At 39.0% G+C, this 72,089-nt stretch overlaps 1 protein-coding gene and 1 pseudogene across 1 annotated transcript; both read right to left on the bottom strand.

Moving 5' to 3' along the window:
* Positions 1-18,883: 18,883 nt before the first annotated feature.
* On the bottom strand, positions 18,884-22,539 carry LOC101115436 (E3 ubiquitin-protein ligase RLIM-like). The gene is made up of 2 exons (XM_004022563.5): positions 22,296-22,539; positions 18,884-20,562 (listed from the first exon to the last, which is right to left on the bottom strand). The coding sequence occupies exons 1-2, from the start codon at positions 22,537-22,539 to the stop codon at positions 18,884-18,886; spliced, it is 1,923 nt and encodes a 640-aa protein (XP_004022612.3).
* Positions 22,540-39,640: 17,101 nt separating this feature from the next.
* LOC105605421 (serine/arginine-rich splicing factor 2-like) lies at positions 39,641-40,413 on the bottom strand (annotated as a pseudogene).
* Positions 40,414-72,089: the final 31,676 nt, after the last annotated feature.

The following is a 72,089-nucleotide window of genomic DNA, read 5'->3' as shown; positions in this document are numbered from 1 at the left end:
TTAGAGCTTTAATCCATTTTGAGTTTATTTTTGTGTATGGTGTTAGAAAGTGTTCTAGTTTCATTCTTTTACAAGTGCTTGACCGGTTTTCCCAGCACAACTTGTTAAAGAGATTGCCTTTTCGCCATTGTATATTCTTGCCTCCTTTGTCAAAGATAAGGTGTCCATAGGTGCGTGGATTTATCTCTGGGCTGACTATTCTGTTACATTGATCTATATTTCTGTCTTTGTGTCAGTACCATAGTGTCTTGATAACTGTAGCTTTGTAATAGAGCTTGAAGTCAGACAGGTTGATTCCTCCAGCTCCATTCTTCTTTCTCAAGGTTGCTTTGGCTATTCAATGTTTTTTGTATTTCCATACAAATTGTGAAATTATTTGTTCTAGTTCTCTGAAAAATACCGTTGTTAGCTTGATAGTGATTGCATTGAATATATAGATTGTTTTTGGTAGTATAATCATTTTCACTATATTGATTCTTCCAATCCGTAAACATGGTATATTTCTCCATCTATTAGTGTCCTCTTTGATTTCTTTCACTAGTGTTTTATAGTTTTCTATATATAGATCTTTTGTTTCTTTAGGTAGGTTTATTCCTAAGTATTTGATTCTTTCATTGCAATGGTGAATGGAATTGTTTCCTTAATTTCTCTTTCTGTTTTCTCATTGTTAGTGTGTGGGAATGCAAAGAATTTTGTTTGGTTATTTTATATCCTGCAACTTTACTATATTCATTGATTAGCTCTAGTAATTTTCTGGTGGAGTCTTTAGGGTTTTCTATGCAGAGGATCATGTCATCTGCAAACAGTGAGAGTTTTATTTCTTTTCCAATCTGGATTCCTTTTATTTCTTCTTCTTCTCTGATTTCTGTGGCTAAAATTTCCAAAGCTATGTTGAATAGTCGTGGTAAGAGTGGGCATCCCTGTCTTGTTCCTGACTTTAGGGGAAATGCTTTCAATTTTTCACCATTGAGGATAATGTTTGCTGTGGGTTTGTCATATATAGCTTTTATTATGTTGAGGTTTGTTCCTTCTATGCCTGCTTTCTGAAGGGTTTTATCATAAATGGATGTTGAATTTTGTCAAAGGCTTTCTCTGCATGTATTGAGATAATCATATGTTTTTTATCTTTCAATTTGTTAATGTGGTGAATTACATGGATTGATTTGTGGATATTAAAGAATCCATGCATCCCTGGGATAAAGCCCACTTGGTCATGATATATGATCTTTTTAACATGTTGTTGGATTCTGTTTGCTAGAATTTGATTAAGTATTTTTGCATCTATGTTCATCAGTGATATTGGCCTTTAGATTTCTTTTTTTTTGTGGCATCTTTGTCTGGTTTTGGTATTAGGGTGATGGTGCCCTCATAGAATGAGTTTGGCAGTTTACCTTCCTCTGCAATTTTCTGGAAGAGTTTGAGTAGGATAGGTGTTAGCTCTTCTCTAAATTTTTGGTAGCATTCAGCTATAAAGCCGTCTGGTCCAGGGCTTTTTTTCTTGGAAAATTTCTGATTACAATTTTGATTTCTGTGCTTGTGATGGGTCTGTTAAGATTTTCTATGTCTTCCTGGTTCAGTTTTGGAAGTGATACTTTTCTAGGAATTTGTCCATTTCTTCCAATTTGTCCATTTTATTGGCATATAGTTGCCGATAGTAGTCTCTTATGATCTTTTGTATTTCTGTTTTGTCTGTTGTGATTTCTCCATTTTCATTTCTAATTTTGTTGATTTGGTTCTCCTCCCTTTGTTTCTTGCTGAGTCTGGCTAATGGTTTGTCTATTTTATTTATCTTCTCAAAGAACCAGCTTTTAGCTTTGTTGATTTTTGCTATGGTCTCCTTTGTTTCTTTTGCATTTATTTCTGCCCTAATTTTTATGATTTCTTTCCCTATACTAAACCTGGGGTCTTCATTTCTTCTATTTCTAGTTGCTTTAGATGTAAAGTTAGGTTATTTATTTGACTTTTTTCTTGTTTCTTGAGATAAGCTTGTATTGCTATGAACCTTCCCCTTAGCACTGCTTTTACAGTGTCTCATATGTTTTGGGTTGCTCTGTTTTCATTTTCATTCATTTCTATGCATATTTTGATTTCTTTTTTATTTCTTCTGTGATTTATTGGTTATTCAGAAGTGTGTTGTTTAGTTTCCATATGTTGAAATTTTTAATAGTTTTTTTTTTTTTTTCTGTAGCTGACATCTAATCTTACTGCATTGTGATCAGAAAAGATGCTTGGAATGATTTCAATTTTTTTGAATTTACCAAGGCTAGATTTATGGCCCAGGATGTGATCTATCCTGGAATAGGTTCCATGTGCACTTGAGAAAAAGATGAATATCATTGGAGTGAAATGTCCTAGAGATATCAATTAAGTCTAACTTGCCCATTGTATCATTTAAAGTCTGTGTTTCCTTGCTAATTTTCTGTTTGGTTGATCTATCCATAGGTGTGAGTGGGGTATTAAAGTCTCCCAATATTACTGTTTTATTGTTAATTTCCCCATTCATACTTGTTAACATTTGCCTTACATATTGCAGTGCTCCTATGTTGGGTGCATATATATTTATAATCGTTATATCTTCTTATTGGATTGATCCTTTGATCATCATATAGTGTCCATATTTGTCTCTTTTCACACCCTTTATTTTGAAGTCTATTTATCTGATATGAGTATTGCTACTCCTGCTTTCTTTTGGTCTCCATTTGCATGAAATATCTTTCTCCAGCCCTTCACTTTCAGTCTGTATGTGTCCCTTGTTTTGAGGTGGGTCTCTTGTAGACAGCATATATAGGGGTCTTGTTTTTGTGTCCATTCAGCCAGTCTTTGTCTTTTGGTTGGGGCATTCAACCCATTTACATTTAAGGTAATTATTGATAAGTATGATCCCATTTACTTTGTTGTTTTGGGTTCAAGTTTATAGACCTTTTTTGTGTTTCCTGTCTAGAGAAGATCTTTTAGCATTTGTTGAAGAGCTGGTTTGGTGGTGCTGAATTCCCTGAGGTTATTCTTGTCTGTAAAGCTTTTGAATTCTCCTTCATATTTGAATGAGATCCTTGCTGTGTACAGTAATCTGGGTTGTAGGTTTTTCTCTTTCATCACTTTAAGTATGTCCTGCCATTCCTTTCTGGGCTGAAGAGTTTCTATTGAAAGATCAGCTGTTATCCTTATGGGAATCCCCTTGTGTGTTATTTGTTGTTTTTCCCTTGCTGCTTTTAATATTTGTTCTTTCTGTTTGATCTTTGTTAGTTTGATTAATATGTGTCTTGGGTGTTTTGCCTTGGGTTTATCCTGTTTGGGACTCTCTGGGTTTCTTGCAATTAGATGTCTATTTCCTTTCCTGTTTTAGGGAAGTTTTCATCTATTATCTCAAGTATTTTCTCATGGCCTTTCTTTTTGTCTTCTTCTTCTGAGACTCATGATTCAAATGTTGGGGCATTTGACATTGTCCCAGAGGTCTCTGAGATTGTCCTCATTTCTTTGAATTCTTTTTTCTTTTTTCCTCTCTGCTTCATTTATTTCCACCATTCTATCTTCTACATCACTTATCCTATCTTCTGCTTCAGTTATTCTGCTGTTGGTTCCTTTCAGAGTGTTTTTGATCTCATTTATTGCATTATTCATTATTGATTGACTCTTTTTTTATTTCTTCTAGGTCCTTGTTAAACATTTCTTGCATCTTCTCAATCCTTGTCTCCAAGCTATTTATCTGTAACTCCTTTTCATTTTCAAAATGTTGGATCATTTTTGCTATTGCTATTCTGAATTCTTTTTCAGTTAAACTCCCTATCTCCTCCTCTTTTGTTTGGTTTGGTGTGCATTTATCATGTTCCTTTACCTGCGGAGTATTTCTCTGCCTTTTCATCTTGTTTAGATTACTGTGTTTGGGGTGGCCTTTCTATATTCTGGATGTTTGTGGTTCCTGTTTATTGTGGATGTTCCTGCCTGTGGGTGGGGTTGGACAAGTGGCTTGTCAAAGTTTCCTGGTTAAGGAAGCTTGCCTGGGTGTTCTGGTGGGTGGAGCTGGATTTCTTCTCTCTGGAGCACAGTGAAGTGTACAGTAGTGAGTTTTGAGCTGTCTATTGGTTTGGTGTGACTTTGGGCAGCCTATACATTAACGCTCAGGTCTATGTTCCTGCATTGCTGGATAATTTGCGTGGTGTATCTTGCTCTGGAATGTGTTGGCTCTTTGGTGGAGCTTGGTTTTGGTGTAGGTATGGAGACTTTTGGATGAGCTCTTATCGATTAATGTTCCCTGGAGTCAGGATTTTTCTGGTGTTCTCAGGTTTTGGACTTAAGCCTCCTGCCTCTGGTTTTCAGTCTTATTCTTACAGTAGGCTCAAGACTTCTTCATCCATACAGCACTGATGATAAAACATCTAGGTTAATGGAGAAAAGATTCTCCACAATGAGGGACACCCAGAATGGTTTGCTGAATTACATGGAGAAGAGAAGAAGGAGGAGGGAGATAGAGGTGACTAGGAGGAGAAGGGGGTAATCAAAAGGGGAGAGAGCAATCTAGCCAGTAATCAAATCTCTATGTGCTCTCCACAGCCTGGAACACCCAGAGAGGTTCACAGAGTTACATAGAGAAGAAAAGAGGGAGGAAGGAGATAGAGGTAACCAGGAGAAGGGGGGTGGAGGTCAAAAGGAGACAGATCTAGCCAATAATCAGTTCCCTAAGTGTTCTCCAAAGTCCAGAATACCCAAAGAGATTCACAGAGTTGGGTAGAGAAGAGAAAGGGGAGGGAGGAGATCGAGGTGACCTAGGGGAGAAAAAGGAGAGTCAAACGGGGGACAGAGCAATCAAGCCAGCAATCACAGTCCTAAGTAAAAATGGGTACTGAAGATTAGATTTTTAAAGGTACAAAATTTATAACAAATACAAAAAAGAAAAGGTTAAAAATCTGGAGTAGAGGTTAGACTCTCAAAGATACAATAATTTAAAAAATCACAAAAATTATAAAAATATATAGAAGTTTGCTTTAAAAATAGGGTCTTTTTTTTGCATGGTAATAGTAGGCTATAAAAATGAAAATTAGAAGAGTAGTAGAGGACTTAAAAATAAAAGAAATTTTTTAAAAAATTAAAAATGATAATAGTAAAAATATATCTAGGCAGCAGGCAGTGTGGGGTCAGCTCAGTTTCAGATAGTTCCTTGTTCCAGCTTATGCTTCTCAAAATCTATAGGCCGCTTCCAATGTAGTCAGTGCTAAACCCCTACAGGGTTTTAATCTGTTGCACCTGTCACCTCCAAAGCCATTCTCTCTGTTTTGGCTTCTATTTGCAAGTCTCTTCAGTGTCTAATTTCCACCCTGCCACAAGGGGGCGAAGGTGGTCACTTATTTAGGCTCCCTTGTTCAGTTATATTGTGGGGAGGAACACTGCAAACAAATATCACTGGCATGTGTGGGGAGTGCTCACAGGGTCTCAGTTACACTGGGTTTGCCCCCACTCACGGTGTGTGTGCTTTCCCAGTCTATACTGCTCAGGCTCCAGGCTGTTCTGCAGGGGAGCTGTCTAAAGTGGGCCCTGGGTTGTGTGCACTTCCCAGGTCTAAGCCACTCAGATTCAGGTTCTCGGGTATTCCCCAAAGGCAAAGACTCGGTTGGGCCTGAGTTTTGTGCCCTTCCCAGATCCAAGTAGCTCACGCGACCAGGTGCTTGGTGAGCACACACTCCCCGGGTGCAGTGTGTCTTATCACCTCCCCCATCCCAGCAGCTTGGTTTCCTGGGTGGCAGCAGGAGCACCGTCTCAGGTGTGCCGTGTATCTCTTCTGGGGAGATGATCTCTGGCTGCAACCCTCCCAGCGGATGTCAACCATCCAGGATCCCAGGAAGACTTGGTTAGCAACTGGGAGCCTGCTCGCAGTCTGGTAGAAGATGCCTACTCTGGGGCCAAAATTGCCCTTTTCCAGCTCTGGCTGCCGCCTGCCTGCCTCCCTGTCTCCTGTGGGGGATGGGCCTGTCTGCTGCCTGCTACCTCTCTAGTATTTGCTCAGTCCTTTGTTCTGTGAACGGACTCTGCAGTACCTTAGGTTAGGACTTTTCACGGGAAAGTTCTCTCTCTCTCTCTCTCTCTCTCTCTCTCTCTCTCTTTTTTCTCTCTCTCTCTCTCTGGCTATCCCAGAGTTTGGGTTGCTATCTCACGTTAGCACCCTCAGATTGTCCTCAGGGAATTCACGCCCAGTACTTACCCTAAGCAATGCAGCCCGCATCTCCCTGTTTAGCCCCCACTTGCTGGTGGTGGATGTGAGCGTCTGGGCTACTTCTCTGCTGGGAGTTGCCATTAGGCACATAGTCTGTGGGTTTTATTTATTTTTCCTCCCAGTTATGTTGCCCTCTGAGATTCCAAAACTCCCCACAGACCCGCCGGTGAGAGGGTTTCCTGGTGCTTGGAAACGTCTTTTTTAGGACTCCCTCCCGGGATGTGTCTCCGTCCCTAACTTTTTGTCTCTCTTTTTATCTTTTATATTTTGTCCTACATCCTTTCGAAGAGAATGGGCTGCCTTTCTGGGTGCCTGGTGTCCTCTGCCAGTGTTCAGAAGTTGTTTTATGGAATTTGCTCAGCATTCAAATGTCCTTTCAATAAATTTGTGGGGGTGAAAGTGGTCTCCCCTTCCTATTCCTCCACCATCTTAGGACCGCCCCCAGGTGTGTCTTTTACCACTAATGACACCTCAGTCATATGAGAGTCCCATAAAATATGATACCCAAAAGACAGTCAGGTAATTGAAGCTTATATAACATCCTGGGCTAAGAAAAGGAGTTAGGGGTCTGGAGATGCAAAATGAAGGAAAGCCAATCACAGGAAGTTAGAGGACGTGCTTAGAAACCAAAGTGTGCCCTGTTACACAAATAAGTTTCATAGGGAAAAAGTTATCTCTGCTAATAGCTCTCTTCCTGGTACAAGATCCATTCCAGTGTAAAATTTAGGCTGTTGAGGGGGAGGTAAAGGTGTTTTCCTGAATATGTTGGGTTTTGATTGCCTTTAGCCCAAAATAATCCTTATACCAAAAATACATACTTTGTATGTAGTAACAAAATACATAGTAACAAGAATAAAAACAGAGTTTCAATAACAGGTATACCTCCTGTAAATGTTCAGTGGTAATAAAGAACCTGCCTGCCAATGCAGGAGATGCAGGTTTGATCCCTGGGTCAGGAAAATCCCCTGGAGAAGGCAATGGCAACCCACTCCAGTATTCTTGCTGGGAAATCCCATGGACTGAAGAGCCTGGCAGGCTATAGTCCATGGGGTCAGAAAAGAGTTGACATGACTTAGTCACTAAACAACAACATACTTCCTATATATGTGGGAAACGCCCAGTAAAACTGAGTATCTCCCCGAAATGACCTGAGCCACCATCTTATATACCACCTTGAGCTAGAGACAATGAAGATGTTTAGTGTGGGGTGCAGTTATGGGAGGTTACCAGGCAGAGAGAACTTCCCAGGTGGCGTAGTGGTAAAGAATCTGCCTGACAATGCAGGAGATACAAGAGAAGCCATTTGGATCCCTGGATTAGGAAGATTCCCTGGAGTAAGAAATAGTTATCCACTCCAGTATTCTTGCTTGGAAATTTCCATGGAAAGGAGCCTGGCGGCTATGTCCATGAGATCACAAAAGAGTGCCACAGGGGTGAGCGCGTACACACACACACACACACACACACACACACACACCAGGCAAAGCTGAGTAAATAAAGATATGTTTGTTATGGAGATTTAAGTCATTGTCCTCTTTATTGATAAGAGTTTCTATAGATTTAAAGTCATCCTTCCTTTTCTGATACAGATGGGGAGACATCCTTACAAATGGAGATTGCCCGTATGAATGTAAATGTCATTTACAAAAGGGTAACTTCTGCTTCTAGAGAAGGAAATGGCAACCCATGATAGTGTTCTTGCCTGGGGAATCCCATGGACCAAGGAGCCTGGTGGGCTACAGTCAATGGGGTCATAAAGATTCATACATGACTGAACACACAGTGCAAACACACACACAACTTCTACTTGGTTTTCTGAGTTTCTTCTGTGACTGCTCTTTCTTTAAAATAACCAGTCTAAAATAATTCTTACGCCAAAAAAGCATAATTTGAGTTAACAAATTTTGCTCCACTTTTGTATAATGGATGATAGAATTGAATTAATGTTAATTTTTGTAAGTGTGGTGGGGTGGATATGGATTTGTGTCCTATTACAGGGAGAGACATAATGAAATGTTGAGAGGTAAAATATATTCTCAGGCTAACATCAGATTGTTTGATAGAATAGAGATAGGCATGTGTGTGTGTGTTTGTGGAGAGAGAGAGAACTGGCCTTGCAGTATATTGATGTGTTATCCTGTGCTCAGTCTCTTAGTCATGCCTGACTCTTTATGAACCCATGAACTATAGCCCACCAGGCTACTCTGTCCATGGAATTTTGTACATTAAGAGTTGATACATTAATTCAGTACACTGGCTTTTCTATTTTTCTTTGAGTTTGATACTTTTCCCACAAAAAAATCCAAAAAATAAAATACAAATTAAAAATGTGGGTTAACTGCTTGTAGACATTATCAGCATATATTTACTTATGAAGCTGTAAAGATTTTAGCAGTATGTGAACTGTGAACTTCCAGATGTTCAAGCTGGATTTAGGAAAGGCAGAGGAACCAGAGATCAAATTGCCAACATCTGTTGGATCATTGAAAAAGAAAGAGAGTTCTAGAAAAACATCTGCTTTATTGATTATGCTAAAGCCTTTGACTGTGTGGATCACAACAAACTGTGGAAAATTCTTCAAGAGATAGGAATACCAGACCACCTTACCTGTCTCCTGAGGAATCTGTATGCAGGTCAAGAAGATCTGGACATGGAACAACAGACTGGTTCCAAATAGGAAAAGGAGTACGTCAAGGCTATATATTGTCATCCTGCTTATTTAACTTATAGGCAGAGTATATCATGAGAAACGCTGGGGTGGAGGAAGCACAGGCTGGAATCAAGATTGCTGGAAGAAATATCAATAACCTCAGATATGCAGATGACACCACCCTTATGGCAGAAAGTGAAGAAGAACTAAAGAGCCTCCTGATAAACATGAAAGAGGAGAAAGAAAAAGTTGGCTTAAAGCTCAACATTTAGTAATATAAGATCATGGCACCTGGTCCCATCACTTCATGGCAAATGGGGGGGAGGAAACCATAGAAACAGTGACAGACTTTATTTTTCTGGGTTTCAAAATCACTGCAGATGGTGATTCAGTTCAGTTCAGTCACTCAATCGTGTCTGACTCTTTGCGACCTCATGAACCGCAGCACAACAGGCCTCCCTGTCCATCACCAATTCCCAGAGTCCACACAAGCCCATGTCCATTGAGTCAGTGATGCCATCCAACCATCTCATCCTCTGTCGTTCTCTTCTCCTTCTTCCCTCTTTCCCAGCATCAGGGTCTTTTCAAATGAGTCAGCTCTCCGCATCAGGTGGCCAAAGCATTGGAGTTTCAGCTTCAACATCTGTCCTTCCAATGAACACACAGGACTGATCTCCTTTAGGACGCATTGGTTGGATCTCCTTGCAGTCCAAGGGACTCTCAAGAGTCTTCTCCAACACCACAGTTCAAAAGCATCAATTCTTCTGTGCTCAGCTTTCTTTTATAGTCCAGCTCTCTAAAGACACTTACTCCTTGGAAATAAAGTTATGACCAACCTAGACAGCATATTGAAAAGCAGAGACATTACTTTGCCAACAAAGATCCATCTAGTCAAGGCTATGGTTTTTCCAGTGGTCATGTATGGATGTGAATGTTGGACTATAAAGAAAGCTGAGCACTGAAGAATTGATGCTTTTGAACTGTGGTGTTGGAGAAGACTCTTAAGAGTCCCTTGGACTGCAAAAAGATCCAACTAGTCCATCCTGAAGGAGATAGTCCTGAATATTCATTGGAAGGACTGATGCTGAAGCTGAAACTCCAATGCTTTGGCCACCTGATGTGAAGAACTGACGCATTTGCAAAGACCCTGATGCTGGGAAAGATTGAAACCAGGAGGAGAGGGAATGACAGAAGATGAGATGGTTGGATGGCATCACTGACTTGATGGACATGATTTTGAAGAAGCTCTGAGAGTTGGTGATGGACAGGGAAGCCTGGCGTACTGCAGTCCATGGGGTCGCAAAGAGTTGGACACGACTGAGCGACTGAACTGAGCTGGAAGATTTTAGTATTTTATCTTTTTTCCATAAACAATTTTAAACCAGAGATCCATGGAACATCAATTTGAAGAAAACACTGTATGTCTGAATAGCAAAAGTGTGTGTAGTGAGTATCATCTTTTTTGTTGTTGTTACATGTATGTGTGCTATGTGCTTAGTCTCTCAGTCATGTCCAACTCTTTTTGACTCCATGGACTGTAGCCCACCAGGCTCCTCTGTCCATGGGATTCTCCAGGTTAATAATACTGAAGAGGGTTGCTATGCCCATCTCCAGGGGATCTACCCCACCCAGGGATTGAACCCAGGTCTCCTGCATTGCAGGAGCATTCTTTACCATCTAAGCCACCAGGGAAGCCCATTACATATATAGTCTATGCTCAATGAGTCTCTCTGTGGTTACAAGGCACATTCTGATATCAGCATTCAGTTCTCTCCTCGAGTCCATAGAATAAATGTACAGAAATAATAGTTGACTATGAAAGAGAGTTTGGCTTAGCTTAGGCTTTCAAGAAATGTTCACAGTACTCTTAAAGGACTGTGAAAAAATTAATACTAGAGTAGATTAATGTCTTTAAATTTGAATGTTTTCAACTCTTGAGACCATTTAGCTCTAATTAGCCTCAAGGAAACTATTACATAATGTGTCATCCAATTGAGCTAACAGTAACATATGGATGTTCATACATCATTTCAATTGTTTTGTTCTTTTTATACCATGAAATCTCATTAGGAGGATACTCAATAATTATAGGTTCTGCTTAATCTCACAGTAGTATTACTTAATATTCTATTTTTATATAATGTTTAATATTGAAGTGGGGGATACACATTTCTTTTAGAAATTGTAACAAAATTGGATACATAGAATTTATTGAAATGGAAATTAAATGATCAGTTTAAAAGCATTCTAGCAAGACCTAGTACCTGGAAAGAAAATATTTTTAACAAAAACTGCTGCTGCTGCTGCTGTTGCAGCTGCTAAGTTGCTTCAGTCATGTCCGACTCTGTGCAACCCCATAGATGGCAGCCCACCAAGCCCTTGTGTCCCTGGGATTCTCCAGGCAAGAATGCTGGAGTGGGATGCCATTTCCTTCTCCAATACATGTATGCACACTAAGTCACTTCAGTGTGTCCGTCTGAATCATCCTATCTTCCTTAAAAGGTCTGTGTTTGTAGCTAAGTAGCTTTCTTAGTGTGTGCACAACGTTGAGGGTACCAAGTATTCTTTTCATTCTGAACTGCGTCTGTCCCTTTTAGTCTTATCTCATGGTGCTTCTAACAAGCACAAAATTTCCCTCTCCCTTTCTCCCTCCCACCCCCACTCTCTATTGGGCTGCCTGAGATTCTTATTGGGTGTTCACTCCGTTAAACAAAATCTACATTTACATTTCTTTCTAAGATAAGATCATATCTACCTTGGGCCACCTCTGTCTGAGGTGAATGTAGGTGGCCTAGCAAAGAGATTTGGAGAGGAATGCTCTGAAATCATTCTAAGACCTTCAACAAGGATTGTATAGCTCCTTTACTTTACTTCTTTACCCTGAGACCACATTTTACTTTTCCAGGTTTTACTTTTTGCTCTGAGGTCGTTGTTGAACCTTGACTCTTTTCTTAGCTTGGAAGTCTATCCTGGGCATTCTATGTTTTATGTACATTCTTTTCTAAAACTGAATAATTCCTTCTTTAGTTTATCTCTTTCTTATAGTATCAGAGGCATTTAAAGAAGTCAATCAATGTTTTGTTTTGTTTTGTTTTTTTCACTCTTTCTAGATATCTCCTTAGCCATATTTATGAGTTTACTAGGTCCACTTGCCATTTTCCAAAATACTCCAGGTGATAGTTTTGCTAATCATTTTGCAGTAAATAACTTACAGTCTAGTCCTCCATGTATTCATTGACTTTCTTTGAGTTGTTTCAGAGTTTGACAGAATTATGTCATGGTCCACTGAGGGACACATAATATGCATTTTTTTAGTTGTTTAAGCTCCTTTATCACTTTCTCAATAGAAAGGATTTTAGTTCTTAATTACCTCAGTTTCCCTAAGAGAAACTATTCCCAGGTAAAGGTGAATGGATGGATGTGCTGTGCTTAGTCCCTCACTCCTGCCTGACTCTTTGCAATCCTATGGCCTGTACCCTGCCAGGCCCCTCTGTCCATGGGGACTCTCCAGGCAAGAATACTGGAGTGGGTTGCCATGTCCTCCTCCAGGGGATCTTCCCAACCCAGGGATGGAACCCAGGTCTCCCAGGCGAATTCTTTACCATCTGAGCCATCAGGGGAGTCCAAATTGATGCATCAGTTCAGTTCAGTTCAGTCACTCAGTCGTGTCCAACTCTTTGTGACCCCATGGATGGCAGCACGCCAGGCCTCCCTGTCCATCACCAACTCCCAGAGTTTACCCAAACTCATGTCAATTGAGTCGGTGATGCCATCCAACAATCTCATCCTCTGTTTTCCACTTCTCCTCTTGCCCTCAATCTATCCAGGCATCAGGGTCTTTTCAAATGAGTCAGTTCTTTGCGTCAGGTGGCCAAAGTATTGGAGCTTCAGCTTCAACATCAGTCCTTCCAATGAACATTCAGGACTGATCTCCTTTAGGATGGATTGATTGGATCTCCCTGCAGTCCAAGGGACTCTCAAGAGTCTTCTTCAGCACCACAATTCAAAAGCATCAGTTCTTCAGTGCTCAGCTTTCTTCACAGTCCAACTCTCACATCCATACATGACCACTGGAAAGACCATAGCCTTGATAGTTTGTCCCAATTAATAAAAATAAGAGTGTACATGTCAGAAATGTTAAAATTGTATGCACTTTTATCCATTTAAAGCAGCAGTCCCTGTCCATTTTGGTATCAGGGACTAATTTCATGGAAGACAGTTTTTTTTTTTTTTTTTTTTTTCCCACAGACCTGGGGTCGGGGGATGGCTTTGGGATGATTCAAGTGCATTACATTTATTGTGCACTTTATTTTTAGTCTAATGCCACTGCTGATCTAAGAGAAGGTACTGGTCTGAGGCCTGGAGGTTGGGAACCAGTGATTTAAAGGACTCTGCTTTTACATAAATTAGTTTCATCAGGACAAGACATATATTCTTCATGATAATTGGGTCTGATTTATGTCAGAAGGAAGATGCTGAACTAGTTTGGGGTGACTTAGATTCCTGTCCTGACTGGTTGGATCTCCTTGCAGCCATTCCTGAAAGAAATCAGTCCTGAATATTCATTGGAAGGACTGATGCTGAAGCTGAAGCTGAAATCCTTTGCCACGTGATGCGAAGAACTGACTCATTGGAAAAGACCCTGATGCTGGGAAAGATTGAGGGCAGGAGGAGAAGGGGATGACAGAGGATGAGATGGTTGGATGACATCACCGACTCAATGGACATGGGTTTGGGTGGACCCTGGGAGTTGATGATGGACAGGGAGGCCTGGCGTTCTGCAGTTCATGGGGTCGCAAACAGTCGCACACGACTGAGCGACTGAACTGAACTGAACTAAACTGATACTTTGTATTTCTATCAAAAACCTATCCATAGGCTATAACTACTATCAAATAGAATTTGTTATTCAGATAAGATTGTTAGCTTGTTTTTGGAATTACACAAAATAAATATTTTAAAACCTAGAAAGAAAGCACAGAGAAAATTCTTAAGATAGAAATATTAATATTCACACTCACAGTACTTGATGCTGTGTATTTAAACTGATACACTGTAACGGAAAAAACAGATCAGGTGGAGCTCAGATGTTCTGGTATAAATCGTAATTTCTGATTTGTCAGGGCAGATAGAAAGGACTATGATTTGTATATATGATTTGTATATGTGATCAGTATATAATAAAAATTATTATTATGTTAATAATACTACTCAGCAACTGTGTTGAGACAAACTAAGTAGCTTAGTTTGAAAGTCAGCGTGTTAAGTTAGGTATATGATAAAAGCAGCATACACTAGTAGAATGAGAGAGGGTAATATGAAGTCAAGTTAGAGCTAAGAGATATTGGTGGTTGTTCGAGCAGGAAGCAATATTGTCTTCTAAGAGCTTCAGTAGCAGGAATTAGGGATTCCATTCTCGGGAAAAATGGTAGATTATGATGTCATAATAGGCCTGGAACTAAGACATTTAAGGCATTTACTTGTCTCGTTCCTCTTCAGTTGCTAAGTCATGTCCTAATCTTTGTGACCGTAGTGGACTCATTATAATCATTTTCTGGGTACAGGATGGATCCTAGATAAGACATTGTCCTAGTTTTCTTTTGCTGCATAAGAAATTAGTACAAATGTGGTGGCTTAAAACAACCCCCCTTTAATAGCTCACAGTTCTGTAGGTTGGGATACTGCCATGGAGTGGCTTGGTTCTCTGTTCAAGGTCGTAAAGGTCTGAGCTCAGCATTTAAATACTTGTAAGATAATTCTAACATCTAACTCATCCTGATTTGGCGTCATTTCTTATTCAAGCTGTTATGTATCAAGTCGTTATGGTATGAGTAGTGATATTTTATTGTTTTTTGGACATTTTGGCTATTATGTTAGGATACTTTGGTCCCTATTTAAAGTTGTTTTGTTTTTATTTTAGCAGGCCTTTCATTTTTATAGGTTTGGCACATAGTTCCTCAACTTTTGTGGACCATGGTTCCATGACAGTCTAGTTTTCAGAACCTATATGGTACCTTTTGTGTTGTGCAGGTGGAGCTACTTCTGGTCCCTCCTCATGCTGCTTATGGGGTCAGAAGCAGCTTCCCCAGGATAGGCCACTTGGTGCTGCTGGTGGGGGAAGGGAATTGCTGGACCACTTGATGAAGAGTACTTCCTGTGCCAGGCACTTGTGACAGGTTCTCCCTTGACTGTAGGGAATGAAGGGTACTTACCAGGTTGAAAACTTTCTGTGGAGGTACCAGAAAGTTTCCTAATGTCTCTGGATAGGGGAGAGGAGTCTCAGGCCCTTCTGAGGAGGAGAGCATTTTCCAAGTGTGCGCTTTTTGTGGTGGGATCACTTTTTCTGGCTAAGGAGCCACTGGTGTGTATGGGTGGTGAAGGGGAATCTCAGGCCGAGTGGGGAGATCACTTTATCTGGGCATTTATTGTCAGCAGGGATTTTTTTTTTTTAAATGCAAGCTATCAGTTTATTGTAACAAGCAACAGTATATTTAAGGCACAATATGTACTATTTTAGTATTTATGAGCTTCCCTGATGGCTCAGACAATAAAGAATCTGCCTGCAATGCAGGAAACCCGTGTTCAATCCCTGAGTGAGGAAGATCCTCTGCAGAAGGAAATGGCAACCCACTCCAGCATAAGTTATATTTTATTTTTTCACATCTTAATTGAGTAAAATTCACCTATATTTTATTTATTTTTTTATTTTATTTATTTATTTTTTTAACATTTTAATATCTTTAATTCGTACGTGCATTCCCAAACATGAACCCCCCTCCCACCTCCCTCCCCATAACATCTCTCTGGGTCATCCCCATGCACCCGCCCCAAGCATGCTGCATCCTGCGTCAGACATAGACTGGCGATTCAATTCTTACATGATAGTATACATGTTAGAATGTCATTCTCCCAAATCATCCCACCCTCTCCCTCTCCCTCTGAGTCCAAAAGTCCGTTATACACATCTGTGTCTCTTTCCCTGTCTTGCATACAGGGTCGTCATTGCCATCTTCCTAAATTCCATATATATGTGTTAGTATACTGTATTGGTGTTTTTCTTTCTGGCTTACTTCACTCTGTATAATCGGCTCCAGTTTCATCCATCTCATCAGAACTGATTCAAATGAATTCTTTTTTACGGCTGAGTAATACTCCATTGTGTATATGTACCAAAGCTTTCTTATCCATTCATCTGCTGATGGACATCTAGGTTGTTTCCATGTCCTGGCTATTATAAACAGTGCTGCGATGAACATTGGGGTACATGTGTCTCTTTCAATTCTGGTTTCCTCGGTGTGTATGCCCAGTAGAGGGATTGCTGGGTCATAAGGTAGTTCTATTTGCAATTTTTAAAGGAATCTCCACACTGTTCTCCATAGTGGCTGTACTAGTTTGCATTCCCACCAACAGTGTAGGAGGGTTCCCTTTTCTCCACACCCTCTCCAGCATTTATTGCTTGCAGATTTTTGGATCGCAGCCATTCTGACTGGTGTGAAGTGGTACCTCATTGTGGTTTTGATTTGCATTTCTCTAATAATGAGTGATGTTGAGCATCTTTTCATGTGTTTGTTAGCCATCCGTATGTCTTCTTTGGAGAGATGTCTATTTAGTTCTTTGGCCCATTTTTTGATTGGGTCTTTTATTTTTCTGGAATTGAGCTGCATAAATTGCTTGTATATTTTTGAGATTAGTTGTTTGTCAGTTGCTTCATTTGCTATTATTTTCTCCCATTCAGAAGGCTGTCTTTTCACCTTGCTTATAGTTTCCTTTGTTGTGCAGAAGCTTTTAATTTTAATTAGATCCCATTTGTTTATTTTTGCTTTTATTTCCAGAATTCTGGAGGTGGATCATAGAGGATCCTGTCAGCAGGGATTTTAATTGTTCCCTCTTTTTAGGTTCTGCAGTGCTCATTTGGTATTTGTGGGATTCCTATTTGATATGATGGAGGAAGAGCCCATTTGAGCCACTTACTGTTACTAAGTTTAGAGGGAATGCTGGGTTTAGGTCACATTTCTTCTTGGTAGAGGTCATAAGGTGCCCTGACATGAAATTGCTCAGTCATTCCAAGGGTCCCTAGCCAATTCACCTTCTTCTTTAGACCTTTCAGAGCTCACATTTGGTTGTCTCATATTGTTTCCAGGATATATAGTTGGGCTTATAAATGGGGAGCAGGGCAAGAGGAGCATAAACCATCTTATATGGACTAGAAGTCCTCTCTGTGCCTTTTAAGTGCTCACCTGATTGGGACATGCTCACTTTGGATAATTTCCCAATCAACTGTGCTGTTTATCATAATCTAATAATGGGAACGATACTCCATCACATTTACAGGTCTCATACTCAAGGAGAAGGGCTACTATGAGGATCATTAGGCGTCATCTCAGAATTCTGTCAACCACAGAAGGTGTATGTGAATGTACTGAAGCATTAATTAAGCAATTACCATCCTTTAGAAGACTGGAACCTGTTAGGATAGTATGAAAACCAAAGACTTTTATAATTATTCTACTCACAGTAGATGAAGTACACCTGGTATCAGAAATGCTTAATAAAAATCAGAGTATTCAAACAAATTTCAGTATTAGTTGATGTCAGTTTCAGAGGTTTGACCTAAATCTTCATGTATGGCCATGCAGATATCTGCTATGTGAAAAATATGCTAGCTGAAAGGTGAATTTAAAAACTTCACCACCACTCCCCATTTATATTTTGTAGTTATGTGCAAATACTGTGGCTACCAGCAAGTCACATAGAAAATAAAAGTCAGTGATGTTTCTGACTTTCAATGTTTAGAGCAGCTTTATACGTAACACTACCTGCATTTGAACAGGTTGCACATTGTACAAAGTGATGATTGTTGCTATAGGTTGTAATATTATGCACTCTCACCAGGATGGAAAATGATAAGGAAAAATTTTTGTACTGGCCAATAGGGTCTTTTCCAATAGTCAGCTCTTCCCATCAGGTAGCCAAAGTATTGGCGCTTCAGCTTTAGCATCAGTCCTTCAGGTTAGATTTGGCTAATGTGAACTACTGACAAAAGATTAGAAGTCAGGAGGAAAGAAGGTAAGGGTATTCATTTCTATGATGCACCCTCTCCAAAACTTTGGATTGGCAGTGGCTGCCATTTTCTCAGTTTATAGCTCTTGATGGGTGGACTTCTTACTACAACTCTTAAAACATTTGGGATTGCAGGAACTACTATCTCTCTATGCCCCTTCAAACCTAGTGGTTCTAATACTGGCTTCTCAGTTGCTAGCTTATGGGTACTTCATCATCTCTTGGTTTCTCTTCATTATTTACACATTTTAGTCTCCTCATTTAATGATATACCATCACTCTTTTAAAGTGTGCCATCAGCTTTTGGCTAGGACTCTGACTAATACATTGGTAGTGGGGAATAGGAGAAACTTTAAGGTAGTATTGGGGAGGGTGGGATAAACTGCTGGAGAAGGGATAAATGGAAAGAGATAAACTGGATAAAAGGGATAAACTGGAAGAGAAGGGTTTCAAAGCTTTTTTTGGCATTCTATGAATATAACGACTTTTGTATGTGAATGACTCTAATACAATCTTAAATTGCTTCTTAATTATTTAGTTGGGTTCCTGTTTCTTTGCATGCACAACCAGGATTGAACAGGGCTAAGAGATATCTGGGATTTATATGACTAGAATATACTACTAGGATCTATCAAGATTGATTATATCATATTAGAACATTTCTCTCATGGCATCAGGAATATCCCAACCCAGTGCACATGCTAAGTTTGTATTGAAATTCAGTGCACTGCTATGATGTGTAACTCATTTTTATTGTCAGATAGGATAATGCTGTTTGACTTTTTGATATTTCCTTTTATTATGAAACAGAAATTTGGGAAAGCCCAATAATTTCTTCAGGAACAAGTAATTCAGTTCCGATTGTTACATGTAGATTCAAGTTGTTAAACATAAATAACTCTAAAAGTGGACATGACACAGCTGACAGTTGTCCGTCACTGTAACACTTTATATATCCGAGAATTCAGATCTCACATAGGATCATCTGCCTCAGAGTGATCCACTACGGGCCCACGACAAATAGGGCAGGTTGAATGTTCTGCCAGCCATTGATCAATGCACTGATAATGGTACTCATGGGAGCATGGTAGGATCCGTAGCATGTTGCCTGCGGTGTATTCTGTGATGCAAATGGTACAGATTTTAGTTGCATCTTCCTCTTCAGAAAATCTTAAAGGCAAGTTGTTAATCTGCAGTTCGCTAAGGCCTGTAGGTTGGTGTGGGTCTGCTTCATGTAATAAGAGAAATTGTTCCAGATTAAGGGAAGACCCAGAGTCGCTATCGTCATCTATTATTGGGGTCATTCGTCCATTTTCTTGCCCGGTCTCTGAGAAGCCTGTTGATGAGCTTCTTTCTTCACTGTCTTCAAACATCGGTGAGCTAATTTCCGAATCTTCATCACTTGATCTAAAACCAGACATTTGATTAAATGTGGCACCATAAATATCATAGGGGCTTGAAACTGATATCATTAGTAAACTTGAATCAGAATCATAGCTAGCATTTGAAGCAGAACCAGGTCTTCTATCACTACCATTAGGTCCACGTCTTTCATTTGGTGTCTGTGCCCTTCCCATGCTTTCACTTGGACGTGAGACACTATGCTCTGAAATACTGCCACTGTCCATAAGGTTACTTGAGTCACTAAATACTGTCATTGTCTGACATAAAATAGTCTGAGTTGTAACAGACATTATACCACTTGCGCTAGTACTTAAGCTAGTATTTACAATTAAGCTAGTATTTAAAATTCTGTGAATGGAATTTCTGATGGTATTGGCATAAGCTCTCTCATTGGCCTCATCAGAATCTGAAGACATAGGCACCCGTTCCTCTTGCTCACTTTCTGAAGTGGTGGTGTTGTTTGGTAAGTCCGATGTTAACTGAGTTCTACTAACTTCTCTGTATCTCTGAGAACATGCTGGACAATTAACTGGACAAGGACTGAAGGGTCTGGTTGGGTTTGTCACCCTCACTTCCCAAGATTCACTACTGCCCATTGTGTCTGAATAACATTCTCCAGGAACAGCATTCCTCATTCTAGAAGTTTCAATAAGACCCCTATTTTGCAACTCATGTCCAGACATTTGCTGTCTCAATGTTTCTTCATGCCCAGTTCTAGAAAATGTATCATTCTCACTTATGAGAGGTTGTTTAAAAGTCTGAGATGGTATATCTTCATTCATTCTTTGAAAAAGTTCCCACAGTGTACGTGGAGGTGTCCAACTGTCAGTCCTTGCTCTCGTTCTCCGAGAGTCTGGGCTCCTACTTCTTGGTCGTCTCTGACTTCTAGTCGGTGGGACTTCCATTAATGTTTCCATTGTATCGTGTTCTGATGCAGACGCTGTTGTAAATAGTGACTCAGATTGTGGATTTTCCACTTGCCTTTGGCTGTCTTCCGTATCTTCTCTTCTGGGAAGTTTTGCAGATGCTACATATTCATTTTCTGGATTTGAGTTTTCATCATCACACTCAAGATTGCTTTCTAAGCCAAATCTGAGCTCATCACTGTTAGCACTAATTTCGCTCTCTTCTCTCCAAGACTGATTTTCTTTTTGTTCACTTGTCACATTTTCAGTTTGTCTGGAAGTGGTAAGCCAGTCTAGAAGAGAGTCCTCACTGGATTCATTATCTGAAGCATCTCCTCTATCTGTTAATTTAAAAAATGGGGGGAGGGGCCATAAAAGAACTACCAAAATTGGAACTATCATAAAATAGCACTCTGAAACTTTGTTTAGAAAGCAAACAAAAATGAGAACTTAAACACTCAGATGTTTTCAACTGATTTCACATTTACTTTATAAGTTATACTTTAAAAGTTAATTATCTTTAACTTTAAAGTTAATACTTTAAAAGCTTTATTATCTAGATTTATAAGTAAAGGTAGGGAAGTTTCAATTCCATCTGAAAAAGAGTACACTAATCCTAGATAAATTTAGAGAGGTTTTTACAAAGGGTATCTGAAGGAAGTCTGTTTTTCAATAGTTTGTCATAAACACAGCCCTGTATACCACTGTGGGAGGAATGTCAAGAGACAACATTTTTTTTTTTTTCAGTCCACTGTCAAAACACCAAAGCAATTAAACCAGGTAAACACCAGTTAAGGTACAGTGCTAGTATTTTAATTCAATTGATACTATTGTCTGATTCTCATTAGTCTCCAACATTACTACTCCTAGGCTCCTATATGCTTTTGATAATGTATAAGTTGTTTTAAAATATAAGATTATTGCCCAATATAAGCAAAGTTTATAGGATTAAAAGTATTTGAATTTTGAATACTTCTTAATATTACCAAGATTTTTAATTGGCATTAAGCTGAACATCAGATCAAATGAATAGACTGAACCTAGCATGGTGCATATAAGACCATATTCTGGAACCAAAGTATTATAGTATCCTCTTAATTAGGTAGTAAAATCCTCTATTTTACACTAGGAGAGAAGGCACCATATCTGAGGTTCCAGCAGGGTTTCTCAGCTTTAGAACTATTTACATTTTAGCACTGGACAATTCTTATTTTGGGGAGCTACCCTGTGCATTGTGTCATATTTGGCAGCATCCCTGGTCTCTGCCCACTAGATGCTAGTAACTCCCATGCCTCCTTCTGTGACAACCAAAAATATCTCCAGCTATTGTCAAATGTCCCTTGGGGTGGGGGAGAGCAAAACTGTCCCCAGTTGAGAACTACTTGATTAAAATATAAAATATTTCTTTTTGCTATTTTTTTTGCATGTCTATATAGATAGAGAGGGCTTCCCTCATAACTCAGTTGGTAAAGAATCTGCCTGCAATGCAGGGGACCCCAGTTGGATTCCTGGGTCAGGGAGATCCGCTGGAGAAGGGATAGGCTACCCACTTCAGTATTCTTGGGCTTCCCTTGTGGCTCAGTTGGTAAAGAATCCGCCTGCAAAGCAGAAGACCTGGGTTCCATCCCTGAGTTCCATCCCTGGGTTGGGAAGATCCCCTCCATTCCAGCATTCTGACTTGGATATTTCCATGGACTGTATAGTCCAGGGGGTTGCAAAGAGTCTGACACGACTGAGTGACTTTCACTTTCATAGATAGAGAGAATAATTCGGGACATAGGAGGAACTTTCCACTGAGGTACAAAACCAACCAACAAACAAAAACCAATAGTCTACTTCACACTATTTCCCAATTAAAACAATCCAAATGTGAATCAGGAAAAAAAAAAAAAACACAAAAACCTACCCTGGCATTCTTACCACTAACCAAGTAAATGTCAGTTCTTTTTTATGAGAAGTACCTTACCAAATAATGTATGCCACTTCTGTATAATTTACTATTTACTATTATGAAGTGATTATTTAATACTATGAAGTTCCTTTTTCATCCCATTCCCCCCAAAGAGAAATATACCTGTGTTTTCATCTGAGTTTTGTCGTAGGTTTTCTTTCGTTATTTGAAGCCTCTTCTGCAACTCTTCTTCCGTACTTTCACCTAGGGGGCCGAGCAAATTGTTGTCCCTCATAAGTATGTAATCTTCTTCACTCAGATCACTTACGAATGGGTAGTAATCATCTTCTTGAGCCAATCGGTCTATCTGACCTCTGTGTCGGACCGAAACTCTGTCTTCTTCATCGTCGGAATCTGAGCTTTCCATCTCGATGAACAACTGGAAATTTATCTAAATTTCATGACATAGGGCTGAAACGCAAAAACCGCTTTCAAGCAATCTTCAGCTTCTACTTCCGCCCGGGAGTGATCCGAACACACTCAGTCGGATAACCATCCGCCTAGGTTCCCCGCTGCTCTGCTACTCCGCTATTGCACCTCAGCTCTGCAGCCACTGGTGAGGCAATAATTAAGATCCGCCTCTACCTCACAACTTGCTTAGGTGTTGCCTAGGCATCCATTGTCTTCCTTAGGTAACTGAGTAGGGACTGGATTCAGGTTGGGTTTCATTTCATTCAAAAGCAGCCAATATTTCTGAGGGTTTATAATGTACCAAGCACCATTCTTCACTGTCAGCCCCACCACCACCACCTCCACACACCCCCGCCCCTTGCAGACTATTCCCAGACTTTCAGAAGGATTTTTCATTTGCTACATTTAATATAACAACCTGCTTCAAAATACCATGCCAAAGTCAGCCTCATTAAATGTAGCATTTCTCATTTTCAGGTGCCGAGGGACCGCTCTCTTTTCTCTTCTTGAATTCCTCAGATCGTAGACTCTCATGAAGAAAGTAGTTCACTATTTTTGATAATTCCCCAGGGTGTTAGTTGAATCTCTTCAGTGCGTCCTCTCCCTTTCAACTCTTAATGGTTTCATCTTGATTATACGACCCCTCAATCCTGTTTGAAACAAACAGAAAACACCATAACTTGGGCAGGCTTTTCTGCTCATCCAGGGAATTTCTCCACAAAAGCATTTGGTTCCGTTTTTGTCCTTGTGTCTCCTGCAAACGAAACTAGCCAGATTATCACAGGAACTTTAAAAAATGGATACAGAATATTTATTTTACCTATGGTAATGAGTACCATCCTTGCTGATTTTGTTCCATGTGCCTTAGTGCTAAGTCATTTCAGTCATGTCCGACTCAGTGCGATCCCACAGATGGCAGCCCATCAGGCTCCCCCGTCCCTGGGATTCTCCAGGCAGGAACACTGGAGTGGGCTGCTACTTCCTTCTCCAATGCATGAAAGTGAAAAATGAAAGTAAAGTCACTGAGTCATGTCCAACTCTCAGCGACACCATGGACTGCAGCCCACCAGTCTCCTCCATCCTGGATGTCTTTATTTAGTGGTGAAAATGAACTAACGCTTATTTGTAATGCTACCTGAAGGAGACCTCTATGATTTTCTGGACTCATCAATACTACCAACCCCGCTTAAGACGTGTTTGAGAGTTTTTCATTCAAATTATTCATGTAAAGATAAGATTTGGCCACTGAATTTGAGATTATTTAATTTGACTTATTTAATAATTAATCCATCCAACATAAACTGGGTCAGTTATTGTCGTATCCCTAGAGCTATGTCAATTGTTGGAGCGGATTGTATTCCCAAGTGATTCACACCAAGTGAGGCAAACACCATCTAGAAACTATCAAAATACAGTATATTTTAGAATAGATTTATATATGTTTTATTGTGTCTGTACAGAGAACTATGCAACAGTTATTTAATGGGAGTTGGGAAATGTTTCACAGAGGTATTATATTTAAATCTGAATCTTTAAATATAGTTATTAGTTTCTATAGATGAAAAATGGCGAGACCTGAGGAAGCCTCGTCCCGTCCGGCTTGCCTCCTCATCCCCTCGGGCTCGCCTCCTCAGGCTTGATCCGGGAACTGCCTAAGGCAGGTGAGCAGCAGGCAGTTCTGTCTCCTCCATCAACGGGGGCTGGATGTGACCGTGTGCTGCCTGGGAGGTCTCAAGCGCTCAGGACTTCAGTGGGCCCCTGAGGAGGGAGGGAAAGATGGCGGAGGAATAGGACGGGAAGATCACGTTCTCCCTCACAAATTCCTCAAAAGAACATTTCAACGCCGAGCAAAATCCACGAAACAACTTCTGTAGGCTGGCAGAGGACATCAGGCAACCAAAAAAGCAGACCATTGTCTTCAAAAACAGATGGAGAAGTCTAGAGGCTACTGTGAAAATAAAACTGAAAACCAGAAGCAGGAAGCTTAAACCCAAAGCCTGAAAACATTAGAGAACTCTTGAATTCAGGGAACATTAAGCAATAGGAGCTCATCAAAAGCCTTCATACGTACACTGAAACCAAGCTCCACCCAAGGGCCAACAAGTTCCAAAACAAGACATACCACGCAAATTCTCCAGCAACACAGGAACACTCCCCTGAGCCTCAATATACAGGCAGCTCAAAATTATCCCAAAACCTTTGATGTCTCATAACCCATTACGGGTCACTCCACTGCACTCCAGAGAGAAGAAACCCAGCTCCACCCACCAAAACTCCAACACAAGCCTCCCTAACCAGGAAACCTTGACAAGCCACTGATAGAACCCCACCCAAAGTGAGGAAGCTCCATAATAAAGAGAACTCCACAAATTATCAGAATATAAAAAGGCCACCCCAAACGCAGCAATATAACCAAGATGAAGAGACAGAGGAATACTCAGCAGGTAAAGGAACAGGAGAGTTGCCCACCAAACCAAACAAAAGAGGAAGAAGTAGGGAATCTACCGGAGAAGGAATTCCGAATATTGATAGTGAAAATGATCCAAAATCTTGAAATCAAAATGGAAACACAGATAAACAGCCTAGAGACAAGGATTGAGAAGATGCAAGAAAGGTTTAACAAGGACCTAGAAGAAATAAAAAGAGTCAAAATATAACGAATAACACAATAAATGAGATCAGAAACACTCTGGAGGCAACAAATAGTAGAATAACGGAGGCAGAAGATAGGATTAGTGAAATAGAAGATAGAATGGTAGAAATAAATGAATCAGAGAGGAAACAAGAAAAACGAATTAAAAGAAACGAGGACAATCTCAGAGACCTCCAGGACAATATGAAACGCTCCAACATTCGAATTATAGGAGTCCCAGAAGAAGAAGACAGAAAGAAAGATCATGAGAAAATCCTTGAGGAGATAATAGTTGAAAACTTCCTAAAATGGGAAGGAAATAATCACCCAAGTCCAAGAAACACAGAGAGTCCCAAATAGGATAAACCCAAGGCGAAACACCCCAAGACACATATTAATCAAATTAACAAAGATCAAACACAAAGAACAAATATTAAAAGCAGCAAGGAAAAACAACAAATAACACACAAGGGGATTCCCATAAGGATAACAGCTGATCTGTCAATAGAAACTCTTCAGGCCAGGAGGGAATGGCAAGACATACTTAAAGTGATGAAAGACAATAACCTACAGCCCAGATTACTGTACCCAGCAAGGATCTCATTCAAATACGAAGGAGAAATCAAAAGCTTTACAGACAAGCAAAAGCTGAGAGAATTCAGCACCACCAAACCAGCTCTCCAACAAATTCTAAAGGATATCCTCTAGACAGGAAACACGAAAGGGTGTATAAAACCGAACCCAAAACAATAAAGTAAATGGCAACGGGATCATACTTATCAATAATTATCATAAACGTAAATGGGTTGAACGCCCCAACCAAAAGACAAAGACTGGCCGAATGGATACAAAAACAAGACCCCTCTATATGCTGCTTACAAGAGACCCACCTCAAAACAGGGGACACATACAGACTGAAAGTGAAGGGCTGGAAAAAGATATACCACGCGAATAGAGACCAAAAGAAAGCAGGAGTGGCAATACTCATATCCGATAAAATAGACTTTAAAACAAAGGCTGTGAAAAGAGACAAAGAAGGCCACTACATAATGATCAAAGGAACAATCCAAGAAGAAGATATAACAATTATAAATATATATGCACCCAATATAGGAGCACCACAATATGTAAGACAAATGCTAACAAGTATGAAAGGGGAAATCAACAATAACACAATAATAGTGGGAGACTTTAATACCCCACTCACACCTATGGACAGATCAACTAAACAGAAAATTAACAAAGAAACGCAAACTTTAAATGATACATTAGATCAGTTAGACCTAATTGATATCTATAGGACATTTCACCCCAAAACAACGAATTTCACCTTTTTTCAAGTGCTCATGGAACCTTCTCCAGGATAGATCACATCCTGGGCCATAAATCTAAACTTGATAAATTCGAAAAATCGAAATCATTCCAAGCATCTTTTCTGACCATAATGCATTAAGATTAGATCTCAATTACAGGAGAAAACTATTAAAAATTCCAACATATGGAGGTTGAACAACACACTTCTGAATAACCAACAAATCACAGAAGAAATCAAAAAGAAATCAAAATATGCATAGAAAATAATGAAAATGAAAACACAACAACCCAAAACCTGTGGGACACTATAAAAGCAGTGCTAAGAGGAAAGTTCATAGCAATACAGGCATACCTCAAGAAACAAGAAAAAAGTCAAATAAATAACCTAACTCTACAACTAAAGCAACTAGAAAAGGAAGAGTTGGAGAACCCCAGAGTTAGTAGAAGGAAAGAAATCTTAAAAATTAGGGCAGAAATAAATGCAAAAGAAACAAAAGAGACCATAGCAAAAATCAACAAAGCCAAAAGCTGGTTCTTTGAAAGGATAAATAAAATTGACAAACCATTAGCCAGACTCATCAAGAAGCAAAGAGAAAAATCAAATCAATAAAATTAGAAATGAAAATGGAGAGATCACAACAGACAACACAGAAATACAAAGGATCATAAGAGACTACTATCAGCAGTTGTATGCCAATAAAATGGACAACGTGGAAGAAATGGACAAATTCTTAGAAAAGTACAATTTTCCAAAACTGAACCAGGAAGAAATCGAAAATCTTAACAGACCCATCACAAGCACGGAAATTGATACTGTAATCAGAAATCTTCCAGCAAACAAAAGCCCAGGTCCAGATGGCTTCACAGCTGAATTCTACCAAAAATTTCGAGAAGAGCTAACACCTATCCTACTCAAACTCTTCCAGAAAATTGCAGAGGAAGGTAAACTTCCAAACTCATTCTATGAGGCCACCATCACCCTAATACCAAAACCTGACAAAGATGTCACAAAAAAAGAAAACTACAGGCCAATATCTCTGATGAACATAGATGCAAAAATCCTCAACAAAATTCTAGCAATCAGAATCCAACAACACATTAAAAAGATCATACACCATGACCAAGTGGGCTTTATCCCAGGGATGCAAGGATTCTTCAATATCTGCAAATCAATCAATGTAATTCACCACATTAACAAATTGAAAAATAAAAACCATATGATTATCTCAATAGATGCAGAGAAGGCCTTTGACAAAATTCAACATCCATTTATGATAAAAACTCTCCAGAAAGCAGGAATAGAAGGAACATATCTCAACATAATAAAAGCTATCTATGACAAACCCACAGCAAACATTATCCTCAATGGTGAAAATTGAAAGCATTTCCCTAAAGTCAGGAACAAGACAAGGGTGTCCACTTTCACCGCTACTATTCAACATAGTTCTGGAAGTTTTGGCCACAGCAATCAGAGCAGAAAAAGAAATAAAAGGAATCCAAATTGGAAAAGAAGAAGTAAAACTTTCGCTGTTTGCAGATGACATGATCCTCTACATGGAAAACCCTAAAGACTCCACCAGAAAATTACTAGAACTAATCAATGAATATAGTAAAGTTGCAGGATATAAAATCAACACACAGAAATCCCTTGCATTCCTATACACGAATAATGAGAAAGTAGAAAAGAAATTAAGGAAACAATTCCATTCACCATTGCAACGAAAAGAATAAAATACTTAGGAATATATCTACCTAAAGAAACTAAAGACCTATATATAGAAAACTATAAAACACTGATGAAAGAAATCAAAGAGGACACTAATAGATGGAGAAATATACCATGTTCATGGATTGGAAGAATCAATATAGTGAAAATGAGTATACTACCCAAAGCAATTTACAAATTCAATGCAATCCCTATCAAGCTACCAGGCACATTTTCACAGAACTAGAACAAATAATTTCAAGATTTGTATGGAAATACAAAAAACCTCGAATAGCCAAAGCAATCTTGAGAAAGAAGAATGGAACTGGAGGAATCAACTTGCCTGACTTCAGGCTCTACTACAAAGCCACAGTCATCAAGACAGTATGGTACTGGCACAAAGACAGACATATAGATCAATGGAACAAAATAGAAAGCCCAGAGATAAATCCACACACATATGGACACCTTATCTTTGACAAAGGAGGCAAGAATATACAATGGAGTAAAGACAATCTCTTTAACAAGTGGTGCTGGGAAAACTGGTCAACCACTTGTAAAAGAATGAAACTAGATCACTTTCTAACACCGCACACAAAATAAACTCAAAATGGATTAAAGATCTAAATGTAAGATCAGAAACTATAAAACTTCTAGAGGAGAACATAGGCAAAACACTCTCAGACATAAATCACAGCAGGATCCTCTATGATCCACCTCCCAGAATTCTGGAAATAAAAGCAAAAATAAACAAATGGGATCTAATTAAAATTAAAAGCTTCTGCACAACAAAGGAAAATATAAGCAAGGTGAAAAGACAGCCTTCTGAATGGGAGAAAATCATAGCAAATGAAGCAACTGACAAACAACTAATCTCAAAAATATACAAGCAACTTCTGCAGCTCAACTCCAGAAAAATAAACGACCCAATCAAAAAATGGGCCAAAGAACTAAATAGACATTTCTCCAAAGAAGACATACGGATGGCTAACAAACACATGAAAAGATGCTCAACATCACTCATTATTAGAGAAATGCAAATCAAAACCACAATGAGGTACCACTTCACACCAGTCAGAATGGCTGCGATCCAAAAATCTGCAAGCAATAAATGCTGGAGAGGGTGTGGAGAAAAGGAACCCTCCTACACTGTTGGTGGGAATGCAAACTAGTACAGCCACTATGGAGAACAGTGTGGAGATTCCTTAAAAAATTGCAAATAGAACTACCTTATGACCCAGCAATCCCACTTCTGGGCATACACACCGAGAAACCAGAATTGAAAGAGACACATGTACCCCAATGTTCATCGCAGCACTGTTTATAATAGCCAGGACATGGAAACAACCTAGATGTCCATCAGCAGATGAATGGATAAGAAAGCTTTGGTACATATACACAATGGAGTATTACTCAGCCGTTAAAAAGAATTCATTTGAATCAGTTCTGATGAGATGGATGAAACTGGAGCCGATTATACAGAGTGAAGTAAGCCAGAAAGAAAAACACCAATACAGTATACTAACACATATATATGGAATTTAGGAAGATGGCAATGACGACCCTGTATGCAAGACAGGAAAGAGACACAGATGTGTATAACGGACTTTTTGGACTCAGAGGGAGAGGGAGAGGGTGGGATGATTTGGGAGAATGACATTCTAACATGTATACTATCATGTGAATTGAATCGCCAGTCTATGTCTGACGCAGGATGCAGCATGCTTGGGGCTGGTGCATGGGGATGACCCAGAAAGATGTTATGGGGAGGGAGGTGGGAGGGGGGTTCATGTTTGGGAATGCATGTAAGAATTAAAGATTTTAAAATTAAAAAAAAAAAAAAAGAAAAAAAAATAAATTCCATATATATGTGTTAAAAAAAAAAAAGAAAAATGGCAGTTATGTGTTGGTAGAGAAAAGTTCTGTCAGAAAAAGTAGACTTGAAAGACCTTGGCTTATTTGGGCAACTGTGGCCACAATTTTGGGGAAGGGGTGGAAACAGGAAATTCATCTCAGAAAAAGTAACTGGCACAAACTATAAATTGAGTTTTTTGAGTGTAAGAAATAGGATACTGATTAAGATGTTTTGGTATATTTTGAGAACAAGCAGTGGATTTTATTTTTGCCGGCTTAGTGTCCCCGTGACATACTTGTGCTGATAGCATCCTGATTTTCATGGTGGAAAAACTCATTCTACAGTCTTAGTCCAGTTGGTTTAAGTTTAGCTGAATTCACTACCGTGGCTAAAGGAAAGGACATGATGCAGCCATGTCCAATCAGCATATCTCAAATTGGCTATGGTAACTGGTCAAAATATGAGCATGTGAACAAAAGTACATTTAAGAGCTAAATCTAAAATGTTAGCTAGAACTATTGAAAATGAGAAATTCTTTTCCACTGGGGTTACTAAGCTGGTGAGACATGAACCTAAAGATGCTTGTGACTATGCTTTATCCTAAGAATGAGGAAAATTGACATTAAGAGACAGAGGAAAACAAAAATGGAGAAACAACAAGATATTTGAGAAAAAAAAAAAATTTGAGAAGTACCTGAAGGTAGATGTACCTTAGGATTTTTAGATGTTTAAAACAATGTATTTCATTTGATAACTATAAGATTATGATTGGAAGGCTCTTAATAATTGTCATAGGAGAGTAATATGATTGGTGATGATGTAGTAGTAGTTGTTGTTGTTAAATCACTCAGTTGTGTCCAACTCTTTGTGACCCCAAGGACTGCAGCATGTCAAGCTTTCCTGTCCTTTACCATCTACCAGAGCTTGCTTAAATTCATGTCCATTGGGTCGATGATATAGTTAGATGTCAAAAAGTAATTTGATGGGGGGGGGTCAGGGAATGAGTGAAATAGGTGTGGGAGATTAAGTGGTACAAACTTCCAGTTGCAATAAAAAGAGTCAAAGGGATGAAATATACAGTATGGAGAATATAGTCATTAGTAATATAACATTTTTGTAGGATGACAGATGGTAACTAGGCTTGTGATAATTTTATAATGTACAGAAATATCTAATCACTATGTTGTGCACCAGAGACAAACAGTGTTGTAGGCCAAGTATATTTCAAAAGACAAACAAACTCATAGAAAAAGAGATAAGATTTGTGGTTACCAGAGGTTCGGGGCAGGGTGGGGTGGGGTTTGGACAAAGGAGGTCAAAGGGTACATACTTCTAGTTAGAGGATACATAAGTACAGGAATGTAGTGTGCAACATGATTAATATAATTAAGACTGCTATGTTGTATATGAAAATTGTTAAGAATAAACCCTAAGAGTTCTCATCACAAGAAAAATATTATTTCTCTTTTATTTTCTACCTACATGAGGTGATAGATGGTTTACTAAACTTATCATGGTTATCATTTCATGATGTATGTAAGTGTAGGAGAACAACACTTGCCATCTCAAAATGTTTCTTTGGCATGTAGATTATTTCAAGCTGGGAAAAATAAAGACTCTAGGCCCAAAGTCTCAGGAAGAAACTGACCTTGCCCATAACTGCCTAGAAAGTTTGATAAAGGGCCTATTCCCCAATAGAACAACCACCAGAGATATCTACAAAGAATATGGCTAGTTGTGGCAGGGAAAACACAGCAGAGCCTAGAGAGCTAAGACCATTCTGTCTTATAGTCTACATCACCCATTTACCAAACATTTCCTTTTCCATCTTCATATGAATCACTTTGTTCTCCTTTGAAGTCTCCAATACTATCCATGACATCTTTTGTCTTTAGTTAAAGATGGTATTTAAGGTAAGGGTTTTAGCCATTTGGGTTTTTCAGATTTCCTGGGTCTTTCTCATATGTTCATGTTATTAAACTTTGATTTTTTTTTCCAGTTTTGTCTCATGCCAATTTAATTCTTGGAGGAGCCAGATGAATATAGTCGGGTAAAGGAAAATTTCTCACTGCCCAACATAAGTCAAATCGCTGTGCTGTGTGCCTCAAACTTAGTGTTAAATGTCAATTATATCTCCAAAATCTGTAGAAAAAAATAATTTACAATTAAGTTACCATGTAAAATTTAGTTGCTTTTGTCCAGTCTATAAGACTAGAATGTTCATATAATTTCAATTTAATTGGATTTAGTTTTTATGAAAAATTCAGAAAACAATATTTCTGTCATTCATTTGTTTAATAAGTACTTATTAGGCATTGAAATTGTGTAAAGTTGAAAGAAATGAGCAATCGTTTTCAATTGATTATGAGTGAAATGTAGTTATGACATATCGATATAATGTTAATATTGTGGATAAACTTCCTACATCTTTGTACCCTGAGATCCTTTCAAAATGCCCTTACATTTGCACGTTTCATTAATTATACAATGTATTCTGATACCTTGGCCCAGTAATACTCATTTAATTCCTATATGAGGAAAAAATATCCTGAGATGAAATATCACTGAACATTTGGTTTATATGAAGAAACAGAATGGCCCTGGTGGGAACTAAAATGTCTTTCACTGACACCTTAATGAAGAGTGAGATAATGTTATACGACCAGTTAGCTTCCTAGTGGGATTTTTAGGATGCCTAAGTCAAGAGATATCTTGAGTGACAGGCAAGTTTGGTCTTGGAGTACAAAATAAAGCAGAGGAAAGGCTAACAGAGTTTTGAAGAGAGCACACTGCTCACAGCAAACATCCTCTTCCAACAACACAAGAAATGACTCTAAAAAATGGACATCACCAGATGGTCAATACCAAAATCAGATTGATTATTTTCTTTGCAGCCAGAGATGGAGAAGATCTATACCGTCAACACAAACAAGACCAGGAGCTGACTGTGGCTCAGATCATGAAGTGCTCATTGCAAAATTCAGACTTAAATTGGAGAAAGTAGGGAAAACTACTAGACCATTCAGGAATGAAAGTGAAAGTGAAAGTCACTCAGCTGTGTCCAACTCTTTGTGACCCCATCAGAATAGTGCAGTGGATTGCCTTTCCCTTTTCCAGGGGATCTTCCCAACCCAGGGATTGAACCCAGGTCTTCCGCCTTGCAGATGAATTCTTTAACAACTGAGCCAGAAGGGACACCCAAGAATAATGGAGTGGGAATGGAGAAGCCTATTCCTTCTCCAGCAGATGTTCCTGACCTAGGAATCAAATCAGAGTCTCCTGCATTGCAGGCGAATTCTTTACCAACTAAGCTATCAGGGAAGCCCAACCATTCAGGTATGGCCTAAATCAAATCCCTTACATTTACACAGTGGAAGTGACAAACAGATTCAAGGGATTAGATCTGATAGAGTGCCTGAAGAACTATGGACAAAGGTTCGTGACATTGTACAGGAAGCAGGAATCAAGAACATCACCAAGAAAAAAAACATGCAAAAAGACAAAATAGTTGTCTGACGAGGCTTTACAAATAGCTGAGAAGAAAGAGAAGCAAAAGGCTAAGGAGAAAAGGAAACATATACCCATCTGAATGCAGAGTTCCTAAGAATAGCACAGAGAGATAAGAAAACCTTCCTCAGTGATCAGTGCAAAGAAATAGAGGAAAACAATAGAATGGGAAAGACTAGAGATCTCTTCAAAAAAATTAGAGATACCAAGGGAACATTACATGCAAAGATGGGCATAATAAAGGAAAGAAATTGTATGGATCTAATAGAAGCAAAAGATATTAAGAAAATATGGCAAGAATGCACAGAAGAAATATACAAAAAAAGATCTTCATGAACCAGATGACCAGGATCAAGTGGGCCTTAGGAAGCATCACTACAAACCAAGCTAGTGGAAGTAATGGAATTCCAGTTGAGCTATTTCAAATCCCAAAAGATGATGCTGTGAAAGTGCTGCACTCAATATGCCAGCAAATCTGGAAAACGAGCCAGTGGACACAGGACTGGAAAAAGTAATTTTTCTTTCCAATCCCAAAGAAAGGCAATGCCAAAGAATGTTCAAACTACCACACAATTGTACTCATTTCACACATGAGGAAAGTAATGTTCAAAATTCTCCTAGCCATGCTTCAATCATACTTGAACTGAGACTTTTCAGGTGTTCAAGCTGGATTTAGAAAAGGCAGAGGAACCAGAGATCAAATTGCCAACATTCGTTGGATCATTGAGAAAGCAAGAGAGTTCCAGAAAAACATCTACTTCAGCGTCATTGACTACACTAAAGCCTTTGACTATGTAGATCACAATAAACTGTGGAAAATTCTTCAAGAGATGGGTAGACCACCTGACCTGCCTCCTGAGAAATCTGCATGCAGGTCAAGAAACAACAGAATCAGACATGAAACAATGGACTTGTTCAAAATTCGGGAAGGAGTATGTCAAGGCTGTGTATTGTCACCCTGTTTATTTAACTTCTATGCAGAGTACATCACATGAAATTGTGGGCTGGATGAAGCATAAGCTGGGATCAAGATTTCTGGGAGAAATATCAATAACCTCAGGTATGCAGGTAACACCACCCTTAAGGCAGAAATAGAAGAGGAACTGAAGAGCCTGTTGTTGAAATTGCAAGAGGAGAATGGAAAAGCTGGCTTAAAACTCAGCATTAAAAAAAGAAGATCATGGCATCTGGTACTATCACTTCATGGCAAATAGATGGAGAAAGAATGGAAACATTGAGAGACTTCATTTTCTTTGGCTCCAAAATCACTGCAGATGTTGACTGCAGCCATGAAATTAAAAGATGCTTGCTCCTTGGAAGAAAATCTATGACCAAACTAGAAGTGAAGTGAAGTCGCTTAGTTGTGTCCAACTCTTTGAGACCCCATGGACTTTAGCCTATCAGGCTCCTCCATCCATGGGATTTTCCAGGCAAGAGTGCTGGAGTGGGTTGCCATTTCCTTCTCCAGGGGATCTTCCCAACCCAGGATTCGAACCCGGGTCTCCTGCAATGCGGGCAGACGCTTTACCGTCTGAGCCACCAGGGAAGCCTCATTGAAAAGCAGAGACATTACTTTGCTGACAAAGGTCCATTTAGTCAAAGCTATCATTTTTCCAGTAGTCATGTATGGATGTGAGAGTGGGACCATAAAGAAAGCCAATCACCAAAGAATTGATGCTTTTGAACTGTGGTGTTGGTGAAGATCTTGAGAGTCCCATGGACTGCAAAGAGACCAAACCAATCATTTCTGAAGGAAATCAGTCCTAAATATTCATTGGAAAGACTGATGCTGAAGCTGAAGCTGAAATTCTTTGGCCACCTTATGCAAAGAACTGATTCATTGGAAAAGATCCTGGTGCTGGGAAATATTGAAGGCTGGAGCAGGGAATGACAGAGGATGAGATGGTTGGATGGCATTATTGACTTGATGGATATGAATGTGAGCAAGCTCAGGGAGTCGGTGTTGGACAGGGAAGCCTGGCTGCTATAGTCCATGGGGTCACAAAAGGTCGGACACAACTGAGTGAATAAACTGAACTGAACTGAGTTTAGCAATCCTAATTTGCATGCTAGGTGTGTAGTTGTGTGTGTGTGTGTATGTGTGTGTGTATGTGTGTGTGTGTGTGTGTGTGTGCATGCCAAAGCCTTTGACTGTGTGGATCACAATAATCTGTGGAAAATTCTGAAAGAGATAGGCATACCAGACCACCTGACCTGCCTCTTGAGAAATCTATGTGCAGGTCAGGAAGCAACAGTTAGAACTGGACATGGAACAATAGACCAGTTTCAAATAGGAAAAGGAGTACGTCAAGGCTGTATATTGTCACCCTGCTTATTTAACTTCTATGCAGAGTACATCATGAGAAATGCTGGACTGGAAGAAACACAAGCTGGAATCAAGATTGCCAGAAGGAATATCAATAACCTCAGATATGCAGATGACACCACCCTTATGGCAGAAAGTGAAGAGGAACTAAAAAGCCTCTTGATGAAAGTGAAAGAGGAGAGTGAAAAAGTTGGCTTAAAGCTCAACATTCAGAAAACGAAGATCATGGCATCCAGTCCCATCACTTCATGGGAAATAGATGGGGAAACTGTGGAAACAGTGTCAGACTTTAGTTTTTTGGGCTCCAAAATCACTGCAGATAGTGAATGCAGCCATGAAATTAAAAGATGCTTACTCCTTGGAAGGAAAGTTATGACCAACCTAGATGGCATATTCAAAAGCAGAGACATTAGTTTGCCAACAAAGTTCCATCTAGTCAAGGCTATGGTTTTTCCAATGGTCATGTATGGATGTGAGTTGGACTGTGAAGAAAACTGAGCACCGAAGAATTGATGCTTTTGAACTGTGGTGTTGGAGAAGACTCTTGAGAGTCTCTTGGACTGCAAGGAGATCCAACCAGTCCATTCTAAAGGAGATCAGTCCTGGATGTTCATTGGAAGGACTGATGTTGAAGCTGAAACTCCAATACTTTGGCCACTCAATGCGAAGAGTTGACTCTTTGGAAAAGACTCTGATGCTGGGAGGGGGCTGGAGAAGAAGGGGCCGACAGAGGATGAGATGGCTGGATGGCATCACCGACTCAATGGACATGAGTTTGAGTAAACTCTGGGAGTTGGTGATGGACAGGGAGGCCTGACGTGCTGTGATTCATGGGGTGGCAATGAGTCGCACACGACTGAGTGACTGAACTGAACTGAACTGAAATGTGTGTGCATGCATGTATATGTTTTCTATATTTGTAAAGTTTTAACAGATGTTTGGTTCAGTTAATAACCATTGACTTAAGTGTGATTTCTGGATCTAGTGAAAGTGAAACTCACTTGGTCCAGTTTGACTTTTTGCCACCGCATGGACTGTAGCCTTCTGGCTCCTGTGTTCATGGAATTCTTCAGACAAGAATACTGGATTTGTTAGTCCATCCCTTCTCCAGGGTATCTTTTCAACCCAGGGTCTGAACAAGGTTTCCCGCATTGCAGGTGGATTCTTTACCATCTGAGCTACCCTTTTGACCACCTCCTCCAATTCCCCTTCCCCCACTCCCCACCCCTCCTTCTCCTACCTCTGGTAACCACTAGTCAGATCTCTTTTTAAGTGAGCTTGGTGTTTGTTTATTTGTTTTTAGATTCCACACATAAGTGAAATAATAAAGTGTTTGACTTTCTCTGTTTTATTTCCAATTCTCACTGCTCAATTCCCTTTATCTGAGAAACTGACTAAATCAGTTGTAGACAATAACTATTGTGTTATAGGACTTCAAAGTTTGAAATAAAGTGCATTCATACTGCAGAGAACTTTCAAAATTTCAGTGAAATAGGTCTCTGTGACTAGTATCCAGCTGAGTTACTCATGAAAAAATGTTTCTCAAAGTAGTCTTTTCTTTAGAGTCTTGTTTTTAATATTTGTTCCCAAATATCACAATTGATGTTCCCAAACCTCATTTCAATTCAGTGTATTGAAAGGCAATATACTGAGGCAATTCAATATACAGGAAAGAGTACTGAGTTGAGAATTTAGAGACCTCGGTTGAAGTTTAATCATTAATCCATTATTTACCCAAATATTTACTCTTTCTAGACTCCAGTTTCTTAAATTCTAATATGTGAAAATTGAATCTATTTCTCATGGTTTGGTTCAGTCAGTTTCTCAGACAAACAGTACTGGGCAGTGAGAATTGAAAATAAAACAGTGAAAGACAAATATTTTATTACCGCACTTTATTTGTAATCTAAGAAAAAAAATGTCAAAACCGAAAAACCAAGCTCATTGAAAAAGACATCAGACTACCAGAGGTAGGAGAAGGAGGGATAGGGAGTGGGGGGTGGGGAATTGGAGTTAAGTGGTCAAAAGGTACAAACTTCCAGTTTTAAGATAAAGTACTAGGGATGTAATGTACAACATGACTATAGCTACTACTGCTGTATGATATATAGGAAAGTTGTTAAGAAAGTAAATGCTAAGTATCCCCATCACTAGGAGCAATTATTTTCCTCTCTTTTCTTCTTTCTTTTGTTTTTGTTGTACCTATATGAGCAGATGGATATTAGCTGGACCTATTGTGGTAATCATTTCTTGAGATATATAAGTCAAACCATCATTAGGCATGCCTTAAGCTTATACAAGGATGTATGTCAATTATTTTTCAATAAAACTGGAAAAAAAAGAAAGAAAATACTGTCTGAAACAGAGTGTCAAATTGACAACCATGAATTAAAGAGGAAAGGTTGAGTGGGGCTACAGTTAGGACCAGTAATGCTGAGATAAATTCCAAAGTCAAGCTAGGATTAACTGTCTCCTAAAATATTCGTTCAAAGCCTGGAAGTTAAAATAGAGTATTGAGCCAAAGAAGACAATTCAAATAGATTCAGAGCAGAGCCACAGTAAAGTCATACCCAGCTTGGGGATCAAAGCCATAAGGTAGTAGCAGATGTGTGTGACATTGATTTTAACTTGCTAAATTATATTTATACCTTGGATCTCTGAAAGTTGATAATCAATTGTTTTGATATCTTTGTTTATAACACATGTGAGATGTACGACCTCAATTACCTTTTCTGTTTCATACTTTCATGAATGAGAATATACTCACAACAAAATTTTTTAAAACACCAGGAAAAATGTTTGTTCAGAAAAATACAGTACATATATAACAAAAAGATATAGCATGTTATTAGCACTTAGAAAATAACAAATTCTTAGCATCTTTCATATTTAAGTTCGTAACTGAAGATGGTCGGATGGGTGAGAAAGGAAAAAATAAAGACACAGTTACTTTTACATTCACCTGCTAGATGTGTTCACTGTAGGCTCCCTTATGTATGTGAGGCCTGGGCCTGGGTGGCTGCAAGTACAGTTGTCAAGCTTTTAACAAACTGGATAACCATTTGTTTCTGCACAGCACATTATCTTTACATAGGAGCAATTGGCAGAAAACGTGAAGTAGCCAAGCATTCTGTCCTACAAAACACCACCTTAACAGTCATCCATCATTGCTCAACTGTTTTACAGCTGTGTCTACTGCACACAAATACATGAAACTAGAAATATGTTTGATAAATAATTCTTTAAAAAATTATCTTCACCCTAAATTTCTCTGTATCGATGCAGATCCAGATGACCATTTAAATCCAAAGGCAAATAACACATGTACATACACTTATAGTAACTTCAAGTAGGTCTTTATTTTTAAGAGAATGATGGCAATGAAGAGTCAATCACTAGACAGTCTTTGACTACTCAGAAAGAAAAGGCTACACATATTTTCTTAAGTCTAGAGGCCACAAATTAGATAACAATCTATTTACTTTCAAAGAAAATGCAGTATATAAAGATAAATGAAACTTTACCTCAGATATTCAAACCAGTAGCAAAGTTGTTCGTCTCACAAACTTAAAAGATATGTGAATAAAAGAAACAACAAGAACAAAAAAAAACATTATGAAATGAAGTTTACCGCTTGAGGCAAAATTCGAAACAAGTAAAAGGTTACTCAATGTGTTAAAGAATAACCTTTTCAACAGATAGTGGCTAATTTCAAAGACTGATCACCTGAGATGTGGTTCCTCTCCTTCCGCTGTCCCCCTCATTCCCTTCCACACAACCCCCCTCCTAGTTTTCAGGTTGTTCGTTAATTATTTTTCTAATATGACACCGCTCCTTCCTCTTCTGGAAACCTGGAGGGATTTTGTGATTGTCCTCAGGACCTGTACTTTCTTCCTGGTGGAAGGCTTCTGGATCTAGACCTAGACGTGGTTGCTGAGGAAGATCTGGCCTCCGAGGAGGACTTGGTACTTCCAGGAGAACTTGATCTCGAGGATGATGGAGAACTATCACAGGAGAGAGATGGACGCTTTGAACGGCTGAAGTGAGATCGGGCCTGAGATGGCGATCGGCTCCTGGTGAGGGACCTGCGGCAGCGACCAAGCTGTGGCTCTGGCGTGCTTGACTCAGGGGAGGAGTTTCCTGGCTGCGGCCTTGGTGGAAATCTAGGAGGCGACCGTGGCGTGCCATCTGCACCCGCAGCTCACGGCCATCCAGCATGACCCCGTCCAGGGCGTCCATGGCCTCCTCGGCGTGGCGCTTGTCCTGGAAGCGGACGAAAGCAAAGCCGCGGGACTCTAGAGTGAAGCGGTCCCGGGGCATGTACACATCGCCGATAGGCCCATACTTCTCGAAGATGCGCCTCAGGGTGCGGTGTGAGATGCGGTTGGTCAGGTTGTCCACCTTGAGGGAGATCAAGTCGCCCACGTTGGGAGGAGGGCGGCTGTAACTCATGACCTTTGCGAGCTAAGCGGGGAGTCCCCGCAAACTGAATTCTGAGCTAGCTGCAGTCTGCGAAGGCTGCGAGGACGACGCAGGCACTAAGTTTGCCTTGGCCTTGTTCCGCCTGAACACTCCGCCTCTTTGCGTCAGTTGACTCGGCCGGTGGCTGCTTAGACACCCTCGAATGTTGAACGTTCGGTCCGCGCGGATTGTCTCCAGAGCTCAGACTGCTGGAGGAACAGCTCTGTACCAGTTTTTCTTTCTTTAAAGTGAAAGTTCATGACTATAACATCATTTTATGACCTTTCCTGTATATGTGTAAACACCCAGTTTTAATTATGGGCAAAAGTATATACGTATAGGTGTAATTATGTGACTAAGTAGATGGCAGTGCTGATTCATGTATGCTAAAACCATTTGTTTACTGAAGACAGAAACAAAGTTTCAAAACAGATCATGAACAGAGAGGTTGATTCAGTAACACTGACAGGCAGGAGACCATGAGAGCCACCTACAGGGTATGAGCTGTAATCAGAAATTCAGTATGAGAGCTCTTATTCTGCTTGAAAAAAATAAAAAAAATAGAAGTCAAAGTTATGATCTGTCATTCCAAACTACATAATTGAATATAACTCAGATTACTAAAATTTACTGTTTTATTATTGGTTAACTAGATATACTTTTTGATGGAGTAAATTCATTTGATATAACTTGCATTAAAAAAATGCTTTTAGAATTAAGAATTATATTTCATCAGATTGTTGGCAAGGCATCTTTTCTCATGAATCATGTCTATTAGGCTCTAATAAATGAGCTTGACAGTAAAGGGGTAGAAAATAGTATTTTATTAATTATTTCTCACCTTCAGTGAGCATTATGTACTCTTTACAAGGGTCAAGGAGAGGGAAATTTTCCCCTCTATCCCTCTTGAGTTATATTGGCTGGATTGATAAGAAAATTCGCTTAAGGCAGATTAACAGAAAAAGGAACACTTTAGTTCTTGTGCACAGAAGTCTCACAGAAATGGCACCTAAGAAGTAGCCAAAGCAGGCAACTGTTATACTCTTTAGGTAAACAGTAAATTTATGAGGGATTGACAGGGCAAAGAATTTAGGCTTTGGGTGGTTAATTAGTGAGGACTTTAAACAGTGTGGGCTTAGGATAGATAATTAAAGAAGTAACAAGGTTTGTGAATACAGGCTTCTCCGTCCGAACTCCCTCTCTCTGGTGATAAGGGTGTCCTTCAGCCTCTAGATGCAGGGAGAGATTCATCTCCTGCTTTCAGAGAGAAAAAGAGAAAGGTCTTAAGTATTCCTTTTGTATTGGCCGTTTCTTAAGTAAATGTGATTTAAAATAATCAATATGCTACTGAGGCATATGGGGCCCTGGGCCCCAACAAAAGTCACTGCATCTTCTGCACGTTATTAATTCCTATGTATGTGTTCAGGTTTTCCACTACTGCATAGCAACCTACATCAAAGTTTAGTGGCTACATTTTTTATCCTTATTTTATCTCATAATTCTAAGACACTGAAATCCAGGCAGTAGACTGTAGGACTCGTTTCTTCACTGTATCCACTGAATTAGCTAGGGTGACTGGGATGGCTCTCTTGGAACTACTGGGTGTTAGCTGGTTCCCATCCCCCCAACCCCAGCCCCTTTATCGGAGCCTCTCGGTGTAGTCTGGCAGATTTCTACTCTAGTTAGATTTCTTAGGTAATGGTCAGGTTTATAAGAGACCGTAGCAGAAGCATCAGTCCTCTTAAAGTCTAGGACCAGGCCCATATATAGTATCAGTTCTGCATCTCTTCTATGAGATTCCATTGTCAAAGCAACCATGGGCCAGACTAGGTTCAAAGGAAGGAAAAAGGGATCTCTCACTGAAAAAGTGTGAGGATTTGTGGCCATTTTTAGTCTACCATAGACAATTCCCTGGATAGATAATACCAACATTCTCACATTGAAAAGTACATCCACCCCCTTTCAAGACCATTAAGCTCTTATTTTCTTATGATAACATATGACCATCTCGGACTTCGCCATTTTAATTAGGTCTGGATATAGAAAACACTTCAGGTGTATTTCCTCGAGTTTTATTCCTCTTAAACAGAAGACCTGTGGGATAAACTGATAGGTTATCCACCCTTTTCACATCTAACATATAATACTGAGATGGGCATGAAACTGAAACTCTTAGTTGCTCAGTCATGTCTGATTCTTTGCAATGCCATGTACTGTAGCCTGCCAGGCTCCTTTGTCCATGGTATTCTCCAGGCAAGAATACTAGAGTGGATTGCCATTTCTTTCTTCAGGGGATCTTCCCAACCCAGGGATCAAACCTCTGTCTCCTGCACTGGCAGATGGATTCTTTACCATCTCAGCCGCCAGGGAACCCCTAAGGTGGACATAGGATGGCCTTAGTTGACAGCTCTATTCAAAAGGAGGAACAGTTCAGAGTAATTCTAAAATTCTAATGGGCTTTTGATTCCAGTTTCTTGGTTTAGGGCCCAGGCCCATTCCTGGATCACCAGTTAGTCCTTTAATATCTTAGTTCAGCCTTTGAGTCATCCTACTGCTGCTAAGTCGCGTCAGTCATGTCCGACTCTGTGCAACCCCATAGACGGCAGCCCACCAGGCTCCTCTGTCCCTGGGATTCTCCAGGCAAGAATGCTGGAGTGGGATGCCATTTCCTTCTCCAATACATGCATGCATGCTAAGTCACTTCAGTGTGTCCGTCTGAGTCATCCTATCTTCCTTAAAAGGTCTGTGTTTGTAGCTAAGTAGCTTTCTTAGTGTGTGCACAACGTTGAGGGTACCAAGTATTCTTTTCATTCTGAACTGCGTCTGTCCCTTTTAGTCTTATCTCATGGTGCTTCTAACAAGCACAAAATTTCCCTCTCCCTTTCTCCCTCCCACCCCCACTCTCTATTGGGCTTGCCTGAGATTCTTATTGGGTGTTCACTCCGTTAAACAAAATCTACATTCACATTTCTTTCTAAGATAAGATCATATCTACCTTGGGCCACCTCTGTCTGAGGCGAATGTAGGTGGCCTAGCAAAGAGATTTGGAGAGGAATGCTCTGAAATCATTCTAAGACCTTAAACAAGGATTGTATAGCTCCTTTACTTTACTTCTTTACCCTGAGACTACATCTTACTTTTCCAGGATTTACTTTTTGCTCTGAGGTCGTTGTTGAACATTGATTCTTCTCTTAGCTTGGAAGTCTATCCTGGGCATTCTATGTTTTATGTACATTCTTTTCTAAAACTGAATAATTCCTTCTTTAGTTTATCTCTTTCTTATAGTATCAGAGGCATTTAAAGAAGTCAATCAATGTTTTGTTTTTTTTTTTCACTCTTTCTAGACATCTCCTTAGCCATATTTATGAGTTTACTAGGTCCACTTGCCATTTTCCAAAATACTCCAGGTGATAGTTTTGCTAATCATTTTGCAGTAAATAACTTACAGTCTAGTCCTCCATGTATTCATTGACTTTCTTTGAGTTGTTTCAGAGTTTGACAGAATTATGTCATGGTCCACTGAGGGACACATAATATGCATTTTTTTAGTTGTTTAGGCTCCTTTATCCCTTTCTCAATAGAAAGGATTTTAGTTCTTAATTACCTCAGTTTCCCTAAGAGAAACTATTCCCAGGTAAAGGTGAATGGATGGATGTGCTGTGCTTAGTCCCTCACTCCTGCCTGACTCTTTGCAATCCTATGGCCTGTACCCTGCCAGGCCCCTCTGTCCATGGGGACTCTCCAGGCAAGAATACTGGAGTGGGTTGCCATGCCCTCCTCCAGAGGATCCTCCCAACCCAGGGATGGAACCCAGGTCTCCCACATTGCAGGCGGATTCTTTACCATCTGAGCCACCAGGGGAGCCCAAATTGATGCATCGGTTCAGTTCAGTTCAGTCACTCAGTCGTGTCCAACTCTTTGTGACCCCATGGATGGCAGCACGCCAGGCCTCCCTGTCCATCACCAACTCCCAGAGTTCACCCAAACCCATGTCCATTGAGTCGGTGATGCCATCCAACCATCTCATCCTCTGTTGTCCACTTCTCCTCTTGCCCTCAATCTATCCAAGCATCAGGGTCTTTTCAAATGAGTCAGTTCTTTGCATCAGGTGGCCAAAGTACTGGAGTTTCAGCTTCAACATCAGTCCTTCCAATGAACATTCAGGACTGATCTCCTTTAGGATGGATTGATTGGATCTCCCTGCAGTCCAAGGGACTCTCAAGAGTCTTCTTCAACACCACAGTTCAAAAGCATCAATTCTTCAGCACTCAGTTTTCTTTAGAGTCCAACTCTCACATCCATACATGACCACTGGAAAGACCATAGCTTTGATAGTTTGTCCCAATTAACAAAAATAAGAGTGTACATGTCAGAAATGTTAAAAATTGTATGGACTTTTATTCATTTAAAGCAGCGGTACACAACCATTTTGGTATCAGGGACTAATTTCATGGAAGACAGTTTTTTCCATAGACCTGGGGTCACAGGGATGGCTTTGGGATGATTCAAGTGCATTACATTTATTGTGCACTTTATTTTTAATCTAATGCCACTGCTGATCTAAGAGGAGGTACTGGTCTGAGGCCTGGAGGTTGGGAACCAGTGATTTAAAGGACTCTGCCTTTACATAAATTAGTTTCATCAGAACAAGACATATATTCTTCATGAAAATTGGGTCTGATTTATGTCAGAAAGGAGAAGATGCTGAACTAGTTTGGGGGGACTTAGATTCCTGTCCTGACTGGTTGGATCTCCTTGCAGCCCATCCTGAAGGAAATCAGTCCTGAATATTCATTGGAAGGACTGATGCTGAAGCTGAAGCTGAAATCCTTTGGCCACCTGATGCAAAGAGCTGACTCATTGGAAAAGACCCTGATGCTGGGAAGATTGAGGGCAGGAAGAGAAGGGGACAACAGAGGATGAGATGGTTGGATGGCATCACTGACTCAATGGACCTGAGTTTGAGTAAACTCTGGGAGTTGGTGGTGGACAGGGAGGCCTGGCGTGCTGCAGTCCATGGGGTGGCAAAGAGCTGGACATGACTGAGAGACTGAACTATATTGAACTGTACAGACCCATTCAAGATTTCTCAGTTTATTTATCTATTACATGAAAAGATTGAAGTGAATTGGATAATTATATTCTCTGTGGGTTCTAAATCTCTCTACTTGGTAGAAAGGATTAGAAACCTGAGCCACTAGAAGATTGCTGAACCATACATTGTGGGTGTACTAGTAGAGGTGTCTCCTGAGTGTACTGATCAATATGTACAAGTAATTAAAATCCCTTTAAAAGCAGTATTTACAAACATAGTACTTCCCTGGTGGCTCAGATGGTAAAGCATCTGCCTACAATGCGGGAGACCCAGGTTCAATCCCTTGGTCAGGAAGATCCCCTGGAGAAGTAAATGGCAATCCACTCCAGTATTCTTGCCTGGAAAATCCCATGAATAGAGAAGCCTGGTAGGCTACAGTCCATGGGGTCGCAAAGAGTTGGACATGACTGAGCCACTTTCTTTCTTTCTTTTTCTTACAGACATAACTCAATAAATTCATTTTTTCAGTCTCATCCCCACATTTCATAAAGTTTCATAAAATCTTATGATTTTAAAGTTGTTAGCTTGAATTATACAACTAATAGCTTCTGAGTTTATTAACTTATAAGAAACATAACCTAAAACCCAATATATAATTCTGGGCTATGGTGACCCAGTTGAGGTCTTTTAACTTCCTACCTATGTGAAAGACTGGACAGCCTTCCTAGTTAGAACTTCCACACTTTATTGTCTTGTTGCTATCCTCAAACTGCAACATTTGGTATAAACTGGGTGAAACATGATAATTATCTTAAGGCAGGGCTGTAATTTGCTTAAGTCTAGGCCTTTCAGTCTTCAAAACAAAAAAGTATGCCTTACAGCGGAATATTATTCATCCTTTAAAAAGGAGGAAATCCTGCCTTTTGTGAAAACATGGATGAGCCTGGAGGGTATTATATTAACTGAAGTAATGCAGTCCCAGAGGCACAAATACTACATTCCACTTATATGCGCTATCTAACATTGTCAAACTCATAGAAATGAGAATAGAATGATGGTTTCTAGGGACTCAGGGAAGGGGGAAATAGAGTGTTCAACAAATATGAATATTCTGTTATGCAAGATGAATAAGTTCTAGAGATCTGCTGTACAACATAACACCTACGGTTAATAGTACTACATTGTATACTTAGATGGAGAAGGCAATGGCAACCCACTCCAGTACTCTTGCCTGGAAAATCCCATGGACAGAGGAGCCTGGTAGGCTGTAGTCCATGTGGTCACGAAGAGTCGGACATGACTGAGCGACTTCACTTTCACTTTTCACTTTCATGCATTGGAGGAGGAAATGGCAACCCACTCCAGTGTTCTCGCCTGGAGAATCCCAGGGATAGGGGAGCCTGGTGGGCTGCCGTCTATGGGGTCGCACATAGTCAGACATGACTGAAGCGACTTAGCAGCAGCAGCAACAGCAGTGTACTTAGAATTATGTTGTCAGTAGATCCCATGTTGTTTCCTTATCACAAAACAAAATGAAACAACACAGAAAAAACCCAGAGATACAAGGAAAATTTGGGAGGTGATGGACATGTCTATCACCTTAATTGTGGTGATGAGTTCACAGGTGGTGTACACATATATTCAAACTCATCAAATTTGTATGTATTAAATATATATAAACTAATATATTGAATATGCATTATATTGCATGCAACATTAGGTATGTGTGACAATGTATGCATTAAATATGTTCAAGTATATATGTGTATATTAGTATAAATTACTTACATTAAACTTGTATAATTATACCTCAGTAAAGCAGTTTTTTAAAAAAATAACAAAGAATGGTTGATATTCACATAGGAGCAATAGCATGAAGCTTTTAACACTTCTCTAGCTGAAGGGCAAGAGTTGGAAAAGGTATTACCAAAATTTGTGAGAACTAGCACTTTGGAAGTGGGCCTGCCCAATGGCAGAGCTAGTTATACAGGGATTCAGAAATTGCCCAAGATGTGGATCTGGAGCATGTAAGAAATGGTGGGAATATCCACCAACCTTTTTTCTCCTAACTTATGTCTAGTTAATGTTCCTCTTTGGCTGAACTTGAAATGAAGCTAAGAGAGCCTTGGGAGATGGAGTTTGAATGGTATGAAAGTGAAAGTGAAGTCAGTCAGTTGTGTCCAACTCTTTGCGACCCCATGGAATGCAGCCTACCAGCCTCCTCTGTCCATGGGATTTTCCAGGCAAGAGTACTGGGTTGGCCAAAAAGTTCGCTTGGGTTTTTCTGTAAGATGTTATGGTAAAAACCTGAATGAGCTTTTTGGCCAACCCAATACAACTTTCCAAGGCACAGAATGACTAGAGAAGGGCAGAAAATGAAGCAGAGTGTGTGACTAGAAGAGTGACTAGCTTAGCCTGTGTGTTTGTCTTGCCATCCAATGGTCATGAATACCTTGATTCTAGCACTTATCTGTGCCAAATATCCACTTAAGAGGCCATAAATAAGTAACCCTTTGTGTTTCCTTGCATTATGCAAAAGGGATTTTTCAGGATACTTTTGTTCTTGTCTTTTATTATGTTTTTCCTTCTTGAAGTCCCATATTCTTACTGAATTGGCTATCTACCTTCTGAGTCAATTGTGTTGGTGGTTTTATTTTAAAGAGTTATTGAGTGAAGAAAATTTTCACATTAAATCTGAAAAATGGCATTATAATAAGACTATCTTGAGGGTACTTCTCAGTCCTTTCTGAATCCTTCTGATTCTGTTCATGTTTGTACTTTGTAAATTAATCCTCATGTTGAAATGAAGCCTGAGGCCTTGCCTTACTGACTCCTATTGGACAATAAGATAAATTTGCTAATTCATCAGGGTTTGCTCTATGATCAGATTTGATTTTATTCTTATGTACCTTAATTGTGAAGTGTTATTTATGACTTACTCTGTCATCATCCATCAAGAGGTTTACTGAAAAGAAATATAGATCTTATCTACTAAGGCAGAAAAATGAGTTAGATTTTACGTTCCTTATGCTGTGTCAATTCTCTTTTCATGAGAAACTAGATATAAAGCAAAAACTTGAGTCACAATTGAGTTCATAGTGTGATCAAAATAGCGTGGAGCTGACATTTGTATTCATAGATCAGATTCAACAATCGGTGTGATTATGAAAGAAATATTTTACTTTTCTATATCTCAGATGCCATATCAATAAAATATGAGAACTGAAGTGCTTTATATTTAATATTGCATTCAGCTCCCAATATTCTTAATCAGGAAGTAAATTGAAGGTTACCAAAGGCTTTTTCTTCCAGTCAATACCCTATAATATGAACAATGAAAAAATAAAGAAGTTGGCACTGCATTATAAAATGATTTTTATTTCCACATAAAAATCTGTTTTTGACTCATTCTGTTGAAACATTGTTCTCTTGCCTGATCTGAAAAAAAAAAAAAAAAAGAAAAGAAAACAGAAAACATACTGAGCAATAGAAAACATTGAACTTGTGATGTTTCCTTTTCCTGGATTGAGAAGTTGTATCTTAAAACTTGTTTGTGCTCCCAGGTCAGCAGAACCAGCCAATTTATTACCTCTTTCAGCTAAGCAACAACATTTCATTTCAGTGACTGTGATGATCATAATATCTTAAGTTTGACTGATGCCCTTTTTGTAAATTATGGTGTAAATATCCACCAGGAGTTCAAAAATGATAAAAGAAACTCTTTGTGCCACTTGACATCAAAAGATCTTGAAAGCAGATGAAGTAGTACTGTCAGGAAAAAAATGGCAATGAGAAAGGGAAAAGAATGGAGAATGAGACATGAGGGACCCTAAAGAAAGCAGTTGGAGTCCTCCTTTTTCAAATAACTTGATATGAAAGAAAAAAAAAGTCTTAGCTCATTATATTTTCTTCCATTTTCTTGTTTTTCCCATTTTCCTGATTACTTAAAACTGTTTAAATTTGTATTAAAAATTAAAATATTTCTTTAGGTAAATATTGGTCATCAAAAGTATCTTATTTGGTCATTAGGTGTTTTATGCATTTCAAAAACAAACATAATCAACAACCAGACATGGACATTTGAAACTGACTCTAATACACTGTCGGATAATTTAGTCTGGAAGGTGATTTTAAATTCACTTTTGCTTTCTTCAGCTCCTCATTTCCATTAAGAAACTTCCAAAGGGCTTTGGGGCATGTCTCCCTAGAATCTATTCATTCTTTCAAAAAATTTCAGTTTATTTCCTTATATTCTTGGAGAGTTTATTATTAGAACAAAGCTCTCCCATGGGGTTGGAGAGTATCACATTATTTATAATGGAAGAGCTAGGACTGGTAGCCATTTCTTATCACATGAAGTTGATAATTCTCAAACTCCATGGACTTTTCTTTTCTCAATCACTCCCTGGAGGGATGAATGAAAGATTAAGCAATATTGTGAGATCTTGGAGTCTACTTTGCCAAGGAAGCAGTAGAATAACATGAGGAATGGGAAAGGGGAGAAAAGAAGAATGAAGTAACCTTAATTTTACCCTTTCTTTTTAAACTGAAGAATGTGTTTTGTATTCTAAGGCAGATAGTCAACTGCAACTCTAACTTCCTGGAAGGCAAGGGGTCCTTTTTATCAGTTTGTATAGATAGATTCATCTATCTATATAGATTTCTCCATCACTTTATGGCAAATAGATGGGGAAATAATGGAAACAGTGAAAGACTTTATTTTGGGGGGGTCCAAAATCACTGCAGATGGTGACTGCAGCCATGAAATTAAAAGACACTTGCTCCTTGGAAAAAAAGCTATGACCAACCTAGACAGCATATTAAAAGCAGAGACATTGCCGACAAAGGTCCATCTAGTCAAGGCGATGGGTTTTCCAGTAGTCATGTATGGATGTGAGAGTTGGACTATAAAGAAAGCTGAGTGCTGACGAATTGATGCTTTTGAACTGTGGTGTTGGAGAAGACTCTTGAGAGTCCCTTGGACTGCAAGGAGATCCAACTAGTCCATCCTAAAGGAAATCAGTCCTGAATACTCATTGGAAGGACTGATGCTGAAGCTGAAACTCCAATACTTCGGCTACCTGATGCAAAGAGCTGAGTCATTTGAAAAGACTATGATGCTGGGAAAGATTGAAGGCAGAAGGAGAAGGGGACAACAGAGGATGGGATGGTTGAATGGCATCACCAGCTCGATGGACATGAGTTTGAGTAAGCTCTGGGAGTTTCTGATGGGAAACCTGGTGTGCTGCCGTCCATGGGGTCACAAAGAGTTGGACACGACTGAGTGACTGAACTGAACTAAACTGATAGATAATATGTCATAGAGGGTAATGTGAATAGGAAGTCTCTGGATGTTTAATGATGATAAGTAATGGAAGCATGCTAGTCATATGTTCCCAGACATTTCATATTCTCACTAAATTTTAAAACAAATATGAGTAATATAAAGATGTTTCTCTGGTTTATAAAAGCCATATTTTGCACCTAATATGATGTTTGAACCACTGGTTAATATATATTTCTTAGATTATTAACCATGTATGTTGTTGAGCTCTACAAGAAGACAGACACTCTAGACCTTTATAACCGTGTTATTCAAACTTTTATACTCTTAAAAATCATCCAGCAGACTTTTTGTTCTACATTTTTATTAGAAAAATTTTTGTTTCTTGTGACAAGAGCTTTGAAGATTTAATCTCTTAGCAACTTTTAAATATACAGCATTATTAACTGCAGTCATCATACTGAGTATTACATACCCATGGCTTATTTATTTTTTAACTGGAAATTTGTACCTTTTGACCCTCTTCACTCATTTCACCCACCTCCACCACTCTTTTTTTTAGATTCCATGTATATGTGAGATCATTCAGTATTTGTTTTACTCTGTCTGACTTATTTCACTTAGCATAATGTCCTTATGGACTATTTTGTCACAAGTGGCAGGATTTCATTCCTTTTTATGATTGAATAATATTTCATTGTGTGTGTTGTGGGGAAGCAAAAGTTGCCACCCCCAAAATGTGTCTCTTTGGCATGAGGATTAATTAAGGCTTATTATTTTTAAGAAACAGAACACTCAGGAAATATTTTTAATCACCACCCCCCCGCAACCCTGCCCCAAGGTCCTGTTTTCAGAATAGAGCTATCACCAGAGATATTTTTAAAGTTCATGGGCTAGGTGTGGTGGGAGAGACTCAGCAGGGCCTAAATTTAAGGAGTCCACTCTGTGTCTCATTATCTTTGTATGGCCCAGCAAATATTTGTTTAGGAAATATTTGGTAGATATTTGTTTATCAAACATTTGCTTTTCCATCTCCATGTCTATTGCCTTCCTCCTCTTTGAAGTCCCAAACCACTAGCCCCAATATCCTTTTTTGTCTTTAGCTGAAGATTGTATTTAAGGCGAGGGCTTTGGCCATTTTGTTTTCCTGGGTCTCTCTCATGTATGCTGCTAAGTTACTTCAGTCGTGTCCAACTCTGTGCGACCCCATAGACGGCAGCCCACCAGGCTCCCCTGTCCCTGGGATTCTCCAGGCAAGAACACTGGAGTGGGTTGCCATTTCTTTCTCCAATGCAGGAAAGTGAAAAGTAAGAGTGAAGTCGCTCAGTCATGTTCGACTCTCAGCGACCCCATGGACCCCACCAGGCTCCTCCATCCATGGGATTTTCCAGGCAAGAGTACTAGAGTGGGGTGCCATTGCCTTCTCCTTCTCTCATGTATACCTGTTATTAAACTTTTGTTTGATTTTCTCCTGTTAATCTGTCTCATTTCAACTGAATTTTTAGGCAACCCAGAAGAACCTAGAGATGTAGAGGAAAATTTCTTCCCCCTCAACAATACATTCCACAATTTATCCATTCATCCATCAAAGAACACAGGTTGTTTCCATACCTTAGTTATTGTAAATAATACTGCAATGTATGTGGGGGTACATATATCTTTTTGAGGTAATGTTCTGTTTTCTTCAGATATATGTTCAGATAAACAGCTGAAAGTGAAATTGTTGGATCATATGTTAGTTATATTGATTTTTTGAGGAACTTCCATACTGTTTTCCATAGTGGCTGTGGCAATTTATATTTCCACCAGCAGTGTAGGAAGGTTACCTTTTCTCCACATCCTCACCAACATTTATTGCTTGTTTTCTTTTTGAGGATAGCCATACTGACAGGCAGAGAAGGCAATGGCAACCCACTCCAGTGTTCTTGCCTGAAGAATCCCAGGGATGGTGGGGCCTGGTGGGCTGCCGTTTATGGGGTCGCACAGAGTCGGACGCGACTGAAGCGACTTAGCAGCAGCAGCAGCAGCAGCAGCATACTGACAGGTGTGAGGTTGTATGTTATTGAGGTTTTGATTTGTATCTCCCTGATGATTAGTAACACTGAGCATCTTTTCATGTACCTATCTGTATGTCTTCTTTGGAAAAAAATGTCTGTTTATTCCCCTTTCCATTTTTAAATTGGTTATTTTGTTTTTCTCTATTGAGTAGTGTCAGGAGACTTAAAAATGCAGATTCTTATTCAGTCAGTTTTGAGTGGGGCCAGATACCCTGTATATTTTACATGTTTCCAGGTGAGACTGATAAGGCTGTACCTACAAACATATTTTGAGAAATAAAAGGTGATTGCTTAGGGTTTGGACTCAGGCAGTTCAGTATTTGTGTCAAGGTTTACCTATCTGTAGACATTTCCTTTTGACAAATTTAAGGTTTTAACTTTCAGTTTCCTAATCTGTAAAACTGAAATAAATATACCTCATTAGAGAGGCAATTTTGTGGTTATGAAATAAAATCTTATTAATATCATTAGCACTAAATGAAATACTTGGAAAATGGATATATATTCTTATTGTATGACTGCTTTTATTTTTCGATAAAGGATCTTATATTTAATATGGCTACTTTTATTTGGCTAAATGATGGCTACCTTTATTTTTAGGTAAAGGATATTATATTTAATATGACTTTCTGTATACATCTTAGGATGCTAGATAGTATGAAGAGTTAATGTTTTTTTTGTCTGACAGGATTTCAGACTTTATAATGTATTCATTTTTATTCTGTTATCTAAAGCAAAGAAGATAGAACTGCTAGAGAGGATAGAAATTCCACACAAAATAGATGAGTGCCCTTGAAGCACTCAGCTCACAGAAAATGGTTTGCTTTCATCCAATCAAGTGACATTAAGCTTGTCAGATCAAAACAAGTACAGGGACATAGCAAAGATGAAAAAAAAATGCTGATGCTAAGAAGGTACAATCTGGACTCTTTTTTTCTTTTTTTTAAAAAAGAACAACAGTACAAAAACATACAGGCTTAATTATGAATGAAATAATCCAATGTCACAGGATGGAAAATTAGAAGAGTGTTCATTATTTTCTAAAACAACATACCTTGACAGCTGCATTACCTTCCCCCCTATATTTTTTCTGTTTGCTTTTCAAACTTTTCAAATCTCATAGCTCCCTCTTGTGTTTATAGAGGGACTACCTTTTCTCATCAGCCTGTGCTGTTATCTCCTCATCAGGTCCACAGAGGGAACTTCATTGTATGAATTTCCCAGTAAACAAGTATAAATTAAAATATTTTATAGTCCCTGGAAAGTGGCAAGAGAGCACTGTGAAGGAATTTTATGGAGTACAGTGCTAGTATTTATTTAAAAGAAAATGTGCATTTATCCATTTCTTTCTATTTCTTTTTAAATCTGGTGTTTTCAGTTATAAAGTTGTCTCAAAGTAATATGACTTTCATTAACCTATTTGGATGTTACTGACATAGAATCTTCAGCGTACATTCCTAAAATTAATTCACCACACATTTCTCAGTAGTTATGTGCAATTTATAAAGCAAAATATCATGGGGTTGAGTGGGAAGACAAAGACCCAATTTCTCTCTCTAAGGCTCATACTCCTGGATGGGATGGATATGCCATGGAATGCATACATTACCTTAGCTATGGTTTTGACCATGCTTCTAGCTACCCGTATGATCTCGGGGCATGGTACTTATTTTCAGGCAGAAAATTACAGTCATCTCACTTATGAAATGAGAGGAATAGACTGGGCCACTGGTTCCTAAATTTGAATGGTTACGAACTCATCTGGATAGTTTTTAAAAGTATAGATACCCAGGCTCTGAAGATTCTGATTAAGTAGGTTTGAAGCAGCATCCAGGAATCTATATTTTCAATAAGCATCCTCCCTGGTGATTCTTTTCTTTAAGCAAGCTATGGATATTTGGAGATATATATCTTTTTTCTAAGTTTATTCTATCTAGAATATTCTATGATTTTACGGTTTCAAAAATAACTACAATTTAATGAGATGTATAGTATCTAATGAATTATAAACACATGCTATTGGAATTCATTAAAGAAAAGTAGTATTCTATCTTGAATAATCAGGGAAGTGTGTAAACTTTAAAATAAATGTGATTTAAATATATAGGAAAAGAAGAGTATAGTATAGAGTATATGGGGGTACAGAATGAGAAAGATATAGAGCAATAAAACTAAATGTAAAGTAACTTTGGAAATACCTCAGTTATTTCTTTAGAGCATATGACTTATTTAATGGACTAGTGCAAGGTAAAGCTGAAAAAGTAGATTAGTTTATATAAAGAGGCTTGAGTCTATCAAAGAACTATATTAGAGTTATAACTATATATTTATATATCAGCTTATTATATGTATATATCAGCTATCCTATATCAGCTCATTTTATTTTATCTAAAAATGTAACTAATTAGAAGTTGTTGACTAGCAAAATTTAAGATATATTTTTATGTTAAATGGAGAACATATTAGGAAATAAGAGACATGCATGTAGAGAGGGATACCAGCCCATGGTGGCTCAGACAATAAGGAGTCTGCCTGCAATGCAGAAGACCCGAGTTCAATCCCTGGGTCAGGAAGATCCCCTGGAGAAGGGAACGGCAGCACACTCCAGTATTCTGGCCTGGAAAATTCCATGGACATAGGAACTTGGTGGGCTATAGTCCATGGACTCACAGTCAGACATGACTGAGTGACTAACACTTTTCACCACTAAAAAGCTTTTTGATGGTTAAAGTAAGAAATGTGTCATTTACATGTATATTGAAATTAGAGAACATGATTGTGATCAAGGGAGAGTAGACAAGTTTGGTAGTGAGGAGGAGTTACCTGAGTAAAGTGGGACCTAGGTAGAATACGTCCTTTTCCTCTTAAAATTTCAGGAGATAGTAATTCTATTTTATATACTTTTGAATTATATATCCCTTCCAAATTTTAAAGTATTTTAGCCATCATATTTCTAATGTCCTCTTACATTTCTTTCTTTGATTACCATAGTATTGATGATGTTGTACCATCCTATCAACACCCTTTTATTACTGGAAGGGGGATCCCTTCCAGGGCCCAAAAGAAGGCTCTTGTCTAACACTCAGAAATGATTTGTCCCAGGAGACACATGTGTTGACAAAGCAAAAGACTTTATTAGAAATGAGTGCTTGAGTGGAGAGTCGCAGGGTAAAGAATCAGGAGAACTGCTCTGCCATGTGGCTTGCAGTCTCAGCTTTCATGGTAACGGGGTTAATTTCCCCAGGTTGTCTCTGCCTATCTTGCTTGTGCCCATATCTGGTCTGACCCAGGGTACTTCCTGGTGGCATGCATCTCTGTCAAGATAGAGTCTAGGGTGAGGGTTTCTGGGAAGTTGGGAGGACATATTATGGGCTGACCTCTCCTCCCTCCTTTATGCTCCTCCTGAATTCTTCCAGTTGGCCACAGCTTGTTAGTTCTATGTTCCTTATTGGGATCTCCTGTTGTGAGATCACTCATGCAAGTGATTGTTATCATGCCTGGCCAGGTTGTGTGGTTTTGGTCAATGGTTCTCTGATACTTTTATCTAGTTTTGCATGGACTGGGAATCTTTAGGAGAAGGCCTGCTTTTAAAAGACTGCCAAATAAACCCAAGATGTGCCATTTTTCCTTCTTTCCCAACTAAGTCAATACTATCTATGTCTTAAGTAATATTAATAAAAATCTTTTGCAGATAGTTTTTATCCCTCCTCTCCAATCTTGCTGTGACTAGAAAGTCTCTCTCTTGTGTCTGCTTTCTCCCGCATAGCTTGACCTATTATATCTTTTAGGAAGTGCTTGAATGTATAGACTACAATCATTATCAGTGTGTTCATGCTTGGTTGTGTTCGATTCTTTGCAATCCCAGGGACTGTAGCCCTCCAGGCTCCTCTGTCCATGGGGTTTCCCAGGCAAGAATACTGGAGCCGGTTGCCATTTCCTCCTGCAGGGGATTTTCCTGACCCAGGGATGAAACCTGTGTCTCTTGCATCTCCTGCATCAGCAGGCAGATTCTTTAACACTGCGCCCCTCAGAAGCCCTTACAATCACTGTCAGCCATTCCCATAATTCCTGGCTTTTCTTTCAGCCTTGAAAGGTCTCTGGCAGGCATGAATAGGAGAACCATTTGTGACATGTTGTTAAGTATCGTGAGGCATGAATCACTTTGAGCATGGCAATCTCAAAACATCAGCAATGAAAGAAGGCTAAAGGAACCAGCGGTATATTCATTCTGGGATATTCTTCATTATGGGTGATATCTACTTCCTCTGCCTGTTACAGGTTTTGGGGTTTTGTGAAATGTGTGGGATCCACTTACTAATTTTGCTTCTGAGTTTATGAGATGAATTTGAAGTCAAATTTTTCTTGTTATATGTATTAATTTCCAAGGGCAGCTGTCACAAATTATCACAAATATGGTGACTTGAAACAATACTACTTTTTGTCTCTCACAACTCAAAAAGATCACAAGTTCAAAATCAAGTTGTTGGCAGGTTTGGTTCTTTATGGAAGCTCTGAGAAATTATCCTATGACACTCTCTTAGTTTCTGGTGACTGCCTGAAATACTGGTGTCCCTTGGTTTGTGGAAGCAAATGTTTTCATATCTCACCGTACATCTTCAAGTGTCTCTCCTTTCTGTGTCTCCTCTTTGCCAGTGTCCATACCTACCTCTATTTTACCTTATCAGTCATTTAATTTAGTTATCGTTTTTGTTGTTCAGTCCATAAGTCATGTTGGACTCTTTGAGACCCCAAGGACTGCAGCATGCCAGGCTCCTCTCTCCTCCACTATCTCCCGGAGTTTCCTCAAATTTATGTCCATTGAGTCAATGATGCTATCTAATCATCTCATCTTCTGCCGCAATCTTCTCCTTTTGCCTTCAATCTTTCCCACCATCAGAGTCTTTTCCAATGAGTCGGCTTTTCATATCAGGTGGCCAAAGTATTGGAGCTTCAGCTTCAGCAACAGTCCTTGCAATGAACATTCAGGATTGATTTCTGTTAAGATTGACTTGTTTGATCTTCTTGCTGTCCAAGGGACTCTCAATAGTCTTATCCAGCACCACAGATTGAAATCATCAATTCTTCACTGCTAAGCCTTCTTTATGGTCCAACTCTCACATCCATGTGTGACTACTGGAAAAACCATAGCTCGGAGTAGATGGACTTTTGTAGGCCAAGTGATGTCTCTGCTTTTGAATACGCTGTCTAGGGTTCGTCATAGATTTCCTTGTAAGGAGCAAGTGTCTTTTAATTTCATGCTGCAGTCACCATCTGCAGTGATTTTTGAGCCCAAGAAAAAAATCTGTCACTGCTTCCACTCTTCCCCCTTCTATTTACCAGATACTATGATCTTAATGTTTTGAATGTTGAGTTTTAAGCCAAAATTTTCACTCTCCTCTTTCAGCCTCATCAAGAGGGTCTTTAGTTCCTCTTCACTTTGTGCCATTAGAATTGTATTACCTGCATATCTGAGGTTGCATTCCAGCTTGTGATTCATCCAGCTCAGTAGTTTGCAATATGTACTCTGCCTGTAAGTTAAATAAGCAGGGTGACAATGTACAGCGTTGTTGTACTCCTTTCCTAATTTTGACCCAGTCCATTTGTTCTGTGTCCAGTTCTAAGTGTTGCTTCTTGATCTGCATACAGGTTTCTTAGGAGGCATTTAAAGTGGTCTGGTACTCGCATATCTTTAAGAATTGTCCGCAGTTCTTTGTGATCCACACAGTCAAAGGCTTTAGCATAGTCAGTGAAGCGGAAGTAGATGTTTTTCTGGAACTCTCTTCCTTTTTTGATGATCCAGTGGATGTTGGCAATTTGATCTCTGGTTCCTCTGCCTTTTCTAAATCCAGCTTGTACATCTGGAAGTTCTTGGTTGAAGCCTAGCTTGAAGGATTTTGAGCATTACCTTGCTAGTGTGTGAAATGAGTGCAATTGTATGGTAGTTTGAAAGTTCTTTGACATTTCCCTTCTTAGAGATTGGAGTGAAAACTAACCTTTTCTAGTTCTGTGGCCACTGCTGAGTTTTCCAACTCATATTCCAACTCAATATGTATTGCTGACATATTGAGTGCAACACTTTAAAAGTATCATCTTTTAGGATTTTAAATAGTTCAACTGGAATTTCATCACATCCACTAGCTTTGTTCTTAGTAATGCTTCCTAAGGCCCAGTTGACTTCACACTGGATGTCTGGCTCTAGGTGAGTGACCACAACATCATGGTTATCAGGGTCATTAAGACTTTTCTTGTATAGTTCTGTTTGTATACTTGCCATCTCTTCTTAATCTCATCTGCTTCTGTTTGGTCCTTGCTGTTTCTGTCATTTATCATGCCCATTTTTGCATGATATGTTCCCTTGATATCTCTAATATTCTTGAGGAAATCTCTAGTCTTTCCCATTGTATTATTTCCTTCTATTTCTTTACATTGTTCACTTAAGAAGACTTTCTTATCTCTTCTTGCTATTCTCTGGAACTCTGCATTCAGATGGCTATATCTTTCACTTTCTCCTGTGCCTTTCATTTCTCTTCTTTTTTTTAGCTATTTGTAAGGTGTCCTCAGACAACCAACTTGCTTTGTTGTATTTCTTTTTCTTTGGGATGCGTTTGGTAACTGCTTCTTGTACAATGTCTCAAACCTCTCTCCATAAATCTTCAGGCACTCTGTTGACCAGATCTAATACCTTGAATCTATTTGTCACCTGCAGTGTATAATCATAAGGGATTTGATTTAGGTCATACCTGAATTTAGTACCCACCCTAATTCTGGGATGGTATTCATTGCAAGTTCTTTAATTACATTGACAAACACCCTACTTGCAAATAAGGTAACATTCTTAGCTTCTGAGTGGACATGAATTTAGGGGGTAATGCTTTTCAACCCATTACGGTACCTGTCCATAAATGTTTTCACAGCTTCTTTTCCCCTTGATGAAAACTTGACACAGAATTCCACTATATAGAACTTGCAAATACAGTGTTGAAATTAGTCCTGGAAACCTCAAACTCTGGGTCTTATCTTCAGTTACCATAGTTGTTTCTGTGGTACTGGTATGAAACCTAACAGGAAAAAATGAATGTACATTTGGAAATCAATGAATAGGAAAATTTCTAGAAGGATTGTTTATCTCAAAAATGACTGAACCTATATTTTGAAGTGAAAATTGCAATTGTAAGGGAAGAAAATCTACTATGCCAAAATATGTCTCTGAAATGAGGATTATAAAATAATCCAGGCCCAAGAAACTCAGGTATCTTTGACTTTGCTCCTAACTGCCTAAAAGAATTTAGATAGAGGAATTCTATTCCTGGAATAGAGCTGTCACCAGAGATATCTACCAAGATTATGTGGAATCTAAAAAATAAACAAAACACAAAATAAGTGAAAAAATATAAGAAAAGAGAAATAATACAGAGAAGAAACTAGTGGTTGCCAAAGGGGAAGGATAAGGGCATATGGACAAACTAGGTGAAAGAGATTAAGAGGTACAAACCACCAGTTATAAAATAAATCTCAGAGATACAGTGTATAACACAGGGAATATAGTCAATTGTATTATAATAACTTTGTAATGTTCATAATTTATAAACATATCAAATCACTGTTGTATACCTCAACTAATAAAATACTATAAGTCAACTATGAAGTGAAGGGAAATGAAAGTCGCTTAGTTGTGTCCAGCTCTTTGTGACCAAATGGACTGTAGCCCACCAGGCTCTTTTGGCCTTGGAATTCTCCCAGCAAGAATACTGGAGTGGATAGCCATTCCCTTCTCCAGGTAATTGAACCCAGGTCTCCTGAGTTGCAGGTGGATTCTTTATCTTCTGAGCCACCAGGGAAGCCCTTCAATTAAATAAAAAATAAAAGATTATGAGCTAGGTGTGGTAGGGGGAAACTCACCAGGACCTAGAGATTAGAGTTTACTCTGTGTCCCATAGTTTTTCATGGCCCAGCAAACATTTGGTTACCAAACATTTGCTTTTTCATTTCCACGATATTGGGTTCCTCCCCTTTAAAGTTTCAAACCACTACTCCCAACACCCTCTTTTCTCTTTAGCTGATCAGACCAGATCAGTCTCTCAGTCATGTCTGACTCTTTGCGACCCCATGGACTGCTGCATGCCAGGCTTCCCTGTCTATCACCAACTCCCGGAGCTTGCTCAAACTCATGTCCATTGAGTCAGTGATGCCATCCAACTAAAATCCTCTGTTTTTCCCTTCTCCTCCTGCCTTCGATCTTTCCCAGCATCAGGGTCTTTTCCAATGAGTCAGTTCTTCACATCAGGTGGCCAAAATACTGGAGTTTCAACTTCAGCATCAATCCTTCCAATGAATATTCAGGACTAATTTCCTTTAGGGTGGACTGGTTGGATCTCCTTGCAGTCCAAGGGACTCTCAAGAGTCTTCTCCAACACCACAACTCAAAAGTATCAATTCTTCAGCCCTCAGCTTTCTTTATGGTCACATCCATACATGACTACTGGAAAAACCATAGCTTTGACTAGATGGACCTTTGTCGGCAAAGTAATGTTTCTCCTTTTTATGATGCTGTCCAGGTTGGTCATAGCTTTTCTTTCAAGGAGCGTCTTTCAATTTCATGGCTGCAGTCACCATCTGCAGTGATTTTGGAGCCCCCCAAAATAAAATCTGTCACTGTTTCCATTGTTTGCCCATCTATTTGTCATAAAGTGATGGGACAGATGCCATAATCTTCATTTTTTGAATGTTGAGTTTTAAGCCAGCTTTTTCACTCTTCTCTTTCACTTTCAAGAGGCTCTTCAGTTCCTTTTTGCTTTCTGCCACAAGGGTGGTATTATCTACATATCTGAGGTTATTGATAATTTCCTGGCAATCTTGATTTCAGTTTGTGCTTCATCCAGCCTGGCATTTCTCATGATGTACTCTGCATATACGTTAAATAAGCAGAGTAACAATATACAACGTTGATGTACTCCTTTCTCAGTTTGAAACCAGTCTGTTGTTTCATGTCTGGTTCTAACTGTTGCTTTACTCTGTAGCTGAAAATCACATTTAAGATGAGGGCTTTGGCCACTTTGGTTAGTTATTCACTTTTCCTGGGTCTCTCCCATCTATATATGTTGTTAAACTTTTGTTTGATTTTCTCCTATTAATCTGTCTCATGTCAATTTAGTTCTTAGGCTATGCAAATAACCTAGAAGGATAGTAGAGGTTCCCCCCCCCCGCCCCGCCCTTGACACAATAAATAACTATATAGAGGTCCAAAATGGATTCAGGTATAGTTATGATATTATTTCTTTTACAATCCATCATATGTCCTACTGCTTTTGACTCTCTTTCATGTATTAAACAGTGATCTTGCTCCCACATTAACTGTGCTGGGATTGCAGCTTCCTTATTTAAGGAAGTTAATAACAAAATCTTTACTTTTAAAATTTCTTAAAAATTTTTTAATTGAATATAGTTGAAGTACAATATTGTGTTGATTACTGATGTATAGCCGAGTGACTCAGTTACACACACACACACACACACACACACACACACACACACATATATATATATATGCATTCTGTTTTATATAGTTCCCTGTGTTCTATGGTAGGACCTTGTTGTTTATCCATTCTTTATATACTAGTTTGGATCTGCTTATCTCAGACTCCCACTCCTGCCCTCTCCCAGTCCCCCTCCCTCTGGCAATCACCAGTCTATTCTCTATGTCTCTGATTTTCTGTTTCATAGACAGTTTAATTTCTGTCATATTTTAGATTCCACATGTAAATGATATCATATCATATTAGTCTGTCTCTTTCTGAAATATTTCACTTTGTATGATAATCTCTAGTTGCATTCATATTGCTGTAAATATCATTAATTTGTTCTTTTTATGACTGAGTATTCCACTGTATTTAATACCTATGTACCACATTTTCTTTAGCCATTCTCTATCATTAAATATTTAGGTTGTTCCCATGTCTTGGCTATTGTGAATAGTGCTGCTATGAACATAGGGGTGCATGCATCTTTTTGAAGCTTCCATATGCCTCTTATTCTTATCCATCAGAGGGAAGACATAATGAAAACCACAGTCACAGAAAACTAACCAAACTGATCACATGGACCACAACCATGTCTAGCTCAATGAAACTGAGCCATGCTGTGTAGGGCCATCCAAGGCAGACGGGTCATGGTGGAGAGTTCTGACAAAACTGGAGAAGGGAATGGTAAACCACTTCAGTGGTTCAGTATTCTTGCCTTGAGAACTCCATGAACAGTATGAAAAGCAAAAAGATATACACTGAAGGATGAACTCTCCAGGTCGGTAAGTGCCCAATATGCTACTGGAGATCAGTGGAGAAATAATTCCAGAAAGAATGAAGAGATGGAGCCAAAGCCAAAGCAACACCCAGTTGTGGATGTGATGGGTGATGAAATTAAAGTCTGGTGCTGTAAAGAGCAATATTGCATAGGAACCTGAAATGTTAAGTCCATGAATCAAGGCAAATTAGAAGTGGACAAACAGGAGATGGTAAGAGTGAACATCAACATTTTAGGAATCAGTGAACTAAAATGGACTGGAATGGGTGAATTTAACTCAGATGACCATTATATCTACTACTGGGGGCAAGATCCCTTAGAAGAAATAGAGTAGCCATCATAGTCTACAAAAATGACAGAATGATCTCTGTTTGTTTCCAAGGCAAACCATTCAATATCACAGTAATCCAAGTCCATGCCCCAACCACTAATCCTGAAGAAGCTGAAGTTGAATGGTTCTATGAAGACCTACAAGACCTTCTAGAACTAACACCCCCAAAAGATGTCCTTTTCATTAAAAGGGACTGGAATGGAAAAGTAGGAAGTCAAGAAACACCTGGAGTTATAGGCAAATTTGGCCTTGGAGTACAAAATGAACCATGTCGAAGGCTAACAAGAGTGTTGCTAAGAGACCATGTTGGTTATAGCAAACATCCTCTTCCAGCAACACAGGAGAAGACTCTAAACATGGACATCACCATATGGTCAATACCAAAATCAGATTGATTATATTCTTTGCAGCCAAAGATCGAGAAGATCTATACAGTCAGCAAAAACAAGACCAGAAGCTAACTGTGGCTCAGATTATGAGCTCTTTACTGCCAAATTAGACTTAAATTGAAGAAAGTAGGGAAAACCACTAGACCATTCAGGTATGACCTAAATCAAATCCCTAACAGATTATACAGTGGAAGTGACAAATAGATTCAAGAGATTAGATCTGATAGACAGAGTGCCTTAAGAACTATGGACAGAGATTCATGACATTGTACAGGAGGCAGTGATCAAGACCATTGCCAAGAAAAAAAAGCAAAAAGGCAAAATGGTTGTCTGAGGAGGCCTTACAAATAGCTGTGAAAAGAAGAGAAGTGAAAAGCAAAGGAGGAAAGGAAAGATATATCCATTTGAATGTAGAGTTCCAAAGAATAGCAAGGAGAGATAAGAAAGCCTTCTTCAGTGATCAATGGAAAAAAATAGAGGAAAGCAATAGAATGGGAAAGACTAGAGATCTCTTCAAGAAAATTAGAGATACCAAGGGAACATTTCATGCAAAGATAGGCTCAATAAAGGACAGAAATACTATGGACCTAACAGAACCAGAATATATTAAGAGGTGGCAAGAATACATAGAATAACTATGCAAAAAAAAATCATGACCCAGATAACCCCGGTGGTGTGATCACTCACCTAGAGCAAGAAAGCATCACTATGAACCAAGCAAGTGGAGGTGATGGAATTCCAGTTGAGCTATTTCAAGTGCTAAAAGTTGATGCTGTGAAAGTACTACACTCAATATGCCAGCAAATCTGGAAAACTCAGCAGTGGCCACAGGACTGAAAAAGGTCAGTTCCAACCCCCCAAAAAAGGCAATGCCAAAGAATGTTCAAACTACCACACAATTGCACTCATCCCACATGCTAGCAAAGTAATGCTCAAAATTCTCTAAGCCAGCCTTCAATAGTATGTGAACCATGAAATTCCAGATGTTTAAGCTGGATTTTGAAAAGGCAGAGGAACCAGAGATCAAATTGCCAACATCCACTGGATCATAGAAAAAGCAAGAGAGTTTCAGAAAAGCATCTACTTCTGTGTCATTGACTACGCCAAAGCCTTTGACTGTGTGGATCACAACAAACTGAAAAATTCTGAAAGAGATGGGAATACCAGACCACCTGAACTGCCTCTGGAGAAATCTGTATATAGGTCAAGAAGCAACACTTAGAACTGGACATGGAACAATAGACTGGTTCCAAATTGGGAAAGGAGTACATCAAGCCTGTTTATTGTCACCCTGTATATTTAACTTATATGCAGAGTGAGTGAGTGACATCGCTCAGTGGTATCCGACTCTTTGCCATCCCATGGACTGTAGCCTACCACACTCCTGCGTCCATGGGATTTTCCAGGCAACAGTACTAGAGTGGGTTGACATTTCCTTCTCCAGAGGATCTTCCTGACCCAGGGATTGAACCCAGGTCTTCCACATTGTAGGCAGACGCTTTACCATCTGAACTACCAGGGAAGCATCATGCTAAATGCCAGGCTGGATAAAATATAACCTGGAATCAAGATTGCCAGGAGAAATCAATAATCTCAGATAAGCAGATGGCACCACTCTTATGGTAGAAAGTGAAGAAGAACTAAAGAGCCTCTTGATGAAAGTGAAAGAAGAGAGTGAAAAAGTTGGCTTAAAACTCAACATTCATAAACCTAAGATCATGGTATCTGGTCCCATCACTTCATGGCAAATAGACGGGGAAACAGTAACTGACTTTATTTTTGGGGGCTCTAAAATCACTGCAGATGGTGACTGCAGCCATGAAATTAAAAGACGCTTGCTCCTTGGAAGAAAGGCTATGTGCAACTTAGACAGCATATTAAAAAGCAGAGATATTACTTGGCCAATAAAGATCCATGTAGTCAAAGCTATGTTTTTTCCAGTAGTCATGTATGGATGTGAGATTTGGACTATAAAGAAAGCTGAGCGCCAAGGAATTGATGCTTTTGAACTGCGGTGTTAGAGAAGACTCTTGAGAGTCCCTTGGACTGCAAGGAGATCTAACCAGTGCATCCTAAAGGAAATCAGTCTTGAATATTCATTGGAAGGACTGGTGTTGAAGCTGAAATGCCAATACTTTGGCCACCTGATGCAAAGAACTGACTCATTGGAAAAGACCCTGATGCTGGGAAAGATTGAAGGTGGAAGGGGATGACAGAGGATGAGATGGATGGCATCACCAACTCGATGGACATGAGTTCGTGTAGGTTCAGGGTGTTGGTGTTGAACAGGGAAGCCTGGCATGCAGCAGTCCATGGGGGTCACAAAGAGGCGGACATGAATGAGTGACTGAACTGAACTGAACTTTGTGTGGATATATGCCCAGGTCTGGGATTGCTGGATCATATGATAATTCTATTTTTAGTTTTCTGAGAAACCTCTAGACTGTTTCCCACAGTTGCTGCACCAAGTTACATTCCCACCAATGGTGTAGGAGAGGTCACTTTTCTCCAGAAACTCTCCAGCATTTCTTATTTATAGACATTTTAATGATGTCCATTCTGACTTACATGAGGTGGTATCTCACTGTAGTTTTGGTTTGCATTTCTCTGATATTTAGTGGTCTTGTGTATCTTTTCATATGCCTATTGGTGGTCTGTATTCCTTCTTTGGAGAAATGTCTCTTTAGGTCTTCTGCCCATTTTTTTTTGATTGGGCTCTCGGTTTTTGTTGTTATTGAGTTTGATGAACTGTTTATATATTTTGAAAACTAAGCCCTTATCAGTTGCATCATTTGCAAATATTTTCTTCTGTTCTATAGGTTGTCATTTTGATTTGTTTATGGTTTTCTTTGCTGTGCAGAATCTTATAACTTTGATTGAGTCCCATTTGTTTATTTTCATTTTAATTTCTATTGGCCTGGAGACTGACCTAAGAAAACACTGGCAAAATTTATGTCAGAGAATGTTTTTTCTAAGTTCTCTTCTAGGAGTTTTATGATATCATGTCTTATGTTTAAGGTTTTTTTTTTTTTTTTAATCATAGGCTAATTTCTTTACAATATTGTGGTGGGTTTTGCCATCCATTCACACTAATCAGGCATGGGTGTACATGTGTTCCCCGTCCTGACCCTCCCTCCCACCTCCCTCCCCATCCCATCCTTCAGGGTCATCCTAGTGCACCAGCCCAGAGCACCCTGAATCATGCATCGAACCTGGACTGGTAATCTGTTTCACATATGAAAATATACATGTTTCAATGCTATTCTCATCATCCCACCCTCAGACTCTTTTGCTGTCTCTCATATAGGGTCATCATTACCATCTTTCTAAATTCCATATATATGTGTTAATATACTGCTTATTGGTGGGTTTTTTTCCTGACTTATTTCGCTCTGTATAATAGGCTCCAGTTTCATTCACCTCACTAGAACTGATTCAAATGCATTCTTTTTAATAGCTGAGTAGTATTCCATTGTGTATATGTACCACAGCTTTCTTATCCATTCATCTGCCGATGGACATCTAGGTAGCTTCCATATCCTGGCTATCATAAACAGTGCTGCGATAAACATTGGGGTACACGTGTCTCTTTCAATTCCAGTTACCTCAGTGTGTATGCCCAGAGTGGGATTGCTGGGTGGTATAGGAGTTCTCTTTCCAGATTTTTAAGGAGTCTCCACACTGTTCTCCATAGTGGCTGTACTAGTTTGTATTCCCACCAACAGTGTAAGAGGGTTCCCTTTTCTCCACACCCTCTCCAAAATTTATTGTTTGTAGACTTTTTGATAGCCATTCTGACCAGTGTGAGATGGTACCTCATTGTGGTTTTGATTTGCATTTCTCTGATAATGCGTGATGTTGAACATCTTTTCATGTGTTTGTTAGCCATCTGTATGTCTTCTTTGGAGAAATGTCTATTTAGTTCTTTGGCCCTTTTTTTTAATTCAGTCACATATTTTGTGGAATTTAGCTGCATGAGCTGCTTGTGTTTTTTTTTTTTTTTGCATTTTTAAAACGTTTTATTGAAGTGCAGTTGGTCTACAATGTTGTGTTAGCTTCAGGTGCTTTCTTTTTTTTTCATTAACTTCATTTATTTTTATTTTTTTATTTTTATTTATTTTATTTTTTTAAATTTTAACATCTTTAAATCTTACATGTGTTCCCAAACATGAACCCCCCTCCCACCTCCCTCCCCATAACATCTCTCTGGGTCATCCCCATGCACCAGCCCCAAGCATGCTGCATCCTGCGTCAGACATAGACTGGCGATTCAATTCTTACATGATAGTATACATGTTAGAATGCCATTCTCCCAAATCATCCCACCCTCTCCCTCTCCCTCTGAGTCCAAAAGTCCGTTATACACATCTGTGTCTTTTTTCCTGTCTTGCATACAGGGTCGTCATTGCCATCTTTCTAAATTCCATATATATGTGTTAGTATACTGTATTGGTGTTTTTCTTTCTGGCTTACTTCACTCTGTGTAATTGGCTCCAGTTTCATCCATCTCATCAGAACTGATTCAAATGAATTCTTTTTAACGGCTGAGTAACACCCCATTGTGTATATGTACCACAGCTTTCTTATCCATTCATCTGCTGATGGACATCTAGGTTGTTTCCATGTCCTGGCTATTATAAACAGTGCTGCGATGAACATTGGGGTACATGTGTCTCTTTCAATTCTGGTTTCCTTGGTGTGTATGCCCAGCAGTGGGATTGCTGGGTCATACGGTAGTTCTATTTGCAATTTTTTAAGGAATCTCCACACTGTTCTCCATAGTGGCTGTACTAGTTTGCATTCCCACCAACAGTGTAGGAGGGTTCCCTTTTCTCCACACCCTCTCCAGCATTTATTGCTTGCAGATTTTTGGATCGCAGCCATTCTGACTGGTGTGAAGTGGTACCTCGTGGTTTTGATTTGCATTTCTCTAATAATGAGTGATGTTGAGCATCTTTTTATGTGTTTGTTAGCCATCCGTATGTCTTCTTTGGAGAAATGTCTATTTAGTTCTTTGGTCCATTTTTTGATTGGGTCGTTTATTATTCTGGAGTTGAGCTGCATAAGTTGCTTGTATATTTTTGAGATTAATTCTTTGTCAGTTGCTTCATTTGCTATTATTTTCTCCCATTCTGAAGGCTGTCTTTTCACCTTGCTTATAGTTTTCTTTGTTGTACAAAAGCTTTTAAGTTTAATTAGGTCCCATTTGTTTATTTTTGCTTTTATATCCATTACTCTGGGAGGTGGATCATAGAGGATCCTGCTGTGATTTATGTCAGAGAGTGTTTTGCCTATGTTTTCCTCTAGGAGTTTTATATTTTCTGATCTTACATTTAGATCTTTAATCCATTTTGAGTTTATTTTTGTGTATGGTGTTAGAAAGTGTTCTAGCTTCATTCTTTTACAAGTGGTTGACCAGTCTTCCCAGCACCACTTATTAACGAGATTTTTTTTTTTCATTGTATATCCTTGCCTCCTTTGTCAAAGATAAGATGTCCATAGGTGCGTGGATTTATCTCTGGGCTTTCCATTTTGTTCCATTGATCTATGTTTTGGTCTTTGTGCCAGTACCATACTGTCTTGATGACTGTTGCTTTGTAGTATAGCCTGAAGTCAGGCAGATTGATTCCTCCAGTTCCATTCTTCTTTCTCAAAATTGTTTTGGTATTTGAGGGGTTTTGTATTTCCATAAAAATTGTGAAATTACTTGTTCTAATTCCCTAAAAAATACCATTGGTAGCTTGATAGGGATTGCATTGAATCTATAGATTGCTTTGGGTAGCATATATTCACTATATTGATATAGTATATTTCACTATATTGATTCTTCCAATCCATGTACATGGCATATTTCTCCATCTATTTGTGTCGTCTTTGATTTCTTTCTTCAGTGTTTTATAGTTTTCTATATATAAGTCTTTTGTTACTTTAGGTAGATTTATTCCTAAGTATTTGATTTTTCATTGCAATGGTGAATGGAATTGTTTTCTTAATTTCTTTTTCTGTTTTCTCATTGTTAGTGTATAGGAATGCAAGGGATTTCTGTGTGTTAATTTTATATCCTGCAACCTTACTATATTCATTGATTAGCTCTAGTAATTTTCTGGTGGAGTCTTTAGGGTTTTCTATGTAGAGGATCATGTCATCTGCAAACAGTAAGAGTTTTACTTCTTCTTTTCCAATCTGAATTCCTTTTATTTCTTTTTCTGCTCTGATTGCTGTGGCCAAAACTTCCAAAACTATGTTGAATAGTAGTGGTGAAAGTGGGCACCCTTGTATTTCTCCTGACTTTAGGGGAAATGCTTTCAATTTTTCACCATTGAGGGTAATGTTTGCTGTGGGTTTATCATATATGGCTTTTATTATGTTGAGATATGTTCCTTCTATTCCTGCTTTCTGGATGGTTTTTACCATAAATGGATGTTGAATTTTGTCAAAGGCTTTCTCTGCATGTATTGAGATAATCATATATTTTTTATCTTTCAGTTTGTTAATATGGTGTATTGATTTGAGAATATTGAAGAATCCTTGCATCCCTGGGATAAAGCCCACTTGGTCATGATGCATGATCTTTTTTAAAATGCTGTTGGATTCTGTTTGCTAGAATATTGTTAAGGATTTTTGCCATCCCAGTTCATCAGTGATATTGGTCTGTAGTTTACTTTTTTGTGGCATCTTTGTCTGGTTTTGGTATTAGGATGATGGTGGCCTTGTAGAATGAGTTTGACAGTTTACCTTCCTCTGAACTTTTCTGGAAGAATTTGAGTAGGATAGGTGTCATCTCTTCTCTAAATTTTTGGTAGAATTCACCTGTGAAGCCATCCGGTCCTGGGCTTTTGTTTGTTGGAAGATTTCTGACTACAGGTTAGATATCTGTGCTTGTGATGGGTCTGTTAAGATATTCTATTTCTTCCTGGTTCAGTTTTGAAAAGTTATACTTTTCTAAGAATTTGTCCATTTCTTCCAAGTTGTCCATTTATTGGCATATAGTTGCTGATAGTAGTCTCTTATGATCCTTTGTATTTCTGTGTTCTCTGTTGTTCTGTGTTCTCTGTGTTCTCCATTTTCATTTCTAATTTTGTTGATTTGATTCTTCTCCCTTTTTTCCTGATGAGTCTGGCTAATGGTTTGTGTATTTTATTTATCTTCTCAAAGAACCAGCTTTTAGCTTTGTTGATTTTGGCTGTGGTCTCCTTTGTTTCTTTTGCATTTATTTCTAGCCTAATTTGTATGATTTCCTTCCTCTACTCACCCTGGGGTTCTTCACTTCTTTTTCTAGTTGCTTTAGGTGTAGAGTTAGGTTATTTATTTGATTTATCTCCTGTTTATTGAGGTAAGCTTGTTTTGCTATGAACCTTCCCCTTAGCACTGCTTTTACAGTGTCTCATATGTTTTGGGTTATTGTGTTTTGATTTTCATTCATTTGTATGTATATTTTGATTTCTTTTTTGATTTCTCCTGTGATTTGTTGGTTATTCAGAAGTGTGTTGTTTAGCCTCCATATGTTTGTATTTTTAATAGTTTTTTCCCCCTGTAGTTGACATCTAATATTACTGCATTGAGATCAGAAAAGATGCTTGAGATGATTTCAATATTTTGAATTTACCAAGGCTAGATTTATGGCCCAGAATGTGATCTATACTGGAGAAGGTTCCGTGTGCACTTGAGTAAAAGGTGAAATTCATTGTTTTAGAGTGAAATGTCCTATAGATATCAATTAGGTCTAACTGATCCATTGTATCATTTAAAGTTTGTGTATCCTTGCTATTTTTCCATTTAGTTGATCTATCCATAGGTGTGAATGGGGTATCAAAGCCTCCCAATATTACTGTTTTATTGTTAATTTCCCCTTTCATTCTTGTTAGCATTTGCCTTACATATTGTGGTGCTCCTATGTTGGGTGCATATATTTATAATTGTTATATCTTCTTCTTGGATTGATCCTTTGATCATTATGTAGTGTCCTTCTTTGTCTCTTTTCATGGCCTTTACTTCAAAGTCTATTTTATCTGATATTAGTATTGCTATTCATGCTTTCTTTTGATCTCCGTTTGCATGAAATATCTCTTTCCAGCCCTTCACTTTCAGTCTGTATGTGTCCCTAGGTTTGAGTTGCATCTCTTGTAGACAGCATATATATGGGTCTTGTTTTTGTATCCATTCAGCCAGTCTTTGTCTTTTGGTTGGGACACTCAACCCATTTACATTTAAGGTAAGTATTGATAAGTATGATTCCATTGCCATTTACTTTGTTGTTTTGGGTTCGAGTTTATACACCTTTTCTGTGTTTCCTGTCTAGAGAAGATCCTTTAGC

This window comes from Ovis aries, chromosome X (assembly GCF_016772045.2).
Source record: "Ovis aries strain OAR_USU_Benz2616 breed Rambouillet chromosome X, ARS-UI_Ramb_v3.0, whole genome shotgun sequence".
NCBI classification, from domain to species: domain Eukaryota; kingdom Metazoa; phylum Chordata; class Mammalia; order Artiodactyla; family Bovidae; genus Ovis; species Ovis aries.
The sequence above is the reverse complement of the archived record's forward strand: the minus strand, read 5'-3'. Positions and strand labels throughout refer to the sequence as shown.

Bases quoted from the DNA above. Each gene is read 5' to 3' on its own strand.
- LOC101115436 (XM_004022563.5), bottom strand. From the start codon at position 22,539: ATGGAAAGCTCAGATTCCGACGATGAAGAAGACAGAGTTTCGGTCCGA. The intron at 20,563-22,295 runs GTATATTTCTCT...TTAAATTAACAG, and splicing joins AAACTCAGATGAAAACACAG to ATAGAGGAGATGCTTCAGAT.